At 47.9% G+C, this 72,089-nt stretch overlaps 1 protein-coding gene, 1 non-coding gene and 1 pseudogene across 2 annotated transcripts; all 3 read right to left on the bottom strand.

Annotated features, from left to right (window-relative positions):
- Positions 1 to 19,086: 19,086 nt before the first annotated feature.
- LOC144166202 (uncharacterized) lies at positions 19,087 to 32,181 on the bottom strand (annotated as a pseudogene).
- Positions 32,182 to 44,305: 12,124 nt separating this feature from the next.
- On the bottom strand, positions 44,306 to 50,547 carry LOC144166158 (uncharacterized). Its single transcript, XM_077695762.1, has one exon. It carries the CDS (start codon positions 49,780 to 49,782, stop codon positions 45,283 to 45,285), a length of 4,500 nt encoding a protein of 1,499 aa, XP_077551888.1. The 5' UTR covers positions 49,783 to 50,547; the 3' UTR covers positions 44,306 to 45,282.
- Positions 50,548 to 52,815: 2,268 nt separating this feature from the next.
- Positions 52,816 to 52,888, bottom strand: Trnaa-ggc (transfer RNA alanine (anticodon GGC)). The gene has a single exon. It is a non-coding gene; the product is annotated as a tRNA-Ala (tRNA).
- Positions 52,889 to 72,089: the final 19,201 nt, after the last annotated feature.

Below are 72,089 nucleotides of genomic sequence, written 5' to 3'. Positions count from 1 at the left end.
TTACTACCATTCCTACAGTTTCAGAAGGCTGAAGCAATGTCAACAAAGAAGGAAGTGCTACGATCTAGTCGAATCAAAATACACAAGCAGCAAGGCACTGCAGTTCTTAACACTTCAAACTTCACAGTCGCATTTGTTCCAAAACTAATAAGCGTCTGCTCAATAAACTGAAGGAAAAACATACAGCTACCTTGCAGTTCATCGTTCACACAAAGGCTTTAAAGACTCCTAGTACACTGCTGATGTTCTCTATACAGAGCAGCGAAAACATATACAGCTACAGATATCCGATGTGAAGAGAGAAGTTTTCCTGTTTCTGTGGTTGCGTGCATTTCTTCGAGAAGCTTTTGTAAACTTTTGCAATTTCTAAAAAAGCATACTGTACTACGCTATCAAATAACTGGTGATATCACAGTTAAGAAAAAAGCTAACGCTATTATAGCAAAAACTTCAATTATTCTACATTATAAGGTGCACCGATGACGTAGTGGCGACAATCACACAGTGTTCCAACATAACAAAACAGTAAAAGAAGACTAAAGAATCTTCAAGGACTCAACGATTAAAAATAATTGCAGTATCGCTGTTGCAGTATAGCCAGTGGGAGTCCCCGCCGCTCATCGTGGATGGGGTTAGCAATCGCTCATCAATGACCGCGGAATTGTTTGATATTCGGCCTCGTATCCGCGTGAGCAAACGGAACATGAGTGGTATAACAGACTAATTTAATGCCACCATTGCGCCGCACTACGGCACGCGGCTTCTGAAACAGGTGCCGAGCCACCATGTTGTATTTCTGCAGTTGGTTTCAAGCCACCTGCGTGGCAGACGTGAATTTCCAGAGAGGGAGAACAGTCCAAGAACGGTTGAAGTTCAACTTGAACGCACGGAGGTTACAGGTAAGTATGAATACCAACAGAAACGGCAGAAAATCTAGTTTGATTTATATTGAAAAGGCAGACCTAAGGATTCGGAGGTAAGAGTGCATTTGTTCATGTGCTGCAACAAAATCCATTCGCAGTCGAAAAACACAACAGAAAAATACGACAGATTGATCCTGTGAGGGAATGGGACATTCTGTAGTCTGTAGCAAATCCTGTCCTGTAGTCTGTTGTAAATCCTTTCATGTAGTCTGTAGTAAATCCTGTCTTTAGTCTGTAGTAAATCCTGTTCTGTAGTCTGTAGTAAATCCTGTCATGTCTGTTTTCGTAGTAAATCCTGTCATGTCTCGAATTTCAACTTGTTTTGCATAAGAAATTTACTTCCCGTGATGTTTTTTCTATCAAGTACCTGAAGTATGCAGGATATGCTTTAAAATTTTAATAAAAATATGACCAACAAACATAAGCATTTGGGGGAATTCTTGCCTTTCTGGAACAAGCTTAAAATTGTTTTCAGTGAATAACTGATTTCAGAAAGCTGTAATAAAAGGCAATGTAAGCAATGCAACGAGTGGTACATTCATGCATGCAATACAAAAGTTTCATGTTACGCAGACTGCACGTGCCTGATGCTTGTGCAGTCGTGGAAACTCGATCACACGCACACTGCACACGCGGAACCTCGTCGATCCGGCAGCCGCTGGAACGTAACGCTGGAACACGCCGCAGATCACGCGGTCTGCAGCGAATAGCGTGGCCGATGCTCGCGCTAGGCCTTTTTTTCTTTAATAGCCGTGCAATTACAAACCCGCCTAGCTTTTAACAAGAAATACAGAAGTCCTTCCTTCAGGGACACCTAAGTAGCGCTACAAAATTAAGCTAGACTCATTTGGGCACTTTTCACCTGATTTGGCCGTGCTTCTGAAGCAGGGCCAAATCGCGTTCCGTCAATGACGCTCAATCTGTTCATGAAAGCAAATTTATTCTCCCGGATAGAAAAAAAAACTATTAAACGAGAATGGACAATATCCGTTCGAAAATACGTTCCTTATATTAGTTAGGGTCATTAAAACACAAGCAAACAAATATTTCTCAAACCTCATTTATTTAAACAGCAAAACGCGAGAGAACGTGAGAGAATTAAAATGGAAAGTCAATCTTTAGCTGGAATGCTTGCCTTGGTGAAACTTGATTCGTTGACAATGCATTCGCACAGCAAAACGTGGCAGGGTATCCTGTGGCGAAAAGCGCACGTCTCTGTGGTGCTGCACTGTCTCGAAGAATATGCACGCACGATACCTGCCGATGTCACGCAGGGGTCACTGCAAGTTCATTCGATTTTCGAAGCACATCGCACGTATTCGAAATACACTGCCTGCGAAATTCGTCGTATTCACTCGCACCAATGTGCCAATAATCCCAAGCACCACGGTTAGTCGTCGCTAGAGGAGTCCTCACTTCGAGATGCTTGAAATCCGGACCACTGATCTTGCTTTTACCACAGCTTCCTAAGCTTGAAATGTTGCTGCTGATACTTCGCCGAGACATAAGATGCACGTTTTAACAAAAAAGTTACGCGCAACTTCAGCAAGGCAAAGCGCCGATGTTAAATGTGAACGAGCCACTCGGCCACGCAGCCACCGCCAAATTTTGACCGAAAGACAAAAAGCAGGAGGGAACAAAGGAAGGGTAAGGAGGGAACCAGCCGATTACGAGAACTTGTTTCCGCGACCCCTCCCTACCCTTCCCATTTCTTCGTATTGTGGTACCCCCACCCCACGAGTGCTTTCGCACGACATGCCTTCAGGGGTGACGATGCTTCCCCGAACTTCTTCCGAAGGGCCGGCCGGGCTAGAGCGAAGGCGTGCGTTTTCTTTCTTTCTACATTTATTTTTTAACACATCTTGGTAATGGAACCGGTTCACTGGCGCCGTTTCTTTTTTTTTCACACATGTAGCGGCAACTGGTTAGCTGCTTTAAAAATCCTACTTTAACTATTTAGGCTTGATTGGACACATGGTTCGCTTTAAAATAAATAAATTGCTCGCTGAAAAAATCAAACAACAGCATGCAGATTGAAACAATGGGGCTCTCAAGGACACCCCAAAATACATGTCAGAATGTGCACTGCAATTATTACACCGCGTCTTCAAAAACACGTCTTGCTTGTCCTTTATGCAGCCGTTTTGCCGACAGGCTACCGTTGTTGCCTCATTGTTTTATCAAAGATTGTCCACAGTACAATATATGGAATTGCAATTCACTCAAAGAAGCCAAGGAATATGCGAAGATCTTTATATATCCGTTCTTTGGTTATGGGGCTACGCTTAGATGTCCCAACATTACAGTGATTTGTGCTAAGTTGCGTTGTTATTTGCAAATTTGTAGCGACGGTTTTTTTTAAACACGGCCAGAATGCTTCTGGCAGCAATGCAACAAACGTTCATTACAACAGACGCTTGCAATGCAATTGAACGAGTACCACAGGCATTTCTGTAGTACAACAGAAATGCCCCATGCGACAGACATTTTGTAGTTTTACTACAAAGGTTTTTGTAGTGGGACTACAGAATGTCTGCCGCATGATAGATATGTGTGTTGTACTGCAAGAACTTCTGTCGTACGACAGACATTCTGTCGTCATACTACAGAGATTCCTGTCTCACAACAGACCATCCTGCATTCCAACAGAAATTCCAGTTGTGCGACGAAAATGCCTGTCGTACGACAGATTTTCTGTAGTTGTACTACAGAAATTCCTCTCGCACGACAGACCATCCTGTAATCTCAACAGATATCCCTCTCGTGCGACAGAAATGCCTGTCGTACAACCGATTTTCTGTAGTTGTACTGCAGAAATTCCTGTCGCACGACAGACCATCCTGTAGTACCAACAGAAATTCCTGTCGTGCGACAAAAATCCCTGTCGTGCGACAGAAATTCCTGTTGTGTTTTTCGACTGGGTTACAAAACACAGCAAAGTAGGATGTACCACAATGTTTTTTTGTTGGTACCAAAAGGACGAGGCTGAGATAAACGGTACTAAAAACCTGCAGCTGTGTCAAAAGCACAACTTCCGAAATCACAAATTAGCCACTGAGTGGCAGCATACAGTGTGACCTAATAATGGTAGCGTCCCTAGCAACGGTGCAGCGCACAGATGATTTCGAACGATTGCGCATGAACTTGGCGTCTTTGGTGCAATCAGGTAGACGTTGGATACTGAACGCTAAGAGCAAGGTTTAAACTAAACCTTAGAGGACCTACCGGGCGAGAAACAAGTTTTCTTTCCACAGACTCTAGTGGTCCTCCGTTAAGTGGTCCACCTAAACGGTCCACGTGAACACGTGAACGGCTAAGTATTCAATAAGGTTGGGCGGTGTTACTTAAACACTGCACCTCGCAGAAACTTTGGCACATGGTGCCACTTGGAATCACAAAGTAAGTGAAGAGGACGCTCCGGTAGGTCGGCTTCTCAATTTATTAATACATGGCGGCACTTACTAGTGACGACCGGGATAGGAAGCAGAGAAACACTACCGGACGTTCAGAAACGGTGGACAAGCCCTAGTGCGCAAGTGTTAACTAGATTTGAAGAAAACAAAGAAAGTAATTTTTCGCCGGATGAGGCATCATGATTTACTCGAAATTCACTGACACAGTTCTCGGAGGCGTTGTAGCTTGCGCGGTCTTCACTGTCCTTGCCGTTTTGGTGGGTTTGTTGCACAGTGGTAACATACACCTCTTATTTGAGCAGCACTGATAATGCTGACAACGATCGATAAACAGGTGCTGTGGCATCGTAATCTGCAAGCCATATTTTCACAAGACGCTCAAAGACGCTAGCTTAAGGGAAAAACCCGGCAATTGGTGTTGGCTTTCATCAGATAAAAACGGCCCTTTAACGACACCTTTCATGGTGCCAGCTTAACTCGCCAGTTGTTGCTAGCGAGGGGTGGTCGCCGTGCGAATAAACAGCAGATGAAGGTAGGGAAGGACAACCAGAAAACTTTACCATTATCATCAGCTTGCTTATTTTATGTTGGCAGAAACAAGAATCGGCGCAACGGGCAGGAGACAGATAAATGCCATCTGAAAGCAAAACTCTCGTCCCGCGAGAAGACGTCAGAGCTCTGGTAATGCGAGGCAAAACAGGGCGTCGCATACATTTTCCTGGCAATATGTTGTACGATTCACAACACACGAATGGCTTTAGGTGTACTTGGATGTTTTATTTCTGTGGCAGCGGCACATTCCACCACCATGCCTGCATGGTGCTGCTATGTGTTCACTTTTAAATGGCACTGCGCGACATCCTAGTCCTGGCAAACCTTCGCAAAAAGTTTTGGCTTCAAAACTGGGGGGGGGGGGGGGGGGGGGGCTAATAAAACCAGACTGGAGTACGTACATACAACATCAAAAGTTTGCGGACAAGGAAAACGGAAACATTAGGTTATTTCTGTTTCGGTAGCATCCCGACAGACTGCTGTGTTCGTGTCACACGTCGTATTGTTACTGAAGTAATGAAACATACGTCACATAGTACACCCGGCTGCCGCGCGGCACATAAACCAGAATTGCAGTTTTTGTGGTCCGCAAAATTTTTATCGTAGGTGTACATTACCAAAACTATCGCTTTATTGCCTACAGCGAAATCGTGCGGGAAAATTCGGTGTCACAAACAAGGCAGTCGATTTGAAGCGAATATCGGTAATAAATTGCGACCGTGTAAACGAGTGGTCCAGATAACGAAACCACTACACAGTGCAACGATCGTCTAGAGAAACCGCTAAACACCGATAAAGAGCGACTTCAGTACGTTTATGCATATATTGTTAGCAGCATCCACCATCTCTCCCCTAAAACCACTTAAATGGAATAAGCGCAATGAAGCCGCCACGCGTTTCCAGGCCGCGCTAGCAAAAATAACTTCGGAAATGAACACATGCCGTAGGAGCAGAGAAACTGTCGCCGCGTTGTCCGCCCTGCCGTGAGCCCCTCTTTTTTTCTTTTTTAGTATGACCCCTAGCTAGGGACCGCAAAAAACAATAACAGCGCAAACAGGGACCGGAAAGGAATGCGGTGCTCACTCACGAGCACTGTACTCACGAGTACTGTACTTACGTCTGTAGTCACTCTTTATTGTACTCAATGTTTTATTCTGTGTATCTACTCGCTCATCAGTGTACTCGTTCGTGAATTTGAGTACAAATGAGTGCACTCACGAGAGAGAACGCTGACCTATGGTATAGACCACTGGCAGTTACTGCGCCAGATCTGACAACCTCATAGTTGTCTTGTGGCGGAATTCTTATTCTTACTGTTTCAAAAAATGTCCACTTCGGGTCAGCCTTAGTCCTGACTGACTTGCATTTGTAAGGCCTGTTACCTATCGATGTGCTATGTCATGTATGGTTGCCTGCTTTCATCCTATCAGGGCTCACAATGAACTACACGAAGTGCACATGAAATGGTCCATACTGAGAGTTGCGCCCGTGTTTACACAATAATACAGAGGGGTTACAGGAGTCTGAACTGCCACCACAAGGGAACATACAGGCACCTGCCCTTTTTATTCGTAGCAGTCTCTTTCAAGAACCTGAAGTTGTAGGGTGGCTTAACTTCTTGACATCTGTACTCTTCGTTTTTCAATGGTTTCTCATTTTGGGAAAACCACTACCACTATCTGGATGTGCAAAATAATAATGAATGTGAAGGCTGAGTGTATACGTGGAGAACCTTTCTCAATTCGGCAAGTGGTCAACTCTTCTGGGAGCATATCAACATATCAAGCATATCAACATTACTTATCAACTTTACAGAGAGCACAGGCCCCCTTGGAAAACCATTACGGCAAATCACAAGTGCATAAGTGAAAATACTAGCATTCTTGTACCTAAAAACTTATATCGGACCTTATTTCTGAACAGGTCCAATCTCACCTGAAAAATCACTTACACAGGTGTTCGCAAGGACCCAAACCAAACAAATGGGCTCGAAAGCAATGACAACCTTACTAGCTTACATTAGTTACAAAACTGAAAGTTAAGATTACGGCTAAAAAACAGCAGGACTAAGTGTAGAATAGTGTCCATGAGATGAATTTACGAGTTATCTGGTTGTGCAACAGATTTGAGTGATAATCTTAATGCACTGCCTTTACTTTTCCCATCCTCCGTGCTTCTTGGTTTGAATGTTGCATTGATGTTTTGCTTGAGAAAACACAGATACCGATAGAAAAAACATAGGTGAAACAGCCCGCATAGCAGGTTTCACTAAACGTAATGCCTCAATTAGCTGCACAAATATGCTGGCCCAGTCATTCCCAAGAAACAGAAATTACACACTCAAATGTATTTAATTGCTGGGGAGATAAATTTGGAAAAAAATGTTGCTTGGGTTCCAAATGACCATTCTGTCTTTTAACTTGTTTTTTTAAAGTGCCGTTCACTAGGTCATCAATATTTTTTGTAGAAGGAGGAACCGAGACAATTTGAGAAATTAAGCTGCTGTTAAAGCTAGCACCATCATACACACATGCCTACATTTGGATGGATGGAAAGTTTAATAGTTTGTTCGCCTACTCGTAGGCATATTTTCATAAGTGCATACGCTCGTGGCTAGCGTATCAATTTGTGCATTGCTCCTTAGCATTGTTTTTACACCTATTTATTTATTTATTTACTCTCAAGGCACATGGGCTGACAGAGAGGAGGGGGGGGGGTCAAACAATCTACAGGCAATGCAGCAGGAGTTTGGTTACACAAAAGAAACATATGTACATATTTGAAATATAAATATTGCCGCGAACCATGCATTGGGTTTGTTTATTTGTGTTTTGCTTTTACCGCCCGGCTGCGCCGGTCTGTGTTATCTCCGTGCCAAGGGAAGCGTGTGTTCCATTCTTTCTTTCTGTGTCGCATATGTTACCTGTTCTGATAGGGAGAGCATTCCGATCTAACGTGAACATCCCGGAATAATCTTTTTGCATCTACAATGTTCTCGATGCGAATCGACGGTTCCAGAACCACGCGCGCCGAAAGATAAAAAGCCTGCAGAGCAGACGCCGGAGCATTCGATTCTGCGACGCTCATTGACGCAAGTCACTTTGTTGGCCGCTGCTTCGCCGCCTCTGTATTCTTTTGAGTGGTTAGGAGAGCACAAGTCCGCTCCAATAAACTTGTTTCTCCTGCAAGACAACTGCGTCGTCCTTGGCTTCGTGACATCTGGTGGAGGTGCTGGGTACGCACCCTTCATGCCCACTACAACCTCGGGAAGCCGCCAAGCCAGTCCAACAAGAGCCAGCCCCCGCCTGAAAGATTTACCACCCGAGTTCGGTTTGATGCCAGAAGGGCCCAAGAGAAGGAACGCTGCAACCAACACCATGGTACAAGAAACAACGTCGCCAATCATGCTGCAGCAGCACCGGGAACCGCCATCGTTCCGGGGAGCCCCCGCTGAAGACCCAGAGGAATGGTTGGAGAAGCTGGAGCGCGTGCGGATCTTCAACAGGTGGGACGATGAAGAAACGTTCCGGCATGTTTTCTTTTACTTGGAAGATTCGGCTCGCACTTGGTTCGAGAAGCACGAGAGCTCCTTGACAAATTGGTCTCAGTTCAAAAGCGAGTTCACTAAGACATTCACTACCGTCATGCGGAAAGAAAGAGCCGCCCTTTTGTTGGAAACGCGCACGCAACACCCCAACGAAGGAGTCGTGATCTTCGTTGCGGAGATGAAGCAGCTATTTCGCCGCGCGGACCCCGAAATGACGGAAGAAAAGAAGTTGCGCTTCTTAATGCGCGGAGTGAAGGAGGAACTGTTTGCTGGACTTGTCCTAAATCCCCCCAAAACCGTCGCCGAATTCGTGACCGAAGCCAGCACCATTGAGAAAGCCCTCGAAATGCGTGCTAAGCAGTATGACCGCAACTTTGTTGGCGCGGCCAATGCGAACGACTTTGGCAGCACGCGGATCCCGGCCGACAGCCTACGCGAGACTATGCGCGCAATAGTGAGAGTGGAGCTGCGGAAACTTCTCCCAACGCCGCCGCAGCCCCAAGTCGCTTCCCTCACCGACGTGACTAGAGAAGAAGTGCAACAAGCGTTGGAAACTTCTACGCCATCCGAGGTAACCCGAGAGCCACAAGCTATGACATACTCCGCGGCTGTTCGTCGACCCCGCCCTGCTCCAACACGCCGTCAAGAGGCCCCGCTGTACCGCCGCCCACTGTCACCCGCCCGACCCCCGGTAGCCCGAAACCAGACACCGAGGAAGACGGACGTATGGCGAACTCCCGATAACCGTCCTCTGTGCTACCACTGCGGAGAGGCCGACCACATCTACCGTCGCTGCCCATACAAGAGACTCGGACTGCGTGGTTTCTCCGTCGACGCACCTCGCCCTCTCCCTGGCCAATGACCACGTGAGATCGACGAGTATCTATCTGAAACCAGCCGCGGCCCATCCTGTTTCAACCGCTCGCCATCGCCCTACCCGTACCAATAGCCGAACCGCCGTAGCAATGCTGACTTCACCCGTGGAAGGTCCCCCAGCCCACGCGGGGGAAACTAAAGGCAGCAACTTCTGGAGGTGAAGTTGCTCTACGGCGAAAAACCGGAAACCCTCTAAGGACGCAAAGACGCGCCGAAGACAGTGATTCACGACATGCCTTCATCCGGACGACCCGACCTAACCCTGAAGAGACTCCCGAACACGACGACAGCTCTACGCCGCGACGCTTACCCGACCTGACCGAGACGTCCGCTGAGAAGACGTCGATAACGACGACGCACAGTGCCCGACCGCCAACACGCAAAAGCCGAGATGCGACGCCCCGACGCACTCGGAACTCGAGGAAGGCAGCATCCGACGTCAACGTGTCCATCGACGGTTTTGATGTAGTCGCCCTCGTAGAAACGGGAGCCGACTACTTCATAATGAGCGGACCATTTGCGTCTAAACTGAAGAAAGTTATGACCAGATGGGACGGTCCGCTCATACGCACAGCAGGAGGTCACCTCGTGATGTCAAGTGGAACGTGCAAAATCGCGCGTCACCATAGACGGCACGACGTACCCTGCGCTGTTCGTCGTTTTGCCCAACTGCTCCCGCGACGTAATTCTCGGAATGGACTTTTTGACGGACAACGGCGCAATAAATGATCTGCAGACGAAGTCGACAACTTTTTCCTCCGACCACTCCATGACGCCGGAATCGAACCCCGAACACCGTGCAGCTGTAAGGATCGCCGATGATCACGTCACCCTGCCACCCCGCGCAAGCTTGATGATCACCGTCTACTGTGAAGATGCTGCTCCCGATGTCGACGCTATCGTGGGGTGTGACCAAAGGTTGCTTCTTGACCGCGGTGTGTCTGTCGCAAGAGGCATTGCGCGGTTTAAGCAGCGCAAATCCCACGTTTTGGTCACCAATTTCACCGAGGAGTACCAGCATTTAAACAAGGGCGCTACAATTGCGTTCGTCGAAGAAACGCAACAAGCAAGTCACGTGATAGCAGTCGCCGACTTTGAACGCGCACCCGACGATACCTTCAAGCTTCCGCACGCCTTCGACGTGAATCCGGCGCTACCGCAAGAAGAAAGGAACAAGTTATTGGCTTTGCTGCGTCGCTACAGCGAGTGTTTTTCGTCGAACTCAAAGATACGTCAAACACCTCTGGCGAAGCACCGAATAATAACCGAGGATGGAGCCCGACCTACCCGACAGTCACCGTACCGCGTCTCTTCACACGAGCGCGAAGCCATCCGGACTCAAGTCGACGACATGCTCAACGACGACATTATACAGCCATCGAAAAGTCCGTGGGCTGCGCCGGTCGTACTCGTGAAGAAAAAAGACGGCACACTAAGGTTCTGCGTTGACTACCGGCGATTGAACAAGATCACCAAAAAGAACGTGTACCCCCTGCCACGAATCGACGACGCCCTCGACCACCTTTGCCATGCGAGGTAGTTCTCATCGATAGATCTGAAGACAGGCTACTGGCAAATTGAAGTGGACGAGAGAGATCGAGAGAAGACTGCATTTATAACCCCGGACGGTCTATACGAGTTCAAGGTGATGCCGTTTGGGCTATGCACGGCACCAGCAACCTTCCAAAGAGTCATGGACACTGTGCTAGCTGGCCTGAAGTGGCACACCTGCCTCGTATACCTCAACGACGTTGTGGTATTCTCCCGTACTTTCGACGAACACCTCGCAAGGTTGCAGTCGGTACTCGAGGCCATCCGTACGTCGTGGTTAACGCTGAAGCCTGAAAAGTGCCGCTTCGCGTACGAGGAACTGAAGTTTTTGGGCCATGTCGTCAACGCTGCGGGCGTCCTGCCTGACCCGGCGAAAACTTCAGCCATAGCGAATTTCCCAAGGCCGAAAGATAAGAAGGGCGTGCGCAGATTTCTGGGACGGTGCGCATACTACAGGCGCTTCGTCGCAAACTTCGCACGCATTGCAGCGCCGCTCACGCGCTTGACGAAACATAGCACCACTTTCAGCTGGGAAGACGACCAAGAAAAGGCATTCTGCGAGCTGTAAAAACACCTGCAAAGCCCGCCCGTGCTCGCTCATTTCGACGAAAACGCCGAAACGGAAATACACACGGACGCCAGTGATATAGGCTTGGGTGCCGTCCTTGTCCAAAAACAAAGCGGGTGCAAAAACGTAATCGCCTATGCCAGCCGTGGTCTGTCGGAGGAGAAAAACTACTCTGCCTCCGAAAAAGTCAAGCATTTCCCAAGTAAGAGGGAAGATGGCAAAGTACGAATGCCCGAGTTTGCCCGAAGTTACCCGAAGTTACCCGATTTGTTCCGGAGGGGCGCTATGTTAAAGTCTTTGGCATTCGCACGTTACGTACCTCTCACTTGGGAAATGCTTGGGAAAGCGCCATCGAGCGTCGGAATGCGGAGCCGACGAGCGAGCGCCCTCACGCGGACGGAACGCGAAGCGAACCGGCACAGCGGCGCGCCGCCCGCAGCTAAGCCGAGCAGGAGACCGTTGCTACGCCGAGACCGTTGCTACGCACGCTCTCTCTCCTCCTCCGCGCCGTTGCTAGGGGAGAGGGGAGCGCGGACGGCGGGAGAGACGCGCACCAAGGCGCAGTACCGGCGAGGGGGAGATGTCACGCGAGGGGGAGAGGCACACGCCGAGGATGAGCGCAAACCTAGCAGGGGGAGAGGCGCGCCAGCTGCAGAGCACGTGATGTCACGGCGCAAGGGGGAGGAGGGGAGCAGACGGCAAAGGCGCCAGCGCGCGGTCACGTGGAGTGTGACGTCACGGCGCGAGGAGCGGTGCGGAGCCGGTGCGGGGCGCGCGCAGCCACAGCGCGGGAGGGCGGAGCGCGCGCAGTCACGTTGGGTGTGACGTCGCTGCGCCGTTGCTACAGACGCTCCCATCCGCTCCTCGCGCCGTTGCTAGGGGAGAGGAGGAGGCGCACTGCGGACGGCGGAAGGTTCGGGGTCGCTTATAAAGTACATTCGTACTTAAAAGAGTGCCTGGCTATTATATGGGCCATTTCAAAATTTCGCCCATACGTGTACGGCAGACCGTTCAAGGTTGTAACAGACCACCATGCGCTGTGTTGGCTCGCCAATTTGAAGGACCCCTCTGGCCGTCTTGGGCGGTGGAGTTTGCACCTGCAAGAGTTCGACGTTTTAATCGTCTACAAATCCGGCAGGAAACACTCCGACGCCGACTGCCTGTCCCGCGCCCCTGTGGACCCACCACCACAAGACTCCGATGAAGACAGTGCGTTCTTCGGGGTTGTTACGGAGAGCGACCTAGCCGCCCAGCAGCGTGCCGACCCCGACTTGCGAGTAATGATCGACTACCTCGAAGGACGAAACGTCGCCGTGCCTAGAGCGTTCAAGCGTAACTTACCAGCATTCAGCCTCAAAAACTCCGTCCTCGTGAAGAAGAATTTCAGCCCCAGAACAAGAACGAATTATTTACTTGTTATCCCCGCAGACCTTCGTGACGAAATTTTGGAAGCGTCCCACGACGACCCGTCTTCCGGACATCTCGGCACAGCTCGCGCTATTGTAAAAATTAAGGCGAAGTACTTCTGGCCCCGCCTAACATTCGACGTCACCCACTACGTTCGGAGTTTCCGGGACTGCCAGAGACGAAAAACGCCGCCGACAAGACCCGCCGGACTTCTACAACCGATCACCGTCCCGTCGAGGCCCTTTCAACAGCTTGGAATGGACCTTCTAGGCCCGTTCCCGACGTCACGATCGGAGAAGAAGTGGATTGTCGTAGCGACTGACTACATGACGCGCTACGCAGAGACCGCCACTCTTCCGCGGAGGACTGCACAAGAAGTCGCCAAGTTCTTTATAAACCAAGTTGTGCTGCGACATGGAGACCCTGAAGTCCTAATCACGGACCGCGGAACGCCCTTTACCGCGGAGCTGATGCGAGGAATCTTACGCTACAGCAACACGGATCACCGAAGAGCGACGGCGTACCACCCCCAAACGAACGGACTAACAGAACGACTGAACAAGACAATTGCGGATATGCTGTCCATGTACGTCGACGTTGAACATAAGACTTGGGACGAAGTCCTCCCGTATGTCACGTTTGCGTACAATACAGCGACGCAGGAAACTACGCAGATGACACCGTTCGAGCTTGTCTACGGAAGGCGACCGACTACGATGCTCGACGCTATGCTTCCGCATGTAGAAGACGACGACCTCAACGCCGACGTCCAAGGATACCTTCAACGTGCGGAGGAGGCCCGCCAGCTAGCTCGAGTTCGTATAAGGGACCAGCAGCGGGTGGATGCCGGCTGCTACAACCTCCGACGCCGAGACGCCGAGTACCAACTATGGGATCGTGTGTAGGTTTGGACTCCCATCCGACGACGCGGACTGAGCGAGAAACTTCTGCGACGGTATTTTAGACCCTACCAGATTCTGCGACGTGTTGGCCAACTTACCTACGAAGTGATCCCTGATGGTGACTCCGGCACATCACGACGACGTACGCGGCCCGAAGTCGTCCACGTGGTTCGCTTAAAACCTTTCTACGAACGATGACGAACTTTTTTCATTTTCGGACTGTCGCTTATGTTAGCATCGGGTCGATGCACTCTTAGAGGGGGGGGGCGGTAATGCCGCGAACCATGCATTGAGTTTGTTTATTTGTGTTTTGCTTTTACCGCCCGGCTGCGCCAGTCTGTGTTATCTCCGTGCCAAGGGAAGCGCGTGTTCCATTCTTTCTTTTTGTGTCGCATGTGTTATCTGTTCTGATAGGGAGAGCATTCCGATCTAACGTGAACATCCCGGAATAATCTTTTTGCATCTACAATGTTCTCGATGCGAATCGACGGTTCCAGAACCACGCGCGCTGAAAGATAAAAAGCCTGCAGAGCAGACGCCGGGGCATTCGATTCTGCGACGCTCACTGACGCAAGTCACTTTGTTGACCGCTGCTTCGCCGCCTCGGTATTCTTTTGAGTTGTTAGGGGAGCACAAGTTCGCTCCAATAAACTTGTTTCTCCTGCAAGACAACTGCGTCGTCCTTGGCTTCGTGACAATATCAACTAGTAATATAAACAATAACAGGAAAGGAAAAATCAGAAGGTTGATAAAACCTTTGCCATCCTCAGGAACGACACAGCAGGATTTAAAAAAACCGAGGAATTCACGGGAAAACCGTACATGAAAGAAAAATAAATTCTGGTAATATGGCCAATAATAGCCACCTTGAAATTCACTGGAATAAATATTGAAGCAATGCAGGTGGTGACGTGGTTCCAGGCACAGCTGGTTTAAGAATGAATGAGTTGAAATAATAGTTTCTCCGGCTGCTGGGTACGCCAACCTTGAACTGATGGTCGTTTCTTGTCAAATAATAAGTGGGAAGAAAAAGGACGGAATCTATGAGCGGTAAATTGGCGTGATAAATTTTATGAAGAAGACAAATTCGTGATATTTTTCTACGAACAGATAGATCAACTAGGTTAGGGGTAGATTTCATGGAAGTGGCACTAGCCGTGCGAAAATAGTTAGATAATAATAAGCATGCGGAACGATTCTGGATAGCTTCGATATCATGAAGTAACTGGTTGATATGCGGGTAACAGATCCACAACACATACTCGAGCTTTGGCCGAACTAAATTTTTATATTAAACGAGTTTTATATCTGTTGAAGCCAGCGCAAAATTTCGTCGTAAAAATCCGAGCATGCGGTCAGCGTCACTTGTGATATGTTCGATGTGTGTTTGCCAAGAAAGGTTATCCGAGATATACACGCCCAGATATTTGTAACATGACACTTTGGCTTGGGGGTCGTGGCTGATTATGTAAGTGCACGCTGTAGTATTCTTTTTTTGACGGGTTACTCGCATTAATTTGCATTTATTTGTGTTCATTGTATTACCACGTATTGCACCGCGTAGAAATCTTATTTAGGTCAGGTTGTAGCTCAATTTGGTCGGCAGAATCTAAAATTTCTCTGTAAACTACGCAGTCTTACGCGAAAAGTCTAATAGTTGATGATAGTGTGTTCGCGAAGTCATTAATATCAATTAAGAATAATAGGGGACCTAAGTCAGAACCTTGCGGCGCACAGACGTAACAGAGCAGTGCAAGGAAATAAAGTCATTAGCAACTACGTATTGTGTGCGGCTAGTTAAAAACACTCCAACCGTTTGAGATTATTTACGTCTAGATTGATTGAGTTTATTTAGAAAGTAGTAGTTTATAACCAACGGTATCGAATGCCTTTGCGAAGTCGATAAACACGCAGTGGATAACTAAAGAACGGTCAGCGGAGCAAAGTAGGTCGTTATTGAGGCTAAGAATCCGAGTTCCACAGGGGTAATTTTTTCTGAAACCATGTTGGTACTTTCTAAAAAAGGAATTGTTTTCGAGAAAGTGGACTAAATGGCTGTAGATAATGGGCTCAACAATTTTACATGGTACAATGATGATCGATATGGGTCCTTAATATATGGGATTGCGAGTGTTACATGTTTTGGGCAAAGGAACCACCTTCCCGACTTTCCAATCCTGTGGTATTGCAGAAGTTTCCAGAGACTGTGAAAAAATCTTAGATAAAATTACAGCGGATAATTTTTCATTATTTTTTAAGGTTAACACCATCATCTCTGGGGAAGAAGGTTTCAGATTTTCTATCAATTCGGCAACACCCACCCAGTGTATGACTAATGAACCCATGGGTAAATAATTGCAGGCAGGGAAAGTGGGCGAACTGTATGGTACACAGGTTATAAACACCGACGAAAATGCCACACTTAGGGCTTCACAGTACATTTCACTTGGGATCACAAAGTCGTCTTCAGAAATCAGTTCGATTTTCTTTTCACTATTTCCGTTGATGGTTAGCCAAAATCTGCGAGGATTACTTCTAAGCATAGCGGGGAGGGTAGCTTCAAAGAAAGAACGCTTAGCCACGGCAATCGTGTGCGCATATTTACCGGCTGTCTCATTGTACGCAGCCCATCGGTCAGTTGACCTCGAGCGTTTGGCTTTCCGAAAAAGGCGCTGCTTTTTATTGCGTAGTCGCTTTAGGGTCGGTGTGAACCACGGGGATTGAATGGTATTAGTTATTCTACGCAGGGGTACATAATAGTCTAATAACTCGGACACCTTGGTTTTGAACAGATGCCAATTTTAGTCTACAGAACGCGGATCAAAATTATAAAACAGTTGTTCACTTGGACAACCTTGTATTTTTTATTTCTTAACAATACCACTGATGAATTCAAATTTTATTCTATTCAGACTGTCTTTATGCTAGCCAATATATCTGTTCAAGCCACTCCATCAATTTAAAATTCCTGATTTCAAAAGATAAATGACTGCTGTTGTAAAATTCAAAATCACTGCTTTAATAGTGTTATCAATATATCTTCAAGTACTGGGAAATTAAAATCATTCTATCTTTTACTTGTGCAGCATGAAAATGAACAACAAGAATCCCGTGACCATAGTTCGATTGAGCTGATGCAATAAAAATGCCATGATGTTTAGTCAGCGGGATATGCCCATGTATGGCGGACTGTAGAAGCGTTCAACGGTTAGTTGGTTGTTAAAATTCTGCGGTGTTAGAAATTATAAAAAACAAGAACAAAACAGCTGGCTACAAATATAAATAGGTTTTTCTGCAGGATTGTTTTAGTGTCGCACGCTTCCTCGTTTGTGGTACAGCAGCTAAGATATTTACCCCTGGCTACAGGCCACATGTAGGATTGTTCTCGTTCCTCTTCTCGTTTGGATTGGTCTTGATTGTTCTTCTTCTCGTTTGGCTTTGGGACGGCTGTATTTGGAAAGGTAAAATTCTGAAGAGAATTCGCAAACTAGCACACACAGATGTTGAAAAAAATGCGCCAATAGCCGTTTTGTGTACATTACAGCGCCAGATAGCTGAAGCGGTCGCCTCTCTGTTCATATGGAGAGAAATACGTTCATCGGAATAAACATGCCGACGTACTAGTTGTGCAGCTAACTAGAGTATGCATGGTCACTTAACAATCACCGAGAAATGGGCACTCCTAATCATAGAAGTAATCAGTTATGAAAGTATTGTGCTTTCTGTTGTTAAAAGGCGGTTCAAACATATAAAATTGAACAATGGCCCCTTTTCAGAGAAGTAAAATTGGAGGCCAACTACTCAATTGGTTTATGTCTTAGCGATCTATTTAATAAAATCTTCGTTCGAGAAAGGCACTGCCACCATGCGATGCCTCCTAGAGCAGTCCAGGACAGGGGCAAATTGTCACGGCGTGCACACAGGCCATTGTTCAAGGGCGCACCAGCAGGATGATTTTAAACTAATTTGGTGACGGTGCTTACTTTCTTTCAAATTTTTTTAGATGCGATGCATCTCATGCTTGGTGCTGTGTCCCTCCCTCCCTCGTTGTTGTCCGCCGTCCGCACTCTACTGCGCATGCGCTTCTCTTCAACCCCGTCAGGGTTCTGGCGGACGTCAGCGCAGTCCACTATAAAAAGAAATACTTAGGCGCTTTGCGGTTTCCATCCCATGACTTTCTGGCCGCAACGGGAGGTACGTGGCGCTCTTCCCACTGCGCTACAAACCGAGACGGGAGCATGCGTTACAAACGCGCCCTATGTCCTTCACTCCTTCAAACTACGTCAAGAAGCTCCTGATACAACGAAGGCATGGGAAGCTGAGCGTCAGCGGAAACGACGAACGGAAAACTCTAGAGGGGGATGTTAAATTTCCTTTTTTTATATATTGGGATGTTACATTTTCTGCGGAAAAGCTTTGGTGGGAAGCGCCACGCGCCTTGCAGCTCAACCAGAGAAGAGGAACAAGAGGGCGGACAGTGGCGTAGGAGCATGAGCAAGCAATAAAGAGAACAAGGAGATGCTTGGTCAGGCAACGCGGGTTTCGGTCTTTTCGCTGTCTCTACATTTCTCTGTCTCTACATGAGGTTTCATACTACGTTCCCATTTGTTCGATAAATGAAACAACATAACGGCAACACAAAGAAACCTACACGAAACATCCCTGATGCTTCGCATCATCCTCATGGTTCCCCACGGGAAGATGGTGTGATTTTGTGTGGCAAAAAAAATGGAAGCAAGCTATTATGTAAGAAGCAATGTTCCAGATTTGAATGACCCCATCAGGAAGATAAAGGAAAGCTTGTGCATTGTAAGTACACATCTGTATTCGGTTCATCTATATCCTGTAGGCTTTTGTGTGGATATCGGGGATTCTTTTTGTTTCCAGCTGCCTACTTTTCGAGAGATAGTTATATTTTTTATATATACTGAGCGAAATTGAAGTCAATCTTAAAAACATTTTCTATCGTGTAATATTTTCAAGCACCTCAGCACGCATCTCTAAACAAGGCCCATAAAATGTGTGATTCGTCACTCCTCTGAGAATTGTGGCATATCAGAAAACCGATCACGAGCAAAACATAAATAAACGAACCCAATGCATGGTTTGCGGCTTTAACCCCCCTCTAAGAATGCATCGAGCCGATGCTAACATAAGCGGCAGTAAGAAAAAATAAAAAAAGGTCGGTCATCGTGCGTAGAAAGATTTTACGCGAACCACAGGAACGACATCTGGTCGCGTGCGTCGTCGTGATGTGCAGGAATCACCATGGGGGATGAATTCGTAGGTAAGTTGGCACAAACGACATAGAATCTCGTAGGGTCCAAAATAGCGTCGTAGAAGCTTCTCAGTCAGTCGGCGTCGTCGGATGGGAGTCCAAACCCACAGACGATCTCCTTGGTTGGTTGACGATCTCCTTGGTCGTCTCGGCGTCGGAGGTTGTACGGCCGGCATCCACCCGCTGCAGGTCAGTTGTACGCCCTCGGGCGACCTGGCGGGCCTCCTCCGCACGCTGAAAGTATCCATGGACGTCGAGGTTGAGGTCGTCGTCTTCTACATGCTGAAGCATGGCATCAAGTATCGCAGTCGGCCGTCTTCCGAAGACATGCTCGAACGTAGTCATCTGTGTAGCTTCTTGGATAGCCGTGCTGTACGCAAACGTGACATATGGGAGCACTTCGTCCCAGGTTTTCTGTTCAACATCGACGTACATGGACAGCATATTAGCAATTTTCGTGTTTAAACGTTCCGTTAGTCTGTTCGTTTGGCGGTGGTAGGCCGTCGTTCTTCAGTAATCTGTTTTGGTGTAGCGTAAGATTCCTTGCATCAGCTCAGATGTAAACGCCGTTCTGCGGTCCGTGATTAGAACTTCAGGGGTTCCATGTTGCAGCACAACTTGACCTATGAAGAACCTTGCGACTTCTTGGGCAGTCCCCCTCGGAAGAGCAGCGGTCTCTGCGTAGCGCGTCATGTATTCTGTTGCTACGCAAATCGACTTGTTTTTATATCATGACTTAGAGAACGGGCACAAAAGGTCCATTCCAATATGCTGGGAAGGCCTCAATGGGACGCCAAACAGCTGCAGAAGTCTGGCGGGCCTGGTCAGGGGAGGTTTCCGTCGTTGGCCGTCACGACAGCTCCAGATGTAGTGGGTGACGTCAGAGGTAAAGTGGGGCCAGTAATATCTTGCCTTGATTTTTCCAATACTGCGAGCTGTGCCGAGATGTGCGGAAGACGGGTCGTCGTGGCACGCTTCCAAAATTTCGTCACGAAGGTCTGCGGGTATTACAAGAAGGTACTCCGTTCTTGTTCCGGGGCTGAAATTCTTCACGAAGATAGAGTTTGTAACGGTGAATGCTGGTAAGTTGCGTTTGAAAGTCCTAGGAACGGCGACGTTGCATCCCTTGATGTAATCGATTATTAGGCGTAAGTCGGGGTCGGCACGCTGCGGGGCGGCTAGGTCGCTCTCCATTACGATTCCGAAGAACGCGCTGTCTTCATCAGAGTCTTGTGGTGGGGGTCGGGTGGTGCTGGACAGGCAGTCGGCGTCGGAGTGTTTCTGACTGATTTATAGACGACTGTAACGTCGAGCTCCTGCATGCGCAAGATCCACCGCCCAAGACGAGCAGAAGGGTCCTTCAAATTGGCGTGCCAACACAGCGCATGGTGGTCTGTCACAACCTTGTATGGTCTTTATTAAACGTATGGCCGAAATTTTGAAACCACCCTTATAATAGCCAGGAATGCTTTCTTAGAGGTAGAGTAGTTTTCTCCTCCTTCGACAGACCACGCTTGGCATAAGCGATTACCCTTTCGCAACCACTTTGCTTTTGGACGAGGACAGCGCCCAAGCCTATATCCTTGGCGTCAGTGTGCATTTCTGTTTGGGCGTTTTCGTCGAAATGAGCGAGGACGGGTGGACTTTGCAGGCGTTTTTGCAGCTCGCAGAATGCTTTTTCTTAGTTGTTTTCACAGATGAAAGAATGCTATTTTTAGTCAATCCCATGAGTGAGATAAAAATGGTTTCAAGCTTAATCCTGCAAATGTACATCTGTTGTCTGCTCAAAAAGGCGCAGATTCCGGCCTGATCCTGACAAAAACTGAATGGTGACGCGATTCTTCTAAAAAGGGAACACGAATTTTTGGCTGTGTTGTTTGAAAAAAAACTAATATTCATCCCTAACATACATTCCATGAATATTCTAAAAGTTCTATCTCACAAATCACACGGTGCAGTTACAGAACTGCTGCTTCGCCTTTACGCTGCATAGGTAGGGATCGGTTGGACTACACAAGTGTTGGTTATTGGTCAGCCACGAAAACAGCCCCTGAAATTGATGACCCAGTGCTGCCTGGGGCTTCGCCTCTCATGTGGCGCATTCCATACTAGTCCTGTTCAGAGTCTTTATGCAGAGTGCGACAGATGGTGCTTAGCGCACAAGCAAAATGATGTAGACCTTCTACATGCCTCCTAAATCACATCAATGGATTACGATTACTTTACACCGGTTTTTAATGATACATCCACAACTAATCTCTTTTGAAACCATCCATCAATTTTATTTCCTGTCTCGAAGAAAATTAGGAACGAAGTGACTGCATGGAGTCTTCTTTTTATACGCATTCAAATACACTCATTGTGATGTTATAGCACCATGGCCCCTAGATCGGTTTAGTTTGATTTGCCTTACTCACAATTCAATAAAAGCAGGACACGAAAACGGGAATGTTGCTGTATTTCTATCTGTAGGATAAAAATGGGGCTTCCGAGTTTTCCCATTGATGCATCAAAAACTCTCACTTTGTTGTATTGTGCTGCGCATTGACCAAAGTTTGAAGCAAGTAGATCTTGTAACGTAAACACAAGTATTCGTGCAGCAGAAGCACATGGCAATTCTTTACGGCAATGCCGTATGTTTCTAACCCCCACGTTTTCATTGCGGTATCATCGATTTACTCGACGCCCCTCCGAGACTCCTGCTCACCATCGCTGATACCTATTTTACAACTATGTTTCCGCTCGCCTCCACCGATGTCCCTCTGGCAAGTTGCGCAATCGGTAGCTAATGGTGATAGCACGTTTATTATGTAAATGCACAAAATAAACAGAAGCACAGATGGGTGTAAAGAAATGCACTGACTACTATATTCCATAACAGGAAATGTGTGCACAGGGCGAGCTGCAGTCTTCTCGGCCGCGCACACTTCTGCTGCGTCGCAGGAAGTGCTCATGTGATCAGCGAACGCACGGCAGCGCTACTCTGCTGCTACCACGCAGGACGGCGCCACCCCTGACCAGCATGTTTCAAATCGCGTTTGAACCTCCCGCACAAATGTCACGTTGTTTGGATTAGCGGAGAATGGAACAGCGTCTGGAGAAAGTTTCAGGGGAGCGCACTCCTTCGTGGCGATGTATGAGACGTGTGAGGGAACGGCAATGAGACTCATGACGCCTTATCCGCACGTATCGTACTGCACCTCACCCTTCGCTGGACGTTCCTCCCTGTTTTCTTTCTTTTGTCGCTGCTGCGTTCGCTCACGCGGTTACCGCGGTTACGAGGACATAGGTAGATGCTTCTCCCGCGAAGCTTGGGTAACGGCTGCCAAAGAGCTGCACCCTCAATCAATCTAAACCTACCGACACCTTTTCTGCACAAATTCCCATTTGCCACATAGCAGCGAATCCTTCCCGGTTTAACAGAAACTAGCCCAGTTGGAACGACGGCGTGATCACTGAGGCCATTGTTATTACCAGCTTGGAAGGCCTTCCGAACGGCATTTTTCTTATGTAATTCGCCATCACCGGTTGGCGGTTTATGCGTGCATGGTTTGTGGGTGGAAAAAGGGGGACGTGCACACAAAGCTAGGCTTCGTGCTGCTACCGATGAAATCCCGTTTGCGCGGGAGGTAGATTTAAATGTCGAAATTTATTGGCTGAATGCAGTTAGTAGGTTGTCCTACTTAATCGAGAGAGTTGTGGATGTGGGTTACTGTGTTACACAGAACTCTTACGCAGGCAGTAAGATGCCAACAATGGGGAAGGGAAATGGGCCGCCAAATGTTTGTACGCGAGAATAGAGCTGAATGGTTTTCAGGTTTTTAATCGCTATGAGGCGTATGGATGCCGTTTGTTTGGAGGAAGAAGAGGGTCATAGCGGCACCCGCCGCTACAGTGCGTGATCGGCGAAAGAAAGGAGGCGACGGCAGTAGAGGCGATAGGCAAGCAAGAAAAGCCCCGCCGTTTATTTCGCAGCGGTTTAAGTAGCAACTGTGACGCTACTGACAAGTGGTTCCATACAGGCGCCAGGCACGGTGGATCGGCACGTCATGCAGGAGTGCACTTTCAGCGGCACGGCAAACATTTCAGCACATCCCCCCTTTTTCACAATAGAAAAGCGTTTCTTTTTTTTATTTGAGCGTGGCATTTAGATCCCCAACTTATAAACAAAATCAAGAACCCTTAGTGGTGACAAACCACGAAAGAAATCGCATTCATCAGTACCGTAGCGAACTGGTCGCCTAACTACTCTATCAGACCTGGTCACAGTCACTGAAGCTGACGGTATGTACGTTGAAATCCCAGCTTCTGAATTTGGAGGCACTGACGCTGAAGATGATGCGGTGGGTGGCTCCCTTTCAGTGGAAACCAATTCGGCTGACTCGCTTTCAGTTGGAAACGTGTAGCTGCCTTCACGCTTGCCCTGTTGTGGCAAGCGGTTCAGCATTCGTCCGTTATGTCGAAGCGTAACCCCTTCCTCGGTTCGTATTACATAGGAACGTAGAGTGGCGACCGACGCTAGCACCTTTCCTCTAGTTTTTGTGTCAGTTACCCACGTACATTCACCTGGTGTTAGTTTATCCAATTCCCTGGCTCTGTGGCGTTTGCTGTAGTGCTGGGCTTGCAAGTTCTTGATGGCTATGTCTCTGGCCGCAAGAGCAACTAACGGGGGTTCACTGGATCACGCAGTTGCGGTGACATTAGAACTCTTGTCCGAGGTCGCCGGCCCGTGAAGATTTCCGTTGGGCTAGAGCCGAGGATACATGGTGTTGCCTTCCAGGCAAGCAGAGCCAGGTATAGGTCCTTGGATTTGAGTATCAGGCGCCTAATTGTTTGCATCGTTCGTTCTACTTCCCCATTAGCCTGAGGGTACCTAGGGCTTGAAGTGACGTGACAAAAGCCATGATCATCCGCATACTTCTCCAACTCTGTACAAGAATATAGAAAAAACAGCGCTAAAACGGGACAAAAGAACGTGACAAGTTGCTTCCACGTTCTTTTGTCCCGTTTTAGCGCTGTTTTTTTTTATTCAGTTACGTACCAACAAGCCCGCACCAACACAGTTTTTCTGTACAAGAAAACTGCGGTCCGTTATCCGTCACCACGGTCTCCGGAATGCCATGATGTGCAAAAATACTTTCTAGCCTTTCTATTACCGCACCAGTTTTTGTTGAGTGAAGGAGGGCTTCTGCCGGAAACCCTGACAGGTAGTCGACTACGACAAGAAATGACAGTTGTTAATGAAAATAAGTCGACGCCAACTCGTTCCCACGCGAAACGTGGCGTTAAGATTGAGATCAAAGGCTCACAGCTCGGTGTGACGAAGCGCGCACATGTACCATATTCTTTTACTTGCCGTGCCAATTGTTCGCCGTGGCCTGGACACCAGACTAATTCCTTCGCCAATGCTCTTGTCTTTTAGATGCCCTGATACCCAACATTTAGCTTTGCTAGTACTTCTTATCTTAGGCTTTGAGGTACTACCAATCTAGACCCCTTTAGGAATATGCCATTGAATGCGGCAATTACTGCCCGTTCCTGCCAGTAGTAAACCAGATAGGAAGGAAGTTTTTATTGTTTTCGGCCAGCCTTGGCGACACAACCTCAGAAAGTCTTGACAAACAACGTCAGTCTTTTCAGCATTACGTGTTCTGTTAACAAAGTTATTGCCAGTTTGAAGCCCTTGAACACAACATCTAACAAACGACGACACTTCCGAGACGGTTAGTTCACCGGCGAGTTTATCTGCTTCCATCGGCACGCGCGAAAGAGCGTCCGCCGTTATCAAGCTTTTGCCGGGAACATACACAATATGGAGCTGATATCGCATCAGCCTCATTCTGAAGCGCTGCAACCTTGGCGTCAACAAATCGATAGGCATTTTACTGAGCAACGAAACCAGAGGTTTGTGGTCTGTTTCGAACGTCACATCAATACCTCATATATATTCGTCGAATATTGCGGCAGCCCATGTAAACGGTAGTGCTTCCTTTTCGACTTGCGCATAGCGCTGCTCGGTTTTGGTCAATGGCCTTGAAGCGAACGCTACCCGGCGGCGCTCGCCATTAGATTGTATTTGAAAAAGGATGGCAGCTATACCAAACGAAAAGGGCCGAAAGAATCGTGGGAAGTCGGGGATCGTACATGGCCATACATTTTGCCGAGGACATAAGAGCATTCAAGCTATTGAAAGCAGTGTTCTCAGCTGGACCCCGAACCCAATCATCCTGTTTCTGAAAAACCGCCCGTAGTGGGGCAGTGGTTTGCGCTAAGGTGGGCAAAAAACGGCATCGGTGATTGGCCACGCCCAGAGCACTGCGCGAAAACGGGCGGCCTCTGTAGCATCCACCGTGGTCCCAGCGCAATTCGCGCCAACAGCGCCAAATCCTCACCTAGTGGTACGTGGCGTGTGAAAAACGTTGCATTTATCGTCATGGCAACGAGAGGAGAGGGGTGAAAGGGGGTTGGTGACGTCGCAGACGCTGCTGACCTCATTTTTTCCGCGGCAGCCGGGGCCCGGGCCGCGCCGCTGGCCGCAGCAACCGACGCTCGCCCAAATTTCGCGCCGGCGGTGGCTCATGGGCCGCTCGGCAATGGCACCAGGCGCGAAAGTTGTACGAGTGGCGGCGATGCCTCGGACTGGCCGCCACCCGTCGTTTGGCATGTGTGTGCAGTAACGCGTTTAATATTTGAACGAAGAAAACATGTAGGTAATAGTGCGCTTTCTGGTGTCGAATAGTTGTCGTTGTGGCGATATAATTGGAGCGTTACACAAACATTATTTTCAGTTCAGACCTAGCGACTGTTGCGGCGGCGGCGGCGGCACAGGCGTAGTTACCCCCTCGGCTACCATCCGGTCTTGCGCTCGCGCCACTCGAGGCCCTCACAAACCATGTGCTCACCTTCACAGTGACCTAATCTCGTGACCCACTTACCGGGGTTCTGATCGTTTCCTGGCGCACCCCTGGGTTCGTGGTGATGTTCCCTGGGCGGGTTATTATGTGCCGCGCGTTTCCCCTGTCTGCAGGGACGGGTGCGTGCTACAAAAAAGAGTCGCGTGCCGAACTAATATTCTCCCTCTCTTCATCCATCCCTCCCCATCCACTCTTTTTACTCCCCCCCCTCTCGCTTCCGTTCCGCCGGTTGAGGTGTCGGCGAAACGCCAGACAGCTACCGGCCTCTATCCCCCCTCCCCCCCCCCCCCAACAACCACTTCCTGCTCCTCCTTTCGGTTTTCTTTTATTCGAAATTTATATCAGGAAATCTTTGATTCCAAGTCATGAAGAAACATGCACCACACTCATATATTGCACGTACATGTTATGAACACACTATTGGACTCTAAGCAAAATTATGACATGCAAATTTAGGCATACGACATTGCACAATAGGAATAAAAAAACGTGCGCGATGCACATTTAGGTCCACAATAACTGATTACGCAAGCAGAACTTCGAAAGTTTTAGTCACTATACAGATTTTTTTCGCGCACATTTCGGCGGGAGAACAAAAGAACTTGGCTGGACCGTCCACTCAATGTACACTTATTTCTTGGGCTCGCCTCGAGACAGGAATATTCTTTGACATTCAAGAAATTCGTTTCGGTTCAGAGACACAGTAGTCGGGAACCTGTAAATTAAAAGAAAGCCCGCACAGGTATGCTTCAAGGCCTGCATTTTTGGCAGTTAACGCAAACTCTGAAAGAAAGCGTTAACCCTGCCATTAACCTGCATACACTGCCGAGAAATTATGTTCACACCAACAAAATGCAGCGAGAAAAAACTGTTGCAACATAATAACCGCACTATTGACCACTCACTGCTGGGTTATATCTGCGTACAAAAATAATGCGCAACCACGTCGTATAGCAAAGAACACAATCGCAACACAAATTGAACGCACCGACTTTTGTTTTAATGGCCCGTGAACAGTCCCATTACCGGGGGCGGCGGAGGGGAGGGAGAAGACGAGCAGAAAAAAACCGTCCCTGTATTGTGAGCCTAATGTACCGTGCTCATACACTTGCAGATATCGGCTAGGTTGTCACAAGCTACTCTCTAGCTCATGTCTAGGCCGCGCCTATTATCGCATCCTCTCCGATACGGCATGACGATTTTAAGTTAGAACTAAGGAACAGCAAGCCCACTTGCGATAAGATGACAAGGCGCGGGCGCGCACGTTAGATGGAAGAGCAAAGCCGCCAATGCTACTTTGTTTTTTTTTTGTTTTTGTTTTTAATGAGCAAAACGCTTGCAATGGTCGCCACAGACAACGCATGTATTTCGGCTTGGCCTTCCACTGATCCCTGTGCGAATCGAGTGGCACCGGGGTATTACGCCACATTTTTCGGAGCACTGAAGCAACGCTTGGCAGCAGTTTTGCCGCAAATATCTGTTTTTGGAGCAAAATGGCACAGGAAGAATTGGTCAGGGCACACCTCAGGGCCACGCCAACAATCGCCGTGGTAATAGGTACGCAGTCAATGACAACAAGAGCGTACAGTTGAGCTTGCCTTCTTTGTGAGCAGGTGCAGCGTGATGGCTTTGGAGGGTTTGAGGAGATTCACCAGAGGAAACGTCCAATGAACTCTCAAACCTTCCTCGACTTGGGTCCCCAACAAAGACTCAAACCCACCCATGAAACAACAATAAAAATGCATTGATAAGAATCCTGAATAGACGTTCAAGCAGTTACTAAGGCAATCATAACACGGCAATGCCGCCTCAAATACACCTTTCGAGCAAGAGTGTGCGCGCGGAACGCGCGTTTACTTCTAATAAAACTTTATGTACAGCCGTGAGCTGAAGTAAACGTACCGCGGGAGCGGTGGCCAAAACTAATCGCTGCGCCGTCTGGTTGCGCGGCGTCTGCTGTCGAGACCGCGCACAGCGCAGGCGCAACCTAGCAGTACAGCACACACGCCGCTATCGCTCACTCCTTCGCGACTGCTTCTTGCTTCGAAAAATCAGCGCCAGGGGAATCACGCCGAGCAGTTAGAGGAACACTGCCGGGCACCGCCCTATCATTGAAAACGATGCGACTCATCTGATATGCGGGAGTGGTGCTTCGCTGTTACACACAGCGTACTGTGTCTGCGTTGGGCTCGTAGCCTTTTTTTTTTTCAGTATCACAAGGTCGCAGCGGGAAAACATTGCAGCAAATGCATCCGAAAAAAATGGCCAACCAACGTGGGTGCTTTCTCTTAGCTCAAGATGGTGTACCGACTATTTTGCTTGTTTTGATATATTTGCGGAGTGAGTGATGGCTCTTTTGTAATGCGTGTTCAGCCCGTCTTCTTAGAATACTGGCGCCGGCAATCAAAGAAGGTAATCTTCTGCGCAGAGCTTAATTTTTGGCGTGCATTGCATGGCTGGGGATTTATACGGAGAACCCGAGTTTTTTTTGTTAAGTAGTGAAGTTTCTCAGTTGAGATCTGTTGTCTTGTTGTTTGTTCGGTAGCGTGATATTGATAAACGCCTTCAAATTTCCGCACGAGAGAGACAGAGTTGGGTCCCATGGCTATTTGTGTACACCCTAATTGACTGCCTTTGTGGTCGCTCAGCGGCCTAGTATTGACTAATTGATAGGTCCTCGTCACTCTCTGCTGTGACGTCTCTTTGGGGGGGGGGGACTTTTGTAATTAAATTTAAGGGTATGGCGTTGTGAAGGAAATAGGGCTAGCTGCCCGCAGGGCTTGGGATTTGTGACCTATGAATTTTATGCTAGTGGTACTCGGTCGGTAGCGCGCCGAAGACTCCTTCTGGGCTTGTAAAAGTGGTGGGGGACCCCACGATGAAATACGGTGATACGTATCCTATTGTCGCACAATTAACCCTTGCAGCCAAAGTCGCTCATACACATATCTCCATGCCCGCCTTTTGAGTGTGGCTTTTCTGCATAATTGATACGTTTTTCAAAAAGCCAGCTTTAAAGTTTGTTATGTGCGGAGGCGTTATTCAAACATGTCATGCGGCAAATCCACTTTTTTTAGTTCATGGCAGGGTTTGGGGAAAAAAAAGGAATTTGGGAGTATCGCGGAGGGACCCACAGAGTCCGAAGTGTCTTCACGTTCCTTTTTCTTTTCTGCGGATTCCCATCTGAGAACGACGGCCCGCCCTGTGCAATGCTTTGTAAAATAATACGTGTAAATAAACTTGGCTGTTTTGAAGTGTACTGTCGTTTGTTTGCCGCATACCGTACACCATAGGCTAGTAATCTTTTTATCTTCAATCATCGACGGAACGACCACTCTTTGGATCAAATCCTTCAATTTCAACTCGTGTCACAGAAGTGCGCAAGAATTGTCAATGATGTTTTCAATTGCAAATAAGTCTAATAGAAAAATGTAGTTTGCATGCGCTTCGATGGTCGATGGGCATTCAAGGCGTGGTTCAATAGGCATCTCGTATCGCAATGTAGTTTTTGAACATTAAATGTATGTGTCGGAGCCTCGAACCTGAAAAAAAATGCCAATCTGGATTTTCCCGAGCAATTGCGAAATGGCACATATGCCGCATACGGCAAGCCAAGTTTCATAAAGCAATGCAGTACATACCTAAACACCGCAGTATTTGTCAAAACCTTGTCAAAGCGGTTGCCCTGGCGTCATTTTATCGGAGCGTGAGACAATTGCGAAGAAGCGAGCGATAGCGGCATGCGTACTGTACTGCTAGGCCGCGCCTGCGCTGTACGCGGTCTCGACTGCAGACGCCGCGCAACCAGACGGCGCAGCGATTAGTTTTGGGCACCGCTCCCGTGGTCCGTTAACTTCAGCTCACGGCTGTACCTGCAAGGCTGGGATATATTTGCAAATTAGTTTCCACTTCAAGACGACTGACATGTCTCAAAACCTTCCCGTTGCAACCGCGAAGTATTTTAAAAACAAAAGAGTGCCATCGGTCGGATTTTTTGGAAATTACCATAGCGTGTACCCAGCTAATTTGCTTACCTGTCATCTTTGGCGAAGACGAGAAACCTGGCCGGACTGTTTGGCCTGGAGTTGTTGCACCACAGAGCTGCGCAGGAATGGTGACGCTCCTGCCTCCGTGGCCCCATATTTAGAATACATTCGAATGTATTTTATAACGCAGCGAAACTTTCAGCCCGTGGAGGCACGCCGCACGCCAGCTCGCTTACGCGCACACCGAACTGGTCTGCCGCGGGCGCCGAGAGAAAGAAAAAAAATATTGGCGCCGGTGAGCTGTTGCGCATGCGTGGGGAGGCGCGAAGCATGCACGGTGTGGAAAGAAAGAAACGCTGAGGGAAGGGAACAGCCACGCCGCAGCACCCTACCGATAGCATTGCCACAATTTCGGAAACCGAAACTAGCCAGAGTCGCCGACCAGGGGCGCAACTGTGATATATCCGGGTTGCCTTCGGCTCTTTAATGTCCCTGAGTTTAGCCAGATCCGGCTGTAGGCCTTCCTCACTTACAAATTACCCCAAAAGGCTGATGCTTAATGCCCCAAATGCAACTTTGCCTTGTTTAGCGTTACGTTATAATGGGTCAACCTAGTTAAGCCATTCCATAGCCTAGAGTCATGTTATTTTTTGCTGTCGCCAAATATGAGGATATCATCCATCAGGTTAACGACGCCAGGAAGGCCCGCCAGGATTTTTGACAGTCTCCTCTGAAAATACTCTGGGGCTGAAGTAATTCCAAACGCCAACCGAGTGAAACAGTACCGCCCAAACGGCGTAAGCCACGTGGTCAGTAGTTCTGAGGCCTTGCTAAGTCTGACCTGATGGAAGCCGGAATTCGCGTCTAGTTTGGAAAACCACTTGGCACCGGCAAGCGAGCCTAGTGCTTGGTCTACACTGGGCTAGGTATACCTTTCTCGTAAGACAAACTTGTTCAACTGCGTAAGGTCTACACAGATCCTTACGTCTCTCGAGGGCTTTTGAACGGGAACAATGGAGGCACACCATTCGTTTGGCTCTTCTACTGGCCGAATAACGCCCATTCGTTCCATCTTATCAAGCTCCCGCTTTACCGGTTCCTGAAGCGGTATGAGAATCCTGCGTGGTGCGCTTATTGAAAATGGGACTGCGTCCGGTTTGAGCCTGATTGTATTTTTCCTGGGCATAGTGCGTAAGTTGTCAAAAACCTGAGGGCACAAAACCTCGTAGTCAGAGTTTTGCTGAGCGACAGAGTCAGTGAACTTAACTCCAAATGCTTCGATAGTTGGCAAACCCAGCAGTACATGGCGCAAAGGACTGACGGCATAACATGTTTGGCGAGAAGTTTGTCCCTTACAAAATATGTCTACTTGAAACTTGCCCTGAACATTTAGTCGGTCACCACTTGCGCCTGTCAAAATCTCGTCAGCGTTTTCTAACCTCGTGGGAAGTCCAGGAAACGATGCTGGAATTACGGAAACCTCTGCCCCTGAGTCAACCTTTGCAAAATCCGGCACTGCATTAACCAATACGTGAACGTAACGTGCCTTGGCACCAGGCGATTCGACCTCGCCTAGTGAAATTTCCCCAGTGTCCTTTTTGTACGGATGACACTCATACCTTTCGTTGGTAGCCTGGAGAATTCTTTTTGAGGCACACCTTGCCAAATAGCCCTTTACGCCACAGTTGAAGCACTTATGTGTCCTGACTGGGCATTCTGTCCTTGGGTGCGAGTGGCCGCCGCAGAAGATGCACTGTCCATCGGAACGAGCTGGAGTCGGCCGGGGTTCCTCTCTGCGGTGTGGGTTCCTGCAGTGGGCCACTGCTTCGACGTAGAAGTCGTGACAAGGCTTGCACGGAGTGTTGTGGCGAACCTCGTTGAAGTTGCGAAGCTCTGCTTGTTCCTGCTTAACTGTCTCTTTCCGTCGGGCCTTCGCCAGAGCTGTCGCGAGAGACAACTTCGGATTCATTTGGAGCAACTCGGAACGTTGTTCGCCCCTCAGGCTCACGACGAACCGATTTATAATGAGCCATTGCTTGAATTCTCCGAAGTCGCATTTTTCCGCCAAGACGTGTAGAGCCGCCACAAACTGGCCAATAGACTCACCTGGCTTCTGGTGCCGCTTCTGAAAGCAAGCGCTATCGTAAACCACGTTGGTCTATTTGATGACGTGCTCGTCGAACTTTTTTGACCACCTAAATCTTCTTCGAGTCTTCTACACAAAGATTGAAGTTAGAAAAGATGTCCCTTGTTGGCCGCCCCATGGTGTAGAGCAGAGTGTGTACTGGCGCCTCCTCTGAGCGCTCATTCAGGCCCGACGCATATCGATAGTCGTCGAAGTGGTGTATGCATACCGGCCACTCCGAGGTAGTGTCAAAGTCCAGCGGGGGGAGCTACTGAAGGCCAGGCGGGGGTGGTGGTAGTGCAGTACCCATTGCAGTCACTTTTTGTGCTGACGTCTCTATGGCTCTTTTTTTTTCGATGGCCTTAAAGGTGGTCGGATTACACAACTTGTGACACCATGTCGTAGTGGCTCACGCGGTTATAAGTCCGTGATCTGCGAAAGAAATGAGGCCATGGCAGTGCAAGCGATAGGATAGCAAGAAAAAGCCTCTTCGTTTGTTTTGCAGCGGTTTCAGTACCAACTGTGACGTCACTGACACGTGGTTCAATACAGGCGCCAGGCACGGTGGATCGGCGCGAGATGCAGGAGCTCACTTTCCGCAGCACGGGAAACATTCCAGCACAAAAAGCAAATATGAAGCCTTAGCCTAAAAATTCCCCCGCATTTCCCCGAGGGGGAGAATGTGAAAGTGCGAATGCACGGTTGTCGGCCCGTTTGCGGCGCTTGCGCTCGGCCCCCGCAGCCCACCGCCTCGCCGCCTTCTCTTCCATCTCTTCCATCGGGTTTGTAGTATCACGTGTACACCATGCAGTTATCAAGCCGCTATAACGCCGCTGAGTCGCCAACGCACGCCGCTGACGACGTAGTTTGAAAGCGTTAAAGACATAAGGCGCGTCACTTACACTGATATCAGCGTCGCGTCCGTGGCTTGGTCGGTAGAGCGTCGCGCTGCGGCCGCAAAGTCCTCGGATCGAAACCTGGCGCCGGATGCTGTTTCTTTTCTAAATATAGAGGAGCACTGCGGACGCCGCCGCCGCCGCCGCCGCCGCTGGATGGTTTGCGGTCGCTTATAAAGTGCATTCGCACTTAAAACAAGCGGTGACGGGCGCAAAAACAACGGAAAGCTGCTGGCGCTGCCGTCACCGCGTAAAGTTCAGCTTGTCCAGTAGCGGTGAATCCCTCCTGGATGAATAGCAACTTTCCCGGTTGGGACGCCAAGGGGGAGCCAATATCACTTCTTCAGGTTGCTTTGAGATGACATTGTAATCTGCCTCTGTCACTTAAAAGCACGCGCACATGGCCGATTACTGGTTTATGCGTGCGCGGGTTTGTAGTGGAGAATAGTGGGAGGAAGGAGTTGGGTGGGAACGCGCATCTATTGATTTCATGCCCGTACTGATGGACTACATATACGTCGTGGTGGTATGAAACTTACACTGGACTTTACGCGGCCCAATGGTACTTTCGGGACTCCTTAGTGGTAGAGCGGATTAGGTTTGTGTATTTTGCAAAGAATAAGGTGATTACAATGCGAGAGGGACACAGCAGCTCTATGTTTGAATGCGAGAACAAAGCTTGGATCCTTCAAAGGATCATTCAGCTAATTTTCTAGAAAGTATGCTTTTCGCAGATTACAGCAAACGTGTTTTATTTCGTGCACAGCTCTGACTGCGTGCAGCTTTGCAGGTCATCCTTCTTCACAGAGTGCAAGGGCCCTATTTTTTGTTCATTATTTAAATAGATTCGCTTAACGTCGTACATACATTTTCATCCAGAAAATATTCGAAGATACCACATGATTATATTTGTTTTCAAGTAATTATGTGACACAATTCTTCAAACCTTCAGGTGACTGGGTGTTGGGTGACAGGACCCTCTTGCATCGGCGGAAATGAGCTTGCAGTAGAAATTGCCGCCAGCGTTGCGCTCCCAAACGCGGTCAATATAACAACACTAGCTTACAAAGACCTCAAGCGACACATCAGGCAACAACTACATAAAACACGGCCAGCAGAGTGGAGCAAACAGACTGCCAACAAAGTGCATGTAATAAAACCACACTTCGGGCAATGCACCATAGACTCACGCAACATACACATTACGTATAGGTCACAGTAACACTCGCACCGGCTCACCCGACCTTAAGAGCCCTAGTGTATCAGTGAGGGGTATGTCTATTCCTGATGCATATTGTCACGAAGACAAATGCGGCGCAGTTGTATCAAGAAAAACAGGTATATTGGAGAGAATTTCTGCTCCCCTAACAACTCAAAGAATATACAGTCGGCGAGGCAGCACTCAACAAAGTGACGTGTGGAAACGAGCGTCGTTTAATGGAATGCCACGGCCTCGCCTCCGCGGGAATTTATCTTTGGGCGCAGGTGTTTCTCGAACCGTCGAATAACATCCACCTCACTGTAGATCAACAAGATTATTCTAGGCTGTTTAAGTTACTTCGGAACACTCTCCCTATCAGAAGAAATACACATGCGGCATATAAAGAAAGAATGGAACACGCGATTCCTTCGCTACACAGATAACAAAGACCAGCGCAGCCATGCGGTAAAGCAAAACAGAAATAAACAAACATTGAATGGTTCGCGGCACTTGCCCCTCTCTAAGAGTGCATGAAACCGATGCTCACATAAACCAATAGTCCGAACAAAACAAATTACACCATCTTCCCGTAGGGGAACCCTGAGTAGTAGGAGAAGCAACCATGGGGTCGATTCAAGTGCACACTAGTTTCAGTTCGTTGTTTCCGTGAGGTAGAGGTACGTAGCCAACGTTATATTTGCCGTTTGGTTTCCATGGTAACTGTTGAATCTGCCTGGCGGGAACCGGCACACCTCTCGGGCAGCAGAGGAAGAGGAAGAGAAAGTGGACGCGGGGAGATGCGCGAGGCGAGCGAGCGAGCAGTAGAAAATAAAGCAGTGTTCGTTGAGATTCCATGCACTAAGACGCGGATGTCTTTCTCTCTTCACGTTATATGATTTCTGGTGCCGAGAACCCGGGAGAAGACCGACATCCGTCTGCGCTGACCATGGAGAAGTTGCGCCGTCGACGGGGTGTTTTTCGTGGTGCCGCTACACGTCTTTTGGCTTCGGCCAATGAGCTCCTACAATATACCGATTCGGACGCCTCAGACTTACAAGCAGCAATCGAAGACCTCGAGGAAAAGGATGCCGTCTTGAGCGAGCTGGACGCGAAGATTGATGAACTTCTTGACCATCAGGAGTACGACGACGAGATAGCAGGTGCATTAGAGTACCACGACAAAATTCGCCACGCGATCACCAAGTTTCGGTTCATGCTGAAGACCAAGAGTGTCACACCTACAGACGTCGGCCAGCCAGGAGTGTTCCCACCGAGCGACCAATCACGTGGCATTTCTGTTGGCATTAACGGCGAACTTGACAGGAAGCCGCGGCTCACGGCAGCTTCCGCTGTTCTACTCAGTGGGTTGCCTTGACGAAGTTTCAGATTCCTGTCTTCTCCGGCGTGCTTCGTGAGTGGCAAGGTTTTTGGGAGCACTTCCAGGCGACTATTCACAGCCATCCGGAACTCCCTAATATAGAAAACTTTAAGTATTTGAAGACGTACCTGAGCGGCGACGCCAAGAGGGCAGTATAGTGGATACGCCTGACCGAAAGCAATTACGAGGTCGCGACCAAGGTGCTGACAGATCGTTTTGGCCGAACGGATGTTCTCGTGTATGACCACATTGATAGCCTCCTCGCCATTGCCCCCATCGAAAGCTCGGCGCCTGTCTCGCGGCTTCGTGACCTATATGAACAGATCCTGTTTAGGAGAACTTGCCTCGAGAGCCTGGGAGTTCCTGCATCGGAGTACGCACTAATCCTCCATCGCGTTCTCATGCGCGCACTGCCTGAGGATCTGGCAGTGCTATACAGGCAACGCATGAAGGAGGCTGCAGCCGATAACTCCACCACCCCAAGGTCACGAGGCGACGAGGTCAAACGAGTACTGCGGTTCCTGCAGATTCAGGTGGAGAGCATGGAGGAAAGCAAGGTGACGCAGAAAAGAGCCACTTTGAACGCGACATCGGTGGAGCGGCAAGCGCGCGATAACGTCTTACGTGAGCTTCCGTCCGCCCTGGCTTTGGCTACCGGCTCATCGTTGTCAGAGCCGCGATCATGTCCACTCTTCGAAGCACCACATCACGGAACCGAGAATTGCCAAGCTAAGTTGTCGGGAGAAGAGAAGCGACGAAGACTTGGAAGGAAGCGTTGTTGTTTTAGATGCGGCAAGCCAGGACACTTCGCACGCAGCTGCCGCCTTCCCACGTGGCTTTGGTGTTGCCATTGTGCGCGACGCCATTTGTCGGTTCTTTGCAACGTGTGGACGCGGCCTAACTCAGGGGTCCCTGTACCACCAGCACCTTTTGGGACCATGAATCGGCAAATGGCGACTCCACAAGAAGACCCGGTGACGACTACATCTGCTAGTAACGATTTCACGTCGTCGGTCTTGCTACAAACGGCTACGGTATGGGCATGTGGCACTGCTAACCGTGTCCTGGTCCGCCTTCTTTTTGACACCGACAGCCACCGAACGTTTGTGCGCAGCGACTTGGCGAACAAGCTAGAGCTTCCATCTACCGGCGTTGAGGACCTTACGGTATTCACGTTCGGTGACTCTCAGCGTTCGCGGCGGTACAGCTGCCGGAAATTGAACGTCACGCTGACTGGTCGTTTTGAGTCGAAAAAAGTAGCCCTCCATGCTTTGGAGGTTCCGGAGGTATGCACTGTAAGAAGTTCACCTATGGAACCTGCTCTAGTTTCCATACTCCGTAGCCGAAACTTGGTCATCGCTGACGAGCCTCAAGATTGCAAGGATCAGAGTCCCACTATTAGCGTCTTAGTGGGCTCTGAAAATTACTGGAAGCGGGTCACAGGACGTATCGAACGTTTAACGGACAGCATGTGCGCCATGGAGACAGTTTTTGGTTGGGTCATCCAGGGAACATACTCTAAAAGAGCTCGGCGCGGGCGACCCGATTCCAACGTCAGCGCCAAGACCCCCGCGATGGGTGATCCCGGAAAGAAGAAGCCCGTGCTGGCCGAGCGCGTGCTGGGCACCGTGAAGTGGTTCAACGTCAAGAATGGCTACGGCTTCATCAACCGCAACGACACCCACGAGGACATCTTTGTGCACCATACTGCCATCACGCGCAACAACCCGCAGAAGATCATGCGCAGCGTCGGCGATGGAGAAACGGTGGAGTTCGACGTGGTCGTCGGCGAGAAGGGCCGCGAAGCGGCCAACGTTACCAGGCCTGACGGCGAACCCGTGCAGGGAAGCCCCTACGCGGCCCACCGGCGCCGCTTTCAACCCCGGTTTTACGCGTGGCGCGCGACGCGACGCCGTGTATCTGGGGCCCATGATGACGGCGACGGGTACGTTACTGCGCACTCGCAGCGGCTGCAGCAGCCACCGCAGTCGCCGCCGCCTCCTGGACGCCGATTCCGTCCCTGGCGCTACAACTCCATCGCATTTCCTTGTCGAGAAACGTCTTGTATGTCTGCCGTCGACAACTGATAATCTCATGCAGAGCATCACGGCCAACGACCTCAGAAGACGACTCAACAAACGAGGTCAATTTGTCAGCCAGCTATGGAAGCGATGGAGAAAAGAGTACTTGCTGCTTCTTCGCTCTGCTCATTATACTCTAACAGCTGTTCCCTCCCGGCTCCGAGTTAGCGACGTTGCCATCGTGCAGGACAACGCTTTTATGTGGAAAATCGGGCGCATCATTGAGGCATTGCCGGGAAGAGACGGAACAAGCAGGTATTTCCGACTGCGGCTTCCAGCCGGTTAGGAAATCCGGCGTGCCGTCCTGCGGCTTTACCTGTTGGAAGCCGATGCACCCAGCGCGGGGGCGGGAATATGTTGAATCTCCCTGGCGGGAACCGGCACACCTCTCGGGCAGCAGGGGAAGAGGAAGAGGAGGTGGACGCGGGGAGACGCGCGAGGCCAGCGAGCGAGCGAGCAGAAGAAGAAAATAAAGCAGTGTTCGTTGAGATTCCATGCACTAAGACGCGGGTGTCGTTCTCTCTTCACGTTATAGTAACTACCACACTTTTCACTTACCTGAACTACGAAATTCGAAATTGCGTTGACCCCATGGCGGCTTCGCATACTACTCAGTGTTCCCCTACAGGAAGATGGTGTAATTTTATTGGAGGGGCTGCGGGGGTGTTACAGGGGAGAGGTACAAGAGAGAGAGAGAGACGTTGTACGTGGTATGAGTTTTTATTTAATCATTATCATCATCATGTTCAATGTAGGTTAGGTCGAGCTGTGGTTGGCTTTTCTGCTTTGATTTTAACCGCCATATGGTCCGTGAAATCCAAGTCATAGATGAACCCTAAAGTTGCTGAAGATGAGGTCGATGCACGTTCCCCGGATGGTTGTGGGCTGCTTGTAATCACGGCGCGCCGACACTCGCCGACGTACGACGCTGCCGACGACGATGAAACTTCGAAGGCGCGTGAAGCGTGCTCGTCTCGTGCCGGCCCAGGAAGACACCGGCAACACTGTGGCTTCAAAAGCCTTTAAAGACGAAGCGTGCTTGTCTCGTGCCGGCCGAGGAAGATACCGTTAACACTGTCGCTCCAGGAGCCATAAAAGGGTAAGCTATCATCCGTGCGTTCAGCAAGCCGAGCATGCGCAGTGGGGCTGTGGACGGCACAACAACGACAAGGGAAGGACGTTGTAGATGATTGTTACGTCGAATACTTGTAGGCACAAGCTCCATAGCCCAAGACGGCCAGAGGGTTATTTAACGTTGGCGAGCCAACATAGTGCATGGTGGTCTGTCACAACCTTGAACGGTCTACCATACACGTAGGGGGGAAATTTTGAAATGGCCCATATAATTGCCAGGCACACTTTCTTTGTGGCAAAGTAGTTTTTCTACTCCCTTGACAGACGACGGCTGGCATAGGCGATTATCTTTTCGCGACCGCTGTGTTTTTGGGCGAGGATGGCACCCAGGCCTATATTACTGCCGTCCGTGTGCGTTTCCGTTTAGGCGTTTTCGTGAAAATGAGCCAGCATGGGCGGGCTTCGCTGGCGTTGTTGGAGATCGCAATATGCTTCCGCACTGGAATTTTACCAGCGGAGAGGGGGCTATATTTCGTCAAGGGAGGGAGTGGCTCTGCTTTGCGTACGAAGTTTGCGACGAAGTGCCGGTAGTATGCGCACAACCCGAGAAGTCTTCGCACGCTTGGGAAGTTGGCTACGGACGAAGACTTCGCAGGGTCATGCAAGACTTCTGCGGCGATCACCACATGGCCCAAAGCGTGAGTTCCTCGTACGTGAAGCGGCACATTTTAGGCTTAAGCGTTAACCCCGATGTACGGGTGGCCTCTAGTACAGACTCCAACCTTGCAAGGTGTTGTCGTAAGTCCGGGCGAATACCACAACGTCGTAGAGGTATACGAGCCAGATGTGGCAACTTAGGGGCAGCTAGCACAGTGTGCATTACTCTCAAACGTTGCTGGCTCTTTGCATAGTCCAAACGGCATCCCCTTGAACTTGTATACGCCGTCCGGGGATATGAATGCAGTGTTCTCCCGATCCATTTCATCCACTTCAATTTGGCAGAAGCGTGTCTGCAGATCCATCAATGAGAAGTACTTCGCGGGCAGAGGCCGTCGAGGCGGTTGCCGATTTGTGGCAAGGGGTAAAAGCCCTTTCTTGTGATTTTGTTCAGTCGCTGGTAGTCAACGCAGTACCTGAATCTGCCATCCTTTTTCTTTACGAGTATGACCGGAGCAGCCGAGGGGCTTTTCGATGCTGTGTAATGTCGTCGCTAAGCATCTACTCGACTTGTGCCCGGATGGCTTCCTGTAGATGACAGTATAGGAGTACTCCTGAAGCCGCAAAGCCCAGCGACCCAGCTGTTCCAAGGGGTCTTTGAGGGAAGGCAAGCAGCACAGAGCATGGTGGTGAGAATTACCGAGAAAGTTGCTGCCATACAAGATTAGACGAAACTTATCCACAACCCAAACTAGAGCAAGGTATTCTCTTTCAGTGATCTAGTAATTACGTTCAGATATAGAAAGAAGGCGACTGGAGTATGCAAAGGCGGGGTCGCATCCGGCTTGTATGTGGCTGATAATGTCTGCATCGCCCTGCCCACTTACGTCAGTGCAAACTCCCGTGGGAACGGAGATGTCGAATAAGGCTAACACAGGGGCAGATACCATCCGGGATAATATTGTAACGAATACCTCAGCTCGCTCACGTGCCTATAAAATTGTGACATCTTGCTACAGTAGATCAGTGAGAGGTTTGGAGACGTTACCAAAGCCTTTTATTAACCGAGGAATGTACGAAGCAAGGTCAACAAAGCTTCGAATGTCGGCCGAAGGGCGTGGCACAAAAAACTGCGTCACGGCTTTCACTTTTTTAGGGTCAGGATGAATACCTTGTGCGTCAACAAGATGCGGGAGAATATATATGTGGCACTTGGCAGAGTTTAACCGAAGGCCTGTTTGGCACAAGAGTTCGAGCATATCGGAAATGCACGTAAATTGGGAAGGAAATGAAGGCGAAAAGACTTTGACGTCGTCCAGGTAGCACAAGCAAGCGCACTGTTTGAATCGTCGTAGAAGAGAGTACATCATGCTCTAAAATGTTACAGGTGCTTTGTGTAAACCGAAAGGCATTAGCTTTAAATGTTATAGGAGCTTTGTATAAACCGAAAGGCATTAGCTTTTGCAGGTACAGGCCTTCAGGGGTGACATAAGCGTTTTTTTCGTCCAGGTCATCTACAGAAATTTGCAAATACTCCAACGGAGGTAAAGAGAAAAAACGTTTTGGGCCTTATGTAGACCGTCAAGGGCATCATCGAAGCCGGGAAGTGGGTATACAGCCTTCATGATTTTGGTTTGGTGGCGGTAGTCAACGCAAAAGTGCCAAAACCCTCCTTTATCCTTTGCAAGCATCACTTGTGAGGCCCACAGACTCAGCACGGTTCAGTGAAGTACTTTGTCAACATTTTATAGCTTCGGGTTGCATGACGGCGCGCTCGGCATGCGACATGCAATAAGGTGGTCGGTGAATAGGACTAGAGTAACTAGTGTCGATACGATGCTTTACTGCTCTCATTCATCCCAAATGATGGACGTGGAAGTCAGAAATGTCGGAGTGAGATACTAGCAGGTGGCGAATATATTGCACTGTCTCTTGTGAATTGTCGGGGCTCAGCATCGGCATAACCTTGTTTGTGGACGCTGGGGCAGCTGTATGAATGTACCCAGTCAGGGGTAGTGGTGGTTTACGTCGAGATTTCGTAGTCGTTAAGGGGAAAATGATGGAAGCGAGAATCCGTTCGGTAATACCTGTGCATGAAAACGAAAGTATAGTATAGGCAGAGACAGTGTGCTGTCAGTAATGGAGGTGGCTGTGTGATGCCGCGTAACGTTTTGTGTCAGCAGTACGTCAGTCGTTGGAGAAAAAACGTACTCACTCACAGCAAGAGGGCAACGGGCCGCCACATAAATTTAGGTATTGGCCTGAGCCACGAGACGGGTTTGCGTTGTGGAACACAACCGGGCAGGTTCAGTGTTATCCGCTACGGGCACACTAGGTAGCTCTACACTAAGGAAACCTGTGGAACAGTCGATGAGAGCTCAATGGTCCGCTAAGAAGTGAAGTGCTGGGATCACGTCATGTGCACAGTTTTCTGGTATGGCAAACGTAACAGGTACCGTACTGACAGCAATCGCAACACGAGTAGTACACATTCCAGCTATTTTTGGTGTTACACCATCAGCTTGTCGGACATGAGATAGCGCAGGCGTGACGACTTAATAAAGGCGAGAGCGTAGATTTCATCTTATCACCGATATTGTCGTTCCAGTGTAAATGCGTACACGAACAGGAATGCCACCAACTTCAGTTTCTAGAAATCATCTCTAGTAGACATTGTCAAAAGATGATTGGTGGGCCAAGTAGAGAATGCAGCTTCACTCCGGGAGACTGGATTTATTAGTTTTCCGGCGAGAAGTGGTTGGAGGTGGTCGGAGATGATGGTCTCTGAGACTGCGCCTAACAAGACTGACGTCGGTGCGGTGAGGGCGAGCGGTCCAATCGCTACGCCAGAGTGCCGGCGTAGTCATCTGGTTGCTCCTGATTTTGAGATGAAAAGTGGCGGACGTACTGCCGAAGCGGTCTGGGGAAACAGTGTCACGGGGAAACTGGAACCAGGGGCGCTGACGTTAGCGAACAAAATGTCTCACACGTCTGCAGTTGTAGCAGATGGTCCGGTCTTCATGTGTTTCCCACTCAGCTAGAACGCGATACTGTTATAAAACAAAGTAGCTTGGGGAAACTGCTCACGGAGGTGGTTTTTGTAGCGGTATGTGACTCGCTGAAGGAAACGAATGAAATTGCTTGTGTACAAAATCATCCCGAGCAACCGCTTGACTAAGCCAAATGGTTGGAAGGTTGCTGTTTGTCGTGCGCAATGGAACCGGCGCAGTTGCTATAGATTCAAGTTTGCGGGAAACAATCTAGGTCACCGCATCCGCATAAGTCCCTGTATCCAAGCTGCACGTGAACATTGGTGTAGGTAATGACAAAAATGCCGTTTCGCTGGTAGGAGTCACCGCGTTATTTGAAAGCTGTGTCATTTGGGTCGTGATGCGGCGGCTGTTGTCTTGTTCAATGCGGTGGCTTTTCCAAGTAGAAATTTTTTGCTTCGTTTGTTTCATACCGTGCGAGTAGTGCTTGTTCAGACAGAAAACAACATTTGCAAGTATGGTAGTTGGGTCCCAGCTATTCTGGCCACTTACTCCTTCGTAAAACTTGATCCAATCTTCAACACCGGTGTCACTGGAACCGCAGAATTTTCCAGACCAGCGCTGCTGTGCCATGACTAAGAAAGAGGTTGTGGCGCTGCCCCCAGCATCAGATGTGTTTCAGTCATCACGGTTGAGCCGATGTGATGCCCCTTTGGAGATCCGTGGTGATGGACCGCTACCCGGCTCGTCCACCAAAAGGGGTTATGGGTAAAATCTTATATTTCAGATAATTACAAATGTAACATGGTTGAGAACGTAGTAGCCACAGCCTCAAGTATGTGCAGCCAGAGAGGGAGATCGTTCACACTTTCATCGTCAAACAACCATCCACCGCAAGTGGTGCTCCGTGATGGGGCCACTCCTTCGGTGTCCATATTACCTTCAGATGGTCCGTAGCAATCCCGTAACAGTAATAATGGTCCGAATGGGGCCGCAGCATTCTGCCTTGAACATCATATCCAGACTTGCTGGCCAAATTTGGTTCAGTGAAGACACTTCGCTGAGGAACGAGGTGCTAGCACAAAAATAAAATCCTTTACTGAGTGTCGCGAACTCATGGTGCAAGATTATTGAGGGAAATGCAGAATTGGCATAACACTATCCTGACAAATCCACCAGAATTTCAGCGTATAAATAGGAAGAGAGGGGGAGGCGATGGCGCAAACCGTCAATTTATTCGGAGGAAAGACACATCAGTTTCCCGGTATTTTATTTGATGCCAAATGACGCCGGTTTAAGCTCGTAGATAAGCTGGGACTCTGGAGCGTCGCGATCGTGATGCCTTTTGAAACTAGATTCGAGGTTCGGTTCAGCAGAAGGCCACAATTGTGGAATCTCGTTTCAAAAGGCATCGTGATCGTGAGTTTGGAGAGTCCTATCTTGTCTGCTGGTTTTGTAAGCATCTTTTGGCATCAATGAAAGTTATGTGAAACTGATGTATTTTTTCCTACGATGTTATTGTTGGTTTTCGCATTCTCCTTCTCCTCCCTCCTTCCTATTTATATATTGGAATTCTTGATTTGTACTCATACTGTTATAACAGTTCTTTATTTCCCTTGATAATCTTCTCCCTTCCGTTGGCGACTCCCAGAAGTTGGTTTTATTTGCCTGCGAGCACCGCGTTCCCTAGCACAGTGACTTAACTAAACGAAATCTGACTAGCAAGTCTCGTAATTATGTACTGGGTAGAAGGCTGCGGAACCATTGTTACCTTTGATAGTCTCACCTTGTAAGCTTTTTCATTACCAAGCGTGTGCATTGCTTTCTTCTCCCATTCATGCTTTGTATTCCTGTTTGCTATAATTCATTGCTGACGGCTCCGGGGTTCCTGGAGGCTGTCCTGTGCTGACTACATATGTATATACAGGGTGTTGCGACCGTGAAGGCCGACTGCAGCCGGGAAGACGTCCAGAGCTGCTAGGCCAACGTAACTGTTTACTTCATAGCGAGAGGTGAGCCGAAGCCAAAGAACAATGCCCCGACGGGCGAGGTTACAATACAGGACTCGAGCAGAGCGACAACATCGATTCGCTGCTCTAACAGGAATGGTTTACAGCGCTTGCGGGGGTCTATTTATACCCAAAAGCGATAACCGTCAAACGCCAACACGCTGGAACACGCACTACACTCTTTCCAGAGTTCGTAAGCTGTTCATAGCCTCGGGCACGTTGAGTCCGAGAGAGGGGAGAGAGGAGGACTCCGTTGCGATCACCGGGGCCTGCCTCTGTGTCCTTGAAGAGCGTGGAGACGAGCCGTGCAGGCAGCCGCCGAATGCGCAGAGAGCGAAGCGTCTGACGAGGCTTTGTCGCAACTTGTTGCCGACATGATTGCGCCTGTTTCCGAAGGCGCCCGAGTGGCTTCGCCGCACAGCCGAGGAGCGATGCGGGGAAGTACTGCGGCGCTGGCCCATTCGTAACAGCTTCTCCGCCGGGGGTCCGAGATCCCGATGGATAAGGGTTTGCAACCGTTGTCCGGAGGGATGCTGTCGAAGTGAAGTATTCGGCAGACGCTCGACTCCAGGCCTTGGCTGTATGACACCGTGCTGGAGCTTCACCGGGCGGGTCACTGGACGAGTAGTGGCTGCCCAAGAACGTCTCTGGCTTGGTCAGGCAAGCAACAGAACAACACAGGAAGACACAACCGCATCGCCGGCAAGTGCGAAGACAAATCAACACTGAAGATCTACCAGGCTTTTAGTTGCGAAAAGTACGCGAATAACTAACTACTCTAGTTATAATTTTGCCCAGCAGTACTTTAGACACGTGAACAAACCTGAAAGTTGACATTTCACGTGATTGGAAATGTCCCATACACAAAAAGAAATGTAATCGTAAAGGGCGAAACCTGTTCCAGGAAAAACAATGAAATTGAGAAAGTCAGGCGTCTACAGGCCATTTCTTGCCTTAAGGACTCCGACTTAAGCCATCAGCATTGCCATTCAGCTTCCCCTTTTTGTACCGCACTTCAAACGTATACTGCTGCAGAGCCAGACTCCAGCGTAGGAGGCGACCGTTCTTTGAGGACATCGTGTGCAGCCACGTGAGAGGGCAGTGGTCGGTCTCTACTATAAACTTCGAGCCGGCGAGGTAGCAGGCCAGTTTTTGCACCGCCCAGACGAGACACGCACACTCCTTTTCGGAGGCGCTGTACGCTTCTTCACGAATCGTCAGCTTACGACTTGCGTACAATACTGGGTGCTCCTCATTGTCGTCAGCTTTCTGACACAAAACTACGCCCATCCCACGGTCACTAGCATCACACTGGACCACGAAGGGCTTTGTGTAGTCTGGCGAGTTCAGTACAGGGTGGCTAGTTAGAGCATTTTTGAGGCCGGCGACCGCCTGCTCTTTTGTTTCGTCCCACGCGACTGTTAGCGGCTCGTTTTTACGAAGCGCGTCGGTTAGAGGGCTAGCCAGCTCAGAGTACCTCGGAATGTACCTCTGATAGTAACCTGCGATTCCCAAGAACGACCTAATGTCTGTCTTGGTTCGGGGCTGCGGGAAGTCTCGGATTGCCGCTACCTTAACTTCAGAAGGTCGGCGATGACCCCTACCTATAACGTGACCAAGGTAAGTGACTTCCGCGCGGGCCATTTGACATTTACGTGCCTTGATCGTTAAGCCAGCTTCACGCAAACGTAAAAGCACGGAGCGCAGGTGTTCCAGATGCTCCGGCCACGAGGCGGAATAGATAGCCACGTCGTCTAAATAGGGCAACGCAAAGTCGTCGAACCCCCGTAACACTTTGTCCATGAGACTTGAAAAACAGTATGGCGCGTTTTTCAGCCCAAAACTCAAAACCTTTGGTCGGAAGGTCCCCATGGGTGAAATAAACGCCGCGTAACGGCTAGCTTCCTTCGTCAGCGGAACCTGCCAGTATCCCCGCACTAAGTCAAAAGTGGAAATGAAGCAAGCGCTGCTTACTTTCTCGATACGTTCCTCTATGTTCGGTATCGGGTAGGTTTGGTCTCTGGTGATAAGGTTTAACTTCCTATAGTCTACACATGGTCGCGGATCCTTGCCAGGAACTTCAACCAGTATCAGGGGTGAAGTATAGTCGCTCTCGCAAGCCTCTATCACATCCAGAGCCAACATTTTCTGGATTTCAGTTTCCAGAATTTCGCGCTGTCGCGGCGACACTCGATACGCCTTTGAACGCACGGGCTGGGAAGACGTAAGCTCGATGTCATGCGTTAAGAGGGAAGTTCTGCCGGGCTTATCCGAAAACCGGTCCGAGAACTCTTCTAACAGTGCCTCCAACTCACGTTTTTGGTCAGGCTCCAGCTCCGCCTTCGTTACTAGGTCGTTAACGAGTCTACTCGTGCCGTCATGGGTAAGCGGACCCAATTCCGGAATCTCGGGGGGAATCTCCTCGGGTATGTTAACTAGCATCTGCACCACCGCTTCCCGCTGCCTGTAGGGCTTTAGTAGGTTGCTGTGGTATACTTGTTGGAGCTTGCGCTTTCCAGGTACGCTCACAACGTAGTTAGTTTCAGACAATTTTTGAAGGATCTTTGCCGGGCCCTCCCACTGAACTTCTAGTTTGTGGCGTTGAGACGGCCGCAAAATCATTACCTGGTCTCCCACCTCAAACTGACGTGCCCTGGCTCCCTTGTCGTAGTAGGGTTTTGACTTTTTCTGGGCTGTGCTCATTGCGGTGCCCGCTAGCTGCTGTGCCCTATGCAAGCGGTCCATCAGCGAGAGTACGTATTCTACAACCATCGGGTCTTCGCCCCTACCTTCCCACGATTCCCGGAGGATGCGGAGGGGGGAACGTAACGAGCGCCCGTAAACAAGTTCCGCTGGCGTGAACCCGGTCGTCTCGTGAGGAGCCGTTCTCAAAGCAAACATAGCGGCCGGCAAACACAGCTCCCAGTCAGTCTTTCGTTCGTAGCACATGGCTCTAAGAACGCGCTTCATTACTGAGTGAAGCTTCTCGACAGAGTTCGACTGAGGATGGTACACGGAACTATGAATGAGTTTTACTCCGCACTTCTCGAGAAACGTCGTCGTTAGTGCGCTCGTAAAAACTGTACCCTGGTCTGACTGTATTTCCGCCGGGAAGCCAACCCTGGCGAACACTGACAGTAGGGCGTTCACAATTTCCACTGAGCTCAACTCCTTCAAGGGCACGGCCTCGGGGAACTTAGTAGCAGGACAGAGCACTGTCAAGATGTGACGGTAGCCAGAGGTCGTCACGGGCAGTGGGCCAACCGTGTCGATCACGAGACGGCGAAAAGGCTCCGTGATAACCGGCACAAGTTTCATGGGCGCTTTGGTTTTGTCTCCTGGCTTGCCCACTCTCTGGCACACATCGCAAGTGCGCACAAAGTTTTCGACGTCGCGAAAGCATCCTGGCCAGTAGTACTCCTGCAATAGGCGGTCTTTTGTTTTTCGTATGCCTAGGTGCCCTGACCACGAGTTGCCGTGTGCGAGACGCAACAAATCCTGACGATAGACCTGCGGGACAACTAATTGGTCATACTCCACCCCTCTCCGGTCTCGATACTTGCGGTAAAGTATCTCCTCCCTCGCCTGGAACCTTACGTTCTTTTTCGCAACCCCTTCAGTTACATTATCCAGTAACTTTTCCAGCGTGTGATCTTTTCTTTGCTCCGCGCTCAGTGCCGTACTACCGACGTGCAGCAACCGCTCTAAACTTTCCGACGTAGGTGCTACAAAAAGCTCTGCCAGAGAATCATCTGTTTCGGCGGGCTGCTGCTGCTGCTCGACACCCGCGATCTGAACCTGCAAGGAGGCCGACTGGCCGCGTTCGGAAGCAACGTCGGCGCTAGTCGCAGCAAGCTTCCCCACCTCCTCTCTTCGCGAATCGTTCCTGCTTTCAACCGCCGCCCTTGCTCCGAGTTCGCGAGCCTTCGAGCGCGTCAGCGCGAACACTATCCCTTCCCCGAAAACGAGTCCCCTTTCGCGCAGCAGCTGATCGGACCTGTTCGAGAAAAGATACGGATACTGTGCCGGAAGGCTGGGAGAGACAGCGGCCTCGGTTTCGAGCTTTCCGAAGGGACCATCGATGGTTATCCTGGCGATCGGAAGACACACGCTTTGCGCTTCTACGGCCTGCTTTATCCACGCGCAATCGCCCGTGAATTGGTGCGGTTCGACGTAGGACGGGTGGACCACGTCCATTGTTGCTGCGGAATCGCGAAGCACTCGGCACGGTTTGCCGTTAACTGCAAGCTCGCGTACGTAGGGCTCTAAAAGTTGTCTGCTCTCCTCATCCTGGTGTACTATGTGAAAGACAAGCTTGCCCTTTTTGCAACTAACTGCGAAATGCCCTGTCTCGCCACAATTGTAGCACGCGGACTGCTTGCGCGCTTCGAAAGCCTTTTTTCGGCGCTGTGCCTCTGCGTTTGCGCTCTTTTCGTTTTCCGAGCCCGTTTCATTATTCGCGGATTCGGTCACTTTTGCTCCGCTCTTTTCGTAGGGAGCTCTGCCTTTCGGCCCTAACTTATCAGGCCTCGGCCTGAACTCTTTTTGGCCGTCTTTCGGCCCCTGCGCACCTCGACGTGCGATGAACTCGTCGGCTAGTTGAGCTGCCTTATCCACAGTATCTACCCCTGGCCTATCTTGCACCCAGAGTCTCAGGTTTTCAGGTAGGCGGCGGTAAAACTGCTCAAGACCGAAGCACTCAACTACCTTGTCGTGCTCTCCGAAGGCCTTTGCCTCTTTGAGCCACTCTTCCATGTTTGCCCTCAGCTTGTAGGCGAACTCAGAGTACGACTCGCCCCTGGCTTTCTCGGCTTCACGGAACTTCTGGCGAAACGCCTCTGCTGACAGCCTGTACTTACGCAGGAGGCTAGACTTGACTTTCTCATAGTCCTCCGCCTCCTCCTTTGGCAAGCGGGCCATCACGTCGGATGCCTCACCTGGCAAAAGCGTAAGCAGCTTTTGCGGCCATGAGTCTCGGCTAAACTGGGCCCTCTCACACGTACGCTCGAAGTTGACCAAAAAAAGACCGATGTCTTCTCCTACCTTGTAGGGTCGCATTAGGTCACACATTCGCAGCGTAGGCCGCTCAGTCGCCGCAGACTGCACGCTTGGCGCGCTGCTGTCACTCTCACGCCTAGGTCGAGACGCCTGGACGTCTAGACGCTTCATTTCCAGCTCATGCTGTCGCTCCTGTTCTCGCCTTCTATCCTCGCGTTCCTCACGCTGGCGCTCAGCCTCTGCAGCCTGACGGTTAGCCTCTGCCTCGGCGGCCTGACGTTTAGCGGTCTCCCTGCCATTGATGGTCTCAATGCAATCAGACAGCTCGTCATCGTCAGCCCCGACAGCGAGTATAGCCTGTATCAGCTCTGGCTTTCTCAGCGCGTCCGTAACATCCAAGCGCAACTCTTTTGCAAGCTCCAACAACTGCGGTTTTTTCAACGCTTTCAAATTCATGGCCGGTCTAGAGTACTGCTTTCCCACTGCTCCAAAAATGTTTTGCGCGAATAACCCACGCGACAAAAACACGCCCTACCAGCTATCCTCAGCAGCCTGGTAAAACTCAGTGAAGAAAAGTCCCGCACTCACCCTTGACCGCCGTGAATTCTGCGAAGTCCGAAGCCGCCTTGACGTCCGTGGTGTTGGGTCTCGCACCGCTGGCCTCAGGTGTTACGAAGTTGCCATCCGACCGCTGCCAACCAGTTGTTGCGACCGTGAAGGCCGACTGCAGCCGGGAAGACGTCCAGAGCTGCTAGGCCAACGTAACTGTTTACTTCATAGCGAGAGGTGAGCCGAAGCCAAAGAACAATGCCCCGACGGGCGAGGTTACAATACAGGACTCGAGCAGAGCGACAACATCGATTCGCTGCTCTAACAGGAATGGTTTACAGCGCTTGCGGGGGTCTATTTATACCCAAAAGCGATAACCGTCAAACGCCAACACGCTGGAACACGCACTACACTCTTTCCAGAGTTCGTAAGCTGTTCATAGCCTCGGGCACGTTGAGTCCGAGAGAGGGGAGAGAGGAGGACTCCGTTGCGATCACCGGGGCCTGCCTCTGTGTCCTTGAAGAGCGTGGAGACGAGCCGTGCAGGCAGCCGCCGAATGCGCAGAGAGCGAAGCGTCTGACGAGGCTTTGTCGCAACTTGTTGCCGACATGATTGCGCCTGTTTCCGAAGGCGCCCGAGTGGCTTCGCCGCACAGCCGAGGAGCGATGCGGGGAAGTACTGCGGCGCTGGCCCATTCGTAACAAGGGTCGCGTAATGTTCCTACACCTGTCTTGTGTTATCTTTTCTTTCATGACCGGTCTGCCCCTGCCTTTTTGATGCTGTTTGTATTCCCTGTCTGACTGCCTTTTGTGAGCGCTGGCCTTTCAAACCAACAACTGCAAACCAAGTATGGTACTGTCACATGTTTTAGTCGAGGAACAAAATGTCATATAACAGATATAAATTTCCATATGTACGCCATAGGCAAGCACGGGGGTATATTTTTTTTACCTTGCTCTCACCCCTTTTGCCACGGGACCCTGAATCTGCAATTTTCTTTCTGATTTGATTTTCTTTCGCTTGTTCGAATCACCTGAGTATGACTCTTTTTGTTATCGTTTCTTATTTCTTCTCCTTTCCAGTTCTCTCTTTTTTTGCTGCCCTCAAAACACATTCCAATTTTAGGACCAATGCCTTCCCCTGCTACATTACATACACACACAAACATATATATACAGTCGAACACGCATATATCGAACTCCAAGGGGATCCTGAAAGAATTCGATATATCGATAATTCGATATATAAAATAGGCCTTTCTGAAGGTTATCTGACAACTCCGCACATGAGTGAGAGTTTTTTAAAGTCGTGTAAAACGGCAATTTACGGCTTTGACCGTCAAAGCGCGGAAAATTCGAACCGCAGCATGGTGACCACCGCACTTTATTTATTATTGAAATGGCTTTGAGCTTCGCTTGTTTTTTCTTCTGCGTCGTAGAGTTCGCCAAATTGTCTTCAAGATTACAAACACGCAGAAATGAGAAAATCAACGCTGTACACTGTGCCACAACAGACGTGAATAACGCTGACGTAACCTCGGCTGCAGTAGGCGGTTGGGAACGTTGTCAGGCACTGAGTGCCGTTATCTTCAGTATCCGAAGCGAACACCTCCCCCATATGGAGGCGTGCAACGAAGTCGGTTTGCACCCGACACGCTCCGGAATAGCCGGAGCGGGTTGTGCTGCATTCGCCTTTACGTCAACGTTGATGGGTGCATCGCCCTCAAAACTACTTCGAGGAATTCCGAACGCCTTTTCAACCAACATCTTTTCAGCAGCCTGCACCCTACGAATTCCCGCCTTCGTTGCTCCGAAATGAATGCCTTGTACAAAAACAAACATACCACGCCGCATCGGTCCCCCCCCCCCACGAGCCACCAAAAAGCTCAATCACAGAAAAAGAGTGCCTCCGGTCAACGTCTTTGGCTCCTTTAGGTCCTTTCGCCCCACCCACTATCCGCATTCTAGCTATCATCGAGCTGCCCCTCGTGCTAGCGTGAAAACAGCTCTTGAAGGCCATCGAAGCGATAATGCCGCGGATGCCGCCTCTGTCTCACCAAGCCAGGCAGCGCCTGCGATGAGTCTACATTATCATCAACTCCACCCCATCAGAGGACGCAAATTTTCAGGGGAACCTTCGGCGCGGAATTCAATATATCAAATTTGCCCGTGATCAGGAGTTCGATACACGCGAACAACAGCCCTATACTTTTGCATGGGATTTCCAAGGGAATGTTTGCACTGTTCGATATATCCGTGTTCAACTGTATATATATATAAATATACATATATATATGTATATTTTTATATACTTATGTATATATATATATATATATATATATATATATATATATATATATATATATATATATATATATATATATATATATATACTTATTTATATATATGGGTTGGAAGTTGTGGTTGGTCGCAGAAACAGCTGAAAATTTTTTTCAGTCCTAAAGAAAGTGGTGAACAAATTTCCGCCGGGTGGGATCCAAATCCACGACCTCCACAAAACCACTCTGGTGCGATGACCACTACGCTACCGGCGGGGCTTTTTTCCCATCAGTTTCTTGGGTATTTATATTGAAGTATTTTTTGTTGTCTGCACTTGGGGGTGGTGGCCAGTGCCACTCAGACTACTCGGGGTGAAGGGGACCTTCTTTGTAACCCCCGGGCCGTGACTTTAGTGTCTACGACATGTTGAGAGGAATCGACCTCTGTTGAACCCTCTTAAGCTCCCTATGGCACCAAGACTGCCAGAACAGAGGCCCTTGCAATGCATGTAGCGAATCAGAATAATAAATTAGGGGCTCGTTGAAAAGAAGACCGAGATAAGGGTTGGCAGTCAAGAAAACCTCGGATATCAAATGGGACTATGTGGTAGGTAATTGAAACAGATAAAGAATTTGGAAAGAAAGAAAGTCTCGAAAAAATGCCCGCCAGGTGGGATCCGAACCCACGACCTCCACAATGCCGGTCTGGTGCGATAACCACTACGCTACCGGCGGGGCTATTTTTCCCCTCCATATTCTTGGTATTTATGTTAGGTATTTTTGTTTCCTGCTCTTGGGGGTGGGTGCCAGGGCCACACGGACTCCTTGGGGTGAAGGGGACATTCTTTTTAACCCCTGGGCTGTGACTCGAGTGTCTACGACATGTCGAGAGTGGTCGACCAGCGTTGAACCCTCATAAGCTCCCTATGGCACCAGCACTGCCAGAACAGAGGCACTCGCTATGCATGCAGCGAATCAGAAAATGGGGAATGAGGAGCTCGGTGAAATAAGACATAAAATACGTGTTGGCAGTCAAGAAAACCTCGGATATCAAAGGGGACTATGTGGCAGGGAACTGAAACAGATAAAAAATTTTGAAAGAATGAAAGTCTAGAAAAAATGCCCCCCAGTTTGGATCCGAACCCACGACCTCCACAATACCGGTCTGGTGCTATAACCACTACGCTACCAGCGGTGCTATTTTGCCCCTCCACTTTCTGGGTATTTATGTTTCCCGTGGTTTGTGGCGGTTGTCAGCGCCACTCGGACTACTCGGGGTAAAGGGGACCTTCTTGTTAACCCCCGGGCCGTGACTATATATATATATATATATATATATATAAATATATATATATATATATATATATATATATATATATATATATATATATATATATATAACACAGAAAATAAGGGTTGGCAGTCAAGAACACCTCGGAAAGCAAAGGGGAGGTTTTGTTAGCTCATTGAAACAGATAAAGACTTTGGAAAGAAAGAAAGAAAGCGAAGAAAAAATGCCCGCCAGGTGGGATCCGAACCCACGACCTCCAGAATACCGGTCTGGTGCGATAACCACTACGCTACCGGCGGGGCGATTTTCTCCCCCGCTTTCTGGGGTATTTATGTCGATGTAATTTTGTTCCTGTGCTTGGGGGTGGTAGCCAGCACCACTCTGACTTCTCGGGGTGAAGGGGACCTTCTATTTAATCCCCGCGCCGTGACTCGAGTGTGTACGACATGTCGAGAGTGGTCAACCAGCGTTGAACCCTCTTAAGCTCCCTAGGGCACCAAGACTGCCAGAACAGAGGCCCTCGCTATGCATGTAGCGAATCAGAATAGGAAATGAGGGACTCGTAGAAATAACACAGAAAATAAGGGTTGGCAGTCAAGAACACCTCGGAAAGCAAAGGGGAGGTTTTGTTAGCTCATTGAAACAGATAAAGAATTTGGAAAGAAAGAAAGAAAGCGAAGAAAAAATGCCCGCCAGGTGGGATCCGAACCCACGACCTCCAGAATACCGGTCTGGTGCGATAACCACTACGCTACCGGCGGGGTCCCCTTCACCCCGAGAAGTCAGAGTGGTGCTGGCTACCACCCCCAAGCACAGGAACAAAATTACATCGACATAAATACCCCAGAAAGCGGGGGAGAAAATCGCCCCGCCGGTAGCGTAGTGGTTATCGCACCAGACCGGTATTCTGGAGGTCGTGGGTTCGGATCCCACCTGGCGGGCATTTTTTCTTCGCTTTCTTTCTTTCTTTCCAAATTCTTTATCTGTTTCAATGAGCTAACAAAACCTCCCCTTTGCTTTCCGAGGTGTTCTTGACTGCCAACCCTTATTTTCTGTGTTATTTCTACGAGTCCCTCATTTCCTATTCTGATTCGCTATATATATATATATATATATATATATATATATATATATATATATATATATATATATATATATATATACATATATATATATATATATATATATATATATATATATATATATATATATATATATATATATATATATATATATATATATATATATATTATATATAAGCAAGCTTTCCGCAAAGTAGCGGTCACGATTGTGCCCGATGTTCCAGCAAAGACGCTTGATAGAGAAGTCTTTCATGAAAGGTTTACAACAGTCACGGTACCCACACTGATGGATTTTTTAAATGCGGAGTATTTCTTAGGCTCACCTGGTCCTGCGTCATTGATGGCGGCGCCGTCCACACGCTCACTGCGCATGCGCAACTCTCCTCCTTAAACCCACAGCTCCGCGATACTACACTATAAAAAAAGAAATAGCGGCACCCGGTTTCGATCCCACGACTCTCTGGCCGCAACGGGCCGTACGCGGTGCTCTTCCCACTACGCTACAAATCCGGGACAGAAGCAAGTGCTACGAACGCGCCTTATGTCCTTGACTCATGCAAACTACGCCAAGAAGCTACTGATACAACGAAGGCACGCGAAGCTGAACGTCAATGGAAACGACGAACTGAAAACTTTAGAGGGGGGTGCTGAATTTCCCGTGGGAAAGCTGTGGCGGGAAGCGCCAAGCACCCTGCAGCTCAACCAGCCCCGTCCGCAGCGCCTCTGATGCTAATTGTGGCAGGTTGCCCCTATGGATTGGCCAACCAAAGAATCCATCACGAGATAGGTTCGCGTTCAACCACCGTCGTCATCTTCCCGTAGGGGAACCGCCGAAGAAGAAGAAGAACGAGAAGACAAAGGTGCGAAGAGGAGGGCGTGTACATTGCTCTCAGCCGGTGCACCAATGTCAACAACCTTTACCTCACCAAGGCTGGCGGAGACTACCGATTCTACCACAGAGAACATCGACAAGAACATAATGGATGAGTTTCGGCGCCTCGAGAACGACCGCCTACTCTCCGTAATACAACAGCACTTGCGTGCCTTTGCCAATGGTGTGGACACGGACGCGGAATTCCCTCCGGCGATAGAACAAACCAGATCACTCAACATAACGGCAACACAATGGAACCACACGGAACCGCCGCGATGCTTTGCATCCTCATCATGGTTCCCCACGGTAAGATGCTGTAATTTTTTTCTTATATTCCTATATATAAAAATATATTTAAAACTATATATTTTGTTATATATTTACATATACACCGTTGTGAATATATATCAGAACATCTGTGATTTATCACGAAAAGAAAGCGTTTTTTTCGTGCTTCCTTGGACTGCACGGGGGTACGCTGGTTTAAGACCGAATGCTTGGAGTAGTCATGATAAGAGTAAATGATCTTCATAACATGAACCACCGCCTCACGTATTCTCTCAGGTAAGAGTTCGCGGAAGCCTCAAAAATTCAGTTAATATTCCCATTACTGGTGGAGGTTATCAGCTTATACAGAGGCCGAATAGCACATGGTCCCTGGTGTTTGTGCCATACTGTGACAAAACTTGCAAGAGGCCAAAAAAGCGTGCCCTCGTACGCTGGTGTAATCGGGCTAAAGAATCACCTGCGGAAAGTCTGACATTCACAGCAACCTGCGATACAGGCTGGGACTGGGAGATATACTGATACTACTGCATGTAGAGCATGGTGAAATAATATACTTTGTTAAGCTTAACAAGCTTGGATCAATGCTATTCTAGAATAAGGGAACATTGCATTCTCCTAATTGTGGCTGAAATAAACCTTTCCCGACGTTGCGGAGGGATATGGTTGACTTTCTGCTTTTACGTGCTATTAGGAGTTTGTAAGAGCTTACTGTCTACAGTAAGTCTTCTGCCCTTTATTGAACTTTCAATTATGAGAAAAAAATGATTCTCTAGAAATATATTGTCCAAAGCACATTAAAAAGCGTACCTCATAAACCTAAACGATAACGTGAAATATTCCCGTGGCGCTGTGATGCTTAATATGTTGTAGAAATAAATTTGGAAAACTTGTAGAAGGTCTAAAAACATAACGAGCTCCTTCAGTTTGAAAGCAGGGTGGGAATTCAAGAACAAATTTTTCTCAGTGACAACAAAAACCACCAAAGAGGAAACAAAAACACTTTTGCATAAATGAAAACACATTGGCAGAAGGGAACATGCCAAGCCGTCAATTGGCAAATACCTAACCTGTTATTTTGCTGTGCCTTACCCGAGCGTGAAGGTTTCCTATACATTATTACGAATCATTCTTCTTCGATTATCTAGAACGTTTACGTTTTTGTAAGGCTTCCTCTGTTCTGGGCAGCTAACGACTTGCGGCTTACCCAAGCCACGTTAAAAGGGCAATTTTCCAGCTAGAGTGAGTGGTGGCAACTTGATATGACATGATCCGAAGGAAGACACTGATCTGCTGAGATTGTTTCATTACATACCAGGACACCGGTGCCCGCGAGCTTGCGCTATCTGCGAAATGCCAGCGAGCCTCAATATTAGGTCTTTTGTCACCACCGGGCGGCAATGAACACTTTATCTGTGGCCAGTAGCCACGAGCGGACATGTGGACTTCATGGCAGCTATCATAGCCGTGAATGGAGTGTGTGGACGAAGTTGACTTTGCCGCAACGCGTTTCAGTGTACGCCACCACCAACGGTGGACATCAGAAAATACAAGCGTCGCCTAAAGCAATTCTTAGGAGCTGTTGGCTCAATTCAGCTATCTTAACTACTAGGGCAGTATCAGCCAGCAAGAAACTTGTAAAAACTTGTGCACCCCTCCGTCAATAACTACGAAGGTTGAACTGGAAGATTTCTTGCGATATATGTTTTGTTGTAGTGTAGGTTTTCTAAACTGCATTGGTCATTACAAAATGCAGCGGTCTGACAGATTCCGGCTTCCAACTTGAAGGTCCCAGGTTCGATGCCGTTCCGAAAGCGTTCTTCCTTTCACTTCAGTGTTATCGTGTTACAGACCCCATCAGTGAGAAAACTGACGCTTTGCTTTAAGGAAGGCGGGGCAGAGGATGGCGAACCGTGTGACGCGGACAAATGGTCTGCTGCCTTCTCAGGTGAGCTGATCTTCGACGGACGTATGGACAATGCCTCCGCGTTGAGAACATTGCTGTTAGTTTTGCTCGAAGATTGAAAGGTATTTAACTAGGGGATTTTTATTGATTTTAATGATTCAAACTCGTTTCAGCCCGGCTAAATAACCCTAACAGATAGGCCTCTCTTGATACAGTGTTTGCTTTACGCGTGGGAGCTGAATATGTAAACAAACAATAAAACTATACCTATGATAATCAATTTCTGGATGTAAGAAAAGAATATGCATTCTGTCTTGTTCCACCAGATTTTCTTGGTGTGCGATGTTCATGCATTCGGTTGCTTTTTCAAAGTCACTTATGCCGTAAAACGCGTAACAAAGAAAACGACAATCGGTGTTAGAGATTTAACAATCCAGAGAAAAACAAAGCCTCGGGCATTCACGCCTCTTTTTCGGTGCCATCCCGTAAAACGCAACACTAGCAGAGGCGACGGTTCAATGCGCGGATCTGTGAACATGCGTAGGTTGGAAAAATGGAGTTGCTGCTGTCTGCTCTATTTTACCAATTCTAAAGAAGCCTAAAGCCATTTTGGTTTCGTGCCTAATGTTTTTTTTTGTGTTGTTTTGTGGCGCAATTGATTGTATCCTGCTGGTCTTAAGGGAATATAAGTGGGTGTTGAAAACAATCACCTTCACTGTGGCCGTATTACGCAGCTACCGTCGGCGAAATTGTTTTGCAATGAGAAACCAAGTCAGGGCTTTGTTTATTACCCTCCAAGGAAATACTGAAACATATTTTGCTTTCCATTCTCACCCTATTGCTTTCTGGGTGCAGTGATTGCAAAAAACGTGACGAAATTGTTGTTTCAGAGAATGTGGAGTAATTTATCAACATGAAATCGTTCTTCTTATGGCAACAAATGAAACCCAAGGCAGAACACGTTTCGCATCGCATTTGGTGTGGAACAAAGGAATCTAAAATACAAACAATGCGTTTTACAAATGTAGATATTTTCCCAGCGTGTTCTTACGCAGCCATGTCCGCAACAAAAGGGAAAGTTCTCTTCGGCCGAATGTGGAACTCCGATAGCGACTTCCATATTTATGAATAGCGGCTGTTACCATGGGCCAAGGTACCAAGCTAAACAAGAAGGCTAAGGTGTCATAGAAAATATTTACAAGAAAATCAAGTTGTGAATACCTTTTGATGATCAAAAGATAATAGTGGCAAAGTTTGTGGCTGGCCACTCTGGTTTTTGCAGAAACATTTACTGCGGCACAGAAAACTTAAAGTGTGGGCTGCATCTTTGAGGTAAGCAAGCCACGAGCGATCACGCCTAATCTAACCCGCTAGAGCAAGCGTTTCGGAGCCCCGATCTGAGAGCTGGTCTGCAGGTAAACAAAAGAGCGGCAGCAGAGCAATCTTATTGACTTTCTTAGAAAGCAAAACTTTAACGCCGTCACCACACAACGCTATGAGGCATCAGGCCCTGGGGGATAGCCAGTCAATATTTACACTAATTCAACAATGGTTTAGCGTGCATTCCAGGCAGATGTTTTACACAAAGTGGTGCACTCGCAGCGGCTGTGCTTAGTACAGGGTGTATCTGGAATTTCTCCCACGTGGGATCCTGTGCCATAATTGTACTGCCTTTTTAGGTCAACAAATTTTTGCGCGGGTTTTTTTTTCATAATGCTGTTGCGGATACGGCATATCTGCAGAATAAATAAAGGCCGAAATAAGGCACACATGTTGACTTCAAAAATACGTTCCAAGACTTCTGCCAGTTATCCAAATTCATTTTACAGGTGTCTCTGAAACCTACACGAGTAGAAACAAAAGAAATCCGCAATCAACATGAACATCACCAAATGTGCGTTGGGCTGCCCTTCCAATCAGGTGCTCTTGTAGCACAGCGGACTCGCACTTTTGTCACACTAGCCAACACCCCACATAACACACGACATTGCTCTGAAAACCAAACACCATTTACGTATGTTTCTATAATATAACTCGTTAATGGGTATAACACTATAAAAAGCTAATCATGCACCATGTAACAGGTAGGTATTAGATAGCAGCCTCACACACACACCGATTAACGTGCCTAAAAAACTCGATGTAATACTCTATACAGCGTAAGAGAATTCAGGAAGGTAAGCGAGCCTGTATGACAGAAACGGCAGGCGTGCCAATTAGGCCAAAATTGTTTACATCGCATACAAAGTGAAGGCAAATGCATCGGTTAAACTGTTCCACACCCCTACAACAATCATGCAACTGATAAGTCATACCTTTGAGCTTTGCTTCTGTTAGGCAGATTATGTCGAACGAGCAATCCCGAAATATAACAAAGGGACATTGGCATTCAGGTGTTGGACTCTGACATTTTGTGATGAACAGAAGAAGTCTGCGGCCCTTGCTGGCATTCCTGCATTTACACAATCGCTAAAGTTTTTCGGAATCCTATATTTCTCACAAGGACCAGAGCATCTGCAAAGAAATAAAATGCTGTTGACATATCAGCAACAGGTGAGTCCAAATAATTGCCCTCGATTAGTTTTACTATCATTCCTGCAGTTTCAGAAGGCTGAAGCAATGTCAACAAAGAAGGAAGTGCTACTATCCAGCCGAATCAAAATACACAAGCAGCAAGGCACTGCACTTGTTAACACTTCAAACTTCTCAGTCGCATTTGTTCCAAAACTAGTAAACGTCTGCTCAATAAACTGAAGAAAACACATACAGCTACCATGCAGTTCATCGTTCACACAAAGGCCTTAAAGGTCTCCTAGTACATTTCTGATGTACTCTATACAGAGCAGCGAAAACATATACAGCTACAGATATCCGATGTGAAGAGAGAAGTTTCCCTGTTTCTGTTGTTCCGTGCGTTTCTTCGAGAAGCTTTTGTAAACTTTTGCATTTTTTAAAAAAGCATACTGTACTGCGTTATCAAATAACTGGCGATATCACAGTTAAGAAAAAAGCTTACGCTATTATAGCAAGAACTTCAATCATTTTACATTATAAGGTGCACCGATGACGTAGAGGCGACAATCACTCAGTGTTCCAACATAACAAAACAGTAAAAGAAGACTAAAGAATCTTGAAGGACTCAACGATTAAAAATATTTGCAGTATCGCTGTTGCAGGATAGCCAGTGGGAATCCTCGCCGCTCAACGTGGATGGGGTTAGCAATCGCTCATCAATGACCGCGGAATTGTTAAATATTTGGCCTCGTTTCCGTTTCAGCTAACGGAGCATGAGTAGTATAACAGACTAATTTAATGCCAGCATTGCGGCGCGCTACGGCACGCGGCTTCCGAAACAGGTGCCGATCCACCATGTTGTAATACTGAAGTTGGTTTCAAGCCACCTACGAGGCAGACGTGAATTTCCAGAGAGGGAGAAGAGTCGAAGAACGGTTGAAGTTCAACTTGAAAGCACGGAGGTTGCAGGTAAATATGAATACCAAAAGAAACGGCAGAAAATCCAGTTTGATTTATGTTGAAAAGGCAGACCTAAGGATTCGGAGGTAAGAGTGCATTTGTTCATGTGCTGCAACAAAATCCATTCGCAGTCGAAAAACACAACAGAAAAATACGACAGAATGATCCTGTGAGGGAATGGGACATTGTGTAGTCTGTAGTAAATCCTGTCCTGTAATCTGTAGTAAACCCTGTCCTGATCTCTGTTGTAAATCCTGTCCTGTAGTCTGTAGTAAATCTTGTTCTGTAGTCTGTAGTAAATCCTTTCATGTCTGTTTTCATAGTAAATCCTGTCATGTCTCGAATTTAAACTTGTTTTGCATAAAAAATTTACTTCCCTTGATGTTTTTTTCTCTTAAGTACCTGAAGTACGCAGGATATGCTTTAAATTTCAATAAAAATATGACCAACAAACATAAGCATTTGGGGGAATTCTTGCCTTTCTGGAACAAATTTAAAATTGTTTTCAGTGAATAACTGATTTCAGAAAAATGTACCAAAAGGCCATCAACGACGGAGGACCAGGCGAGCTTAAGAAATGCTCCGCATTTAAAACACAACCTCACCAATCACAAATTAGCCGCTGAGTGGCAACATACAGTGTGACCTAATATTGGCAGCGTCTGTACCAGCGGCGCAGCGCACAGATGAATTTGAACGATTGCGCATGAACGCGGCGTCTTTGGTGCAATCAGGTAGACGTTGGATACTGAACGCTAAGAGCAAGGTTTAAACTAAGCCTTAGAGGACCTACCGGGCGAGAAACAAGTTCTCTTTCCACAGACTCTAGTGGTCCTCCGTTAAGTGGTCCACCTAAACGGTCCACGTAAACGCGTGAACGGGTAATTATAGAATAAGGTTGGACGGTGTTACTTAAACACTGCACCTCGCAGAAACTTTCGCACATGGCGCCACTTGGAATCACGAAGTAAGTGAAGAGGACGCTCCGGTAGGTCGGCTTCTGAATTCATTAATACATGGCGGCACTTACTAGTGACGACCGGGATAGGAAGCAGAGAAACACTACCGGACGTTCAGAAACGGTGGACAAGCCCTAGTGCGCAAGTGTTAACTAGATTTGAAGAAAACAAAGAAAGTAATTTTTCGCCGGATGAGGCATCATGATTTACTCGAAATTCACTGACACAGTTCTCGGAGGCGTTGTAGCTTGCGCGGTCTTCACTGTCCTTGCCGTTTTGGTGGGTTTGTTGCACAGTGGTAACCTGCAGCTCTTATTTGAGCAGCATTGATAATGCTGAGAACGATCGATAAACAGGTGCAGTGGCATCGTAATCTGCAAGCCATATTTTCACAAGATGCTCAAAGATGCGAGCTTAAGCGAAACAACCGGCAATTGGTGTTGGCTTTTATCACATAAAAACGGCCCTTTAACGACACCTGCCATGGTGCCAGATTAAACTCGCCAGTTGTTGCTACCCAGGGGTTGTCGCCGTGCGAATAAACAGCAGATGAAGGTAGGGAAGGACAACCAGAAAACTTTACCGTTATCATCAGCTTGCTTATTTTATGTTGGCAGAAACAAGAAGCGGCGCATCGCGCAGGAGACAGATAAATGCCATCTGAAAGCAAAACTCTCGTCCAGCGCGAAGACGCCAGAGCTGTGGAATTGCGAGACAAAACAAGGCGTCGCATACATTCTCCTAGCATTATGTTGTACGATTCAGAACACACGAATGGCTTTAGGTGTACTTGGGTGTTTTATTTCTGTGGCAGGGGGACATTCCACCGCCATGCCTGCATGGTGTTGCTATGTGTTCACTTATAAATAGCACTGCACGACATCCTAGTCCTGGCGAACTTTCGCAAAATGTTTTGGGCTTATAAAGGGGAGCCTAATAAACCAGACTGGAGTACGTACAGACGCCATCAAAAGTGTGCGGACAAGGAAAATGGCAGTGTTAGGTTACTTCTCTTTCGGTAGCATCCCGACAGACTTCTGTGTTCGTGTCACACGTCGTATAGTTACTGAAGTAATGAAACATACGCACATAATACCCCCGGCTGCCGAGCGGCACATAAACCAAAACTGCAGTTTTCATGGTCCGTAAAATTTTTATCGTAGGTGTACATCACCAAAATTATCTCTTCAATGCCTACAGCGAAATCGCGCGGAAAAATTTGGTTTCACAAACAAGGCAGTCGATTTGAAGCGAATATCGGTAATGAATTGCGACCGTGTAAAATAGCGGTCCAGATAACTAAACCACTACACAGTGCGACGATCGTCCAGAGAAACTGCTAAAGACCGAGAAAGAGTGACTTCAGTACGTTTAATGCATATTTGTTAGCAGCGTCCACCACCTCTCCCCTAAAACAACTTGAGTAGAATAAGCGCAACGAAGCCACCACGCGTTTCCAGGTCGCAGCAAAAAAAATTACTTCAGAAATGAACACGTGCAATAGGAGCAGAGAAACTGTGGCCGCGTTGCCCGCCCTGCCGTGAGCCCCTCTATGTTTCATGTTTAGTTTGACCCCTTAACTAGGGACTGCGAAAAACACTTACAGCACCAAACAGGGGCCGGAAAGGAATGCGGCGCTCACTCACGAGCACTGTACTCCCGAGTACTGTACTTACGTCTGTAGTCACTCCTTATTGTACTCATAATTTTATTCTCTGTATGTACTCGCTCATCAGTGTACTCATTCATGAGTTTGGGTACAATTGAGTGCACTCACGAGAGCGAACGCTGACCTATGGTATAGACCACTGGTAGTTACTGCGCCAGATCTGAAAACCTCATAGTTGTCTTGTGGCGGAATTCTTATTCTTACTGTTTCAAAAAATGTCCACTTCGGGTCAGTCTTAGTCCTGACTGACTTGCATTTGTAAGGCCTGTTACCTATCGATGTGCTATGTAACGTATGGTTGCCTGCTTTCATCCTATCAGGGCTCACAATGAACTACACGAAGTGCACATGAAATGGTCCATACTGAGAGTTGCGCCCGTGTTTACACAATAATACAGAGGGGTTACAGGAGTCTGAACTGCCACCACAAGGGAACATACAGGCACCTGCCCTTTTTATTCGTAGCAGTCTCTTTCAAGAACCTGAAGTTGTAGGGTGGCTTAACTTCTTGACATCTGTACTCTTTGTTTTTCAACGGTTTTTCCTTGTGGGAAAACCACTACCACTATCTGGATGTGCAAAATAATAATGAATGTGAATGCTTAGTATATACGTGGAGAACCTTTCTCACTACTGAGAGTGGTCAACTCTTCTGAGAGCATATCAACATATCAAGCACGTTAACAATACTTATCAACTTTTCAGAGAGCACAGGCCTCCTTGGAAAACAATTACGGCAACTCACAAGTGCATAAGTGAAAATAACAGCATTCTCGTACCTAAAGACTAATATCAGACCTTATTTCCGAACAGGTCCAATCTCACCTGAAAAATCACTTACACAGGTGGTAGTTCGCAAGAACCCAAGATAGTGGTAGCAAGATAGTAGTAGTTCGCAAGAACCCAAACCAAACAAATGGGGTCAAAAACAATGACAACCTTACTAGCTTATATTAGTTACAAAACTGAAAGTTAAGATTACGGCTAAAAAAACAGCAGCACTAAGTGCTGAATAGTGTCCATGAGATGTATTTACGAGTTATCTGGTTGTGCAATGGATTTGAGTGATAATCTTAAGGTACTGCCCTTACTTTTCCCATCCTCCATGCTTCTTGGTTTGAATGTTGCATTGATGTTTTGCTTGAGATAACACAGATACCGATAAAACAAATATGGGTGAAACCGCCCGCATAGCAATTTGCACTAAACGTAATGCCTCAATTAGCTGCACAAATATTCCGACCCAGTCATTCCCAACAAACAGAAATATACACTCAAATGTGTATAATTGCTGTGGTGTTAAATTTGGAAAAAATGTTGCTTGGGTTCCAAATCACCATTCTGTCTTTTAACTTGGTTTTTTAAAGTACCGTTCACTAGGTCATCAATATTTTTTGTAGAAGGAGGAACCGAGACAACTTTGAGAAATTAAGCTGCTGTTAAAGCTAGCACCATCACACACATGCCTGCATTTGGATGGATGGAAAGTTTTATAGTTTCTTCGCCTACTCGTAGGCATATTTTCATAAGAGCATACGCTCGTGGCTAGCGTATCAATTTGTGCATTGCTCCTTAGCATTCTTTTTACACCTATTTATTTATTTATTTACTCTCAAGGCACATGGGCTCACAGAGAGGAGGGGGGTATCGAACACTCTACAGGCAATGCAGCAGGAGTTTGGTTACACAAAAGAAACACATTTACATATTTGAAATATAAATATCAACTAGTAATATAAAAAAATAACTGGAAAGGAAAAATCAGAAGGTTGATAAAACCATTGCCATACTCGGGAACGACACAGCAGGATTTACAAAAAACCGAGGAATTCACGGGAAAACAGTACGAGAAGGAAAAACAAATTCAGGTAATATGGCCAATAATAGCCACCTTGAAATTGACTGGATTAATTATTGAAGCAATTCAGGTAGGGAGGTGGTTCCAGTCACAGCTCGTTTTAGGATTGAATGAGTTGAAATAATAGTTTGTCCGGCTGCTGGGTACGCAACCTTGAACTGATGGTCGTTTCTTTTCGAATGATATGTGGGAGGAAAAAGCACGGAATCAATGAGCGTAAATTGGCGTGATAAATTTTACGAAAAACAGAAAGTCGTGATATTTTCCTGCGAACAGACAGAACAACTAGGTTAGGGGTAGATTTCATGGAAGTGATGCTAGCCGTACGAAAATAGATAATATGAAGCATGCGGAACGATTCTGGATAGCTTCGATATTTTGAAGTAACTAGTTGATAGGCGGGTCCCAGATCGACGACAGATACTCCAGCTTTGGCCGAACTAATGTTTTACATAAAACGAGGTTTTTATCTGTTGAAGCCAGACAAAATTTCGTCGCAAAAAACCGAGCATGCGGTTAGCGTCACTTGTGATATGTCCGATGTGTGTTTGCCAAGAACGGTTATCGGAGATATACACGCCCAGATATTTGTAACATGACACCTTGGTTAGGGGTTCGCGGTTGATTATGTAAGTGCACGCTGTAGTATTCCTGTTTTGACGGGTTACTCGCATTACTTTGCATTTATTTGTGTTCAGTTTAATTACGCAGGTATCGCTCCACGTAGAAATCTTATTTAGGTCAGGTTGTAGCGCAATTTGGTCGGCAGAATCCAAAATTTCTCTGTAAACTACGCAGTCTTACGCGAAAAGTTTAATAGTTGATGATAGTGTGTTCGGGAAGTCATTAATATAAATTAAGAATAATAGGGGACCTAAGTCAGTACCTTGCGGCGCACCAGACGTAACAGAGCAGTGCGTGGAAATAGAGTCATTAGCAACTACGTATTGTGTGCGGTTAGTTAAAAACACTCCAACTATTTGAGAATATTTACGTCTATTTTGATTTAGTTTAATTTAGAAAATAGTAGTTTATAACCAACGGTATCGAATGCCTTTGCGATGTCGAGAAACACGCAGTCGATAACTAAAGAAAGGTCAGCGGAGCAAAATAGGTTGTTAGTGAGGCTAAGCAACCGAGTTCCACAGGAGTTATTTTTTCTGAAACCATGTTGGTACTTTCTAAAATAGGGATTCTTTTCGAGAAGGTGGACTAAATGGCTGTAGATAATGTGCTCAACAATTTTACATGGTACACTGATGAGCGATATGGGTCTGTAATATATGGGATTGTGAGTGTTACCTGTTTTGGGTAAAGGAACCACGTTTTCGACCCTTCAAACCTGCGGTATTGCAGAAGTTTCCAGAGACTGTGAAAAAATCTTACATAAAATTACAGCGGATAATATTTCAGTATTTTTTAAGAATTTGGGTTTATACCATCATTTACGGGGAAGAAGTTTTCAGATTTCTTATCAATTTGGCAACACCCACCCAGTTTATGACTAAGGAATTCATGGGTAAATAATTGCAGGCAGGGAAAGTGGGTGAACCGTATGGTACACAGATTATAAACACCGACGAAAATTCCACTCTTAGGGCTTCACAGCACGTTTCACTTGTAATCACACAGTCGTCTTCAGACATCAGTTCAATTTTCTTTTCACTGTTTCCGTTGATGGTTAGCTAAAATCTGCAAGGATTACTTTTAAGCATAAAGGGGAGGGAAACTTCAAAGAAAGAACGCTTAGCCACGACAATCGCGCGCGCATATTCACCGGCTGTCTCATTGTACGCAGACCATCGGTCAGTTTACCTCGAGCGTTTGGCTTTCCGAAAAAGGCGCTCCTTTTTATTGCGTAGTCGCTTTAGGGTCGGTGTGAACCACGGGGATTGAATGGTATTCGTTTTTCTACGCAGGGGTACATAATGGTGTAATAACTCGGACACCTTGGTTAAAAACAGATGCCAATTTTTGTCTAGCACGATGATCAAAATAGGAAACAGTTGTTCACTTGGACAACCTTGTATTTTAATTCTTAACAATACCACTGATGAATTTAAATTTTATTCTATGCAGACTGTCTTTATGCTAGCCAATATATCTGTTCAAGCTACCCTCTGAGTGTAAAATTCCTGATTTCAAAAGATAAATGACTGCTGTTGTAAAATTCAAAATCACTGCTGTAATAGTGTTATCAATATATCTTCAAGTACTGGGAAATTAAAATCATTCCTTCTTTTACATGTGCAGCATGAAAATGAACAACAAGAATCCCGTGACCATAGTTCGATTGAGCTGATGCAATAAAAATGCCATGATGTTTAGTCAGCGGGATATGCCTATGTATGGCGGACTGTAGAAGCGTTCAACGGTTAGTTGGTTGCTAAAATTCTGCGGTGTTAAAAATTATAAAAAACAAGAACAAAACAGCTGGCTACAAATATAAATAGGTTTTTCTGCGGGATTTTTTTAGTGTCGCACGCTTCCTCGTTTGTGGTACCGCTGCTAAGATATTTACCCCTGCCTACAGGCCACATGTCGGATTGTGAAGTTTCTTCTTCTCGTTTGGCTTTGGGACGGCTGTATTTGGAAAGGTGAAATTCTGAAGAGAATTCGCAAACTAGTACAGACAGAGGTTGAAAAATTGCACCAGTAGCCGTTTTGTTGACATTACAGCGCCAGATTGCTGAAGTGGTCGCATCACTGTTCATATGGAGAGAAAAACGTTCATCGGAATAAACATGCCGACGTACTAGTTGTGCTGCTGACTAGAGTATTGCATGGTCACTTAACAGTCACCGACAAATGATTATTTTAAAGGCACCCCCTTCTAAATACAACTATTCCTTCTAAAATACAACTATTCCTACAAATTTCCTTCTAAAATACAACTATTGTAAGCTACGCATTGTACCGCTTTGTTTCCTCTCCCCCCCTGTACGAGTTCTTATTTTCACTTTTGTACTTAGATGTGGATATTAGGTCGACCTACTGTAACCCTTTACCATGCCGCTAAAACTGTATACTTTTTTTTTATATTGCGTTTCGAACACCTGGTTTCGTCGTTACCGTGTTTTCTTTCTTTTTGCTTTTGTTTCATCGTTGAACTTGTTCGATGCATGGTTTTGTGCGATGTACCCACTCCTGCTATCGCCCCAAGAGGGGCTGCAGTATGTTAAAATAAATAAATAAATAATCATAGAAGTAATCAGTTATGAAAGTATTGTGTTTTATTAGGTTAAAAGGCGGTTTTAACAGAGAAAATTGAACAATGGCCCCTTTTCAGAGACGTAAAATTAGAGGCCAGCTACTGAATTGGTTTCTTTCTTAGCGATCTATTTCAAAAAAATCTAGTTTCGAGAAAGGCATTGCCACTATGCGATGCCTCCTAGAGCAGTCCAGGCCAAGGGCAAATTGTCATGGCGTGCACCCAGGCCATTGTTGAAGGGCGCACCAGCAGTATGATTTCAAATTAATTTGGTGTTGGTCTTTTCTTTCTTTCAAAATTTTTTTAGATGCGAAGCATCTCATGCTCGCTGCTGTGTGCCTCCCTTTCTCGTTGTTGTCCGCCGTCCGCACTCCACTGCGCATGCGCTTCTCTTAGCCCCGTCAGGGTTTGGACTGACGTCAGCGCAGTCCACTATAAAAAGATATACTTAGGCACCTTGCGGTTTCGATCCCATGACTTTCTGGCCGCAACGGGAGGTACGTGGCGCTCTTCCCACTGCGCTACAAACCGAGACGGGAGCATGTGTTAAAAACGCGCCTTATGTCCTTCACTCCTTCAAACTACTTCAAGAAGCTACTGACACAACGAAGGCACGCAAAGCTGAGCGTCAGCTGAAACGACGACCGGAAAACTCTAGAGGAGGATGTTAAATTTCCTTTTTTATATATATTGGGATGTTATATTTTCTGCGGAAAAGCTGTGGCTGGAAGCGCCACGCGCCTTGCAGCTCAACCAGAGAAGAGGACGAAGAGGGCGGACAGCGGGGTAGGAGCGTGAGCACGCAATAAAGAGAACAAGGAGGTGCTTGGTCAGGCAACGCGGGTTTCGGTCTTTTCGCTGTCTCTACATTTCTCGCTCTCTATATGAGGGTTCATACTACGTTCCCATTCGTTCTCCGATAAATGAAACAACATAACGGCAACACCAAGGAACCTACACGGAACATCCCTGATGCTTCTCATCGGCCTCGTGGTTCCCCACGGGAAGATGGTGTAATTTTGTATGGCAAAAAAATGTAAGCAAGCTAATATGTAAGAAGCAATGGTCCAGATTGGAATGACCACATCAGGAAGATAAAGGAAAGCTTGTGCATAGTAAGTACACATCTGTATTCAGTTCATCTATATCCTGTAGGATTTGTGTGGATATCAGAGATTCTTTTTGTTTCCAGCTGCCTACTTTTCGGTACAGAATCGTAAAAACAGTTTCTATTGTGTAATATTTTCAAGCACCTCAGCACGCATCACTAAACAAGGCCCATAAAATGTGTGATTCGTCACTTCTCTGAGAATTGTGGCATGATAGCAGAAAAATGATCACAAGACATGATCACTAGCAAAACTGATCACGATAAAAAATGATCACTAGCAAAACATAAATAAACAAACACAATGCATGGTTTGCGGCTTTAACCCCCCTCTAAGGGTGCATCGACGCGATGTAAACATAGGCGACAGTCCGAACAAAATAAAAATAAAAGTTCGTCATCGTGCGTAGAAAGGTTTTAAGCGAACCACGTGGACGACTTCGAGTCGCGTGCGTCGTCGTGATGGGCGGAATCACCATAGGGGATCACTTCGTAGGTAAGTTGGCCAACACGTCATAGAATCCAGTATGGTCCGAAATACCGTCGTAGAAGCTTCTCACTGAGTCCGCGTCGTCGGATGGGAGTCCAAAACCACACACGATCTCCTTGGTGGTACTCGGCGTCTCGGCGTCGGAGGTTGTAGCGGCCGGCGTCCACCCGCTGCTGGTCAGTTGTACGACCTCGAGCGAGCTGGCGGGCCTCCTCCGCACGCTGAAGGTATCCATGGACGTCGAGGTTGAGGTCATCGTCTTCTACATGCTGAAGCATGGCGTCAAGTATCGTAGTCGGCCGTCTTCCGAAGACAAGCTCGAACGTAGTCATCTGTGTAGCTTCTTAGATAGCCGTGCTGTACGCAAACGTGAGATATGGGAGCACTTCGTCCCAGGTTTTATGTTCAACATCGACGTACATAGACAGCATATCCGCTATCGTCGTGTTCAAACGTTCCCTTAGTCCGTTCGTTTGGCGGTGGTAGGCCGTCGTTCTTCAGTGATCTGTTTTGCTGTAGCTTAAGATTCCTTGCATCAGCTCGGCAGTAAAAGCCGTTCTGCAGTCCGTGATTAGAGCTTCAGGGGCTCCATGTCGCCGCAGAACTTGACTTATGAAGAACCTTGCGACTTCTTGGGCAGTCCCCCTCGGAAGAGCAGCGGTTTCTGCGTAGCGCGTGACGTATTCTGTTGCTACGACAATCGGCTTGTTTTCATAAAATGACTTAGAGAACTGGCACAGAAGGTCCATTCCAATCTGCTAGGAAGGCTTCGATGGGACGGCGATCAGCTGCAGAATTCTGGCGGGCCTTGTTGGCGAACGTTTCCGTCGTTGGCCGTCACGGCAGATCCAGATGTAGTGGGTGACGTCAGAGGTAAGGTGGGGCCAGTAATATCTTGCCTTGATTTTTGCAATACTGCGAGATGTGCCGAGATGTGCGGAAGACGGATCGTCGGGGATCGCTTTCAAAATTTCCTCACGAAGGTCCGCGGGTATTACAAGAAGGTACTCCGTTCTCGTTCCGGGGCTGAAATTCTTCGCGAAGACGGAGTTTGTCAGGGTGAATGCTGGTAAGTTGCGTTTGAAAGTCCTAGGAACGGCGACGTTGCATCCCGTGAGGTAATCGATTATTAGGCGTAAGTCGGGTTCGGCAAGCTGCGGGGCCGCTAGGTCGCTCTCCGTTACGATTCCGAAGAACTCGCTGTCTTCATCAGAGTCTTGTGGTAGGGGTCGAGGGGTGCCGGACAGGCAGTCCGCGTCTCAGTGTTTCCTGCCTGATTTATAGACGACTGTAACGTCGAGCTCCTGCAGGCGCAAGCTCCACCGCCCAAGACGGGCAGAGGGGTCCTTCAAATAGGCGAGCCAACACAGTGCATGGTGGTCTGTCACAACCTTGTATGGTCTTTCATACACGTATGGGCAAAAGTTTGAAACCACCGTTATAATAGCCAGGAACTCTTTCTCAGACGCAGAGTAGTTTTCGCCTCCTTCGACAGACCGCGGTTGGCATAGGCGATTACCTTTTCGCAACCACTTTGCTTTTGGATGAGGACAGCACCTAAGCCTATATCATTGGCGTCAGTGTGCATTTCTGTTTCGGCGTTTTCGTCGAAATGAGCGAGGACGGGTGGGCTTTGCAGGCGTTTTTGCAGCTCGCAGAATGCTTTTTCTTAGTTGTTTTCACATATGAAAGGGGTGCTATCTTTACTCAAGCCCGTGAGTGGCTCTGA

Source organism: Haemaphysalis longicornis, unplaced genomic scaffold (assembly GCF_048455015.1).
Source record: "Haemaphysalis longicornis isolate Haplotype H1 unplaced genomic scaffold, Haemaphysalis longicornis Haplotype H1 scaffold_16, whole genome shotgun sequence".
Lineage (NCBI taxonomy): Eukaryota > Metazoa > Arthropoda > Arachnida > Ixodida > Ixodidae > Haemaphysalis > Haemaphysalis longicornis.
The sequence above is the reverse complement of the archived record's forward strand: the minus strand, read 5'-3'. Positions and strand labels throughout refer to the sequence as shown.

What these genes read in the sequence shown, in the direction of transcription:
- LOC144166158 (XM_077695762.1), bottom strand. Translation starts at nt 49,782, where the DNA reads ATGAATTTGAAAGCGTTGAAAAAACCGCAGTTGTTGGAGCTTGCAAAA.